General features: G+C 40.8%; 1 pseudogene; it reads right to left on the bottom strand.

Annotated features, from left to right (window-relative positions):
• Window positions 1-42,169: 42,169 nt before the first annotated feature.
• On the bottom strand, window positions 42,170-45,140 carry LOC127677945 (mitochondrial import receptor subunit TOM22 homolog; annotated as a pseudogene).
• Between the last annotated feature and the right edge of the window lie 26,949 nt (window positions 45,141-72,089).

The raw sequence follows: 72,089 nt of genomic DNA, 5'->3' as shown, positions 1-72,089 counted from the left end.
CCCACTATAAAAGGGGATACTTGTCCCTCCTCTCTCTCTTCCATTGCTCTCGCCTCTTGGCACTCTCACCTCTTTGCCCCTCTTGGGTTCTCCCCCTCCTCCACGTGGTCATGACTGGCCTCCACTTCTCTACTCTCTCTCTCTCTCTGCCTCTCTAACTCCTATCCTCTGCCCTGAATAAACTCTATTCTATACCATGTCTATGTGCGTATGGTCCCTCAGGGGACCACACATCCCACAGGCCTGGGAACAAACCCATCAAAGCCAAAGTATGCTCATGTGCTATTTTTAATTTTCTCTGCTTTTGTAGAGGTAGGGGTATCAGAAGGTCAAGGTTATACTGAGCAACATACTGAGTTCAAAGCCTTCCTAAGTCATAGGTATCCAATATAAACACTGTGTATGCATGCATGTATGTATGTATGTATGTATAGATAAACTCAAAATCATTGCCTTGTACTTTACATACTGTTGGTGAAACAGCATTTCAGTGGTCCGCGAGGACATCCAACCTTTCCATTAGGCAGGAGGGTAGATTCTGGAGTAACAAGTAATCTGCTTCCCAAAATAGGGCATAAGGTACAAGAGACCAGATGGAGCAGCTTCTGAACTGAACTTCTGAGGAGGAGGGTGAAGCCGAGCAGAGGGAGGACAGGAAGAACAGAGAGGAGGGAGGCACTGCACAAACCCATATCTGAACTAACCTCCTGTGACTATCAAAACTTTATAATGTATTCCCCGCAGACCACTAGCTTTCATCAGTCTTAGCGCTAAAGATGCCGTCAGCTATATCCCAAACCTATAATGGTATTTCACCTGCTTTGCTGTGACTGGCTTTTCCCTGGCCCTTGCCAATATCCTTGAGAACCACATTCATTTATGACTTTGTTTCCCCTGGTGCAACATTGTATTTGTGTCAAGCTGAATACCTGTTCTCAGGATATGATCACTCATATTTGGCCACAGAATACATTCTTTCACTCTTTGAGGTGAGAAGGTATGCTTTTCTTGTAGGGCAAGCTCTTGACCTCAAAAACAGGATGCAAAGAACAATGGGTGGCAATGGCCTGCTGAATCAGCTTAAGAGGAGCTTAAAGGACTTCCCCACCCAGCAGCAGAATGTTAGGTCCAAAGGAAACTTCAATCCAAAAGGCAGTCCAAATTTCAAAACATGAGCTCAACCTGAACTCTTGGAGGACTCTAAAAACCAGAATTCCTCAAGAACTTGTGAAACTGTTTCTCTTCTACCTTAGGGAGTCATTTTCCTTATCTCTGTCAGGAAGGATACCTGGCTGCCTGGGTGCTGTAGTGCCCCTTAGTCATTCTCCAGGCTGTCCTGGTGTCCTACAGACTCTGGATTTCGCAACTCTATGCTAGAATCTTAGCCCTTCTTTCCTCCTCCCTACCCTAAACACCCTCCAGCGCACAGGTTTCTTTACCCACAGCTATTGATTCTCTTTCCCTCTCCCTCTCCTTACTAAGGTCTTGCTCTCTATTTTCTATCTCCTGGTAGTCTCCCATCTCTGACAGACAGCCCTGGCATGGCCAGTGTGCTGGTCATGTTCACACCTTTCTCTCTCTGCTCTGAACTCTTTCAGATGTCTCTGGCTCTTCTCTCTCTCATATCCGTCATAAAAACCATCCCCTTAACCACACCATGGAGGTTTATGTAGTCCGGTGGAAGGGTTAACTCGGGAACTTTGGAAAGGTCATGGAACACTTGCCCCTCCTAAAAGGGAGGGCCTGGGGAGCATACTCAGGTTTTAGGCTTTGACTTCAGAGTTATGTAAACCCCTGCATGTATTCTTATATCTTGCAAATCTATTCATAACAGACTGAATTATGGCTAAAATGAGTTGCTGACGGGAGCAAGTCGCTTTTGGAAGTACTCACCCTAGGAAGTGCAAGAGGGTAGGGTAGAAAATCAGGAGAAAAATATAATTCCCAGGCCTGCCAGGACGTTGCTCCTGTAGTTTAGGCTTCTTCCTTCTTCATTTGTTCTAATTAACCTTTTGAAAGTTTGAACTAGTTCTTTTTTTTTCTTAAAGATTTATTTATTTATTGTATGTAAGTACACTGTAGCTGTCTTCAGACACACCAGAAGAAGGCATCTGCTCTCATTACAGATGGTTGTGAGCCACCATGTGGTTGCTGGGATTTGAACTCAGGACCTTCAGAAGAACAGTCAGTGCTCTTAACCGCTGAGCCATCTCTCTCCAGCCCAGTTTGAACTACTTCTGTGTGACATCTGAATTTTCTTTCAGGAGAACAAGAATGGAGACTGTTGTGGGTGATCACAGAGGAAAGTGTGAGACCTCTCCATTGTAGGGTTCACATCAGATTCAATAAGACCTCAAAAATACATGAACAATTAATGTGTCTATAGGAAATGCAGTGTTGATTCTACTGTAAATACACATAAACATTTCCCCCCTGAAATTCTTCCTTAAACAGTAGTTTAAGTTGAGAGTAATAGACTGTAGGACACTTCAGATATAATGTGGTTTCTGTTTCAGACCGCTGCAATAAAGGGAACATCATAGTTTAGATGGAATTATATTATTTATTATAAGTAATCTAAAGGTAAAACGTGTATGGGTAAGCTGAGCATTCTGCCACATGCCTGTAGTCCTAGCACTTGGGAGGTGGAGATAGGAGAATTTAAGGACATCCTTATTTACTTAGTGAGTTTGAGGACAGCTTGAGCTACCTGGTTTCAAACAAAATTTAAAAGTTTATGGGAAGCCAGGCAGTGGTGGCACACACCTGTAATCCCAGCACTCTGGGAGGCAGAGGCAGGAGGATTTCTGAGTTAGAGGCCAGCCTGGTCTACAGAGTGAGCTCCAGGACAACCAGGGCTATACAGAGAAATCCTGTCTTGAAAAAAACAAATCCAAAAAACCAAAAAATAAAAAATAAAAAGTTTATAGAAGAACCAGGTCTTTTGGCTCATGCATTCATCAGTACTTGGAGGCAGGAGAATCAGGAGTTCAAGATCAGCCCTGGAGTTCAGAGCCAGCCTAGGCTCTGTAAGACACTGCTTTGAATAAATAGGAACACCATAATAATAAGTGAATATTACATAAACATGATGGAAGGCTAGGTATAGAATTATACATATTTAATACCAGCAATTAGAAAGCAGAGGCAGGGAGATCTCTGTGAGTTCAAGGCCAGTGTGAATTCCAGGACTATGTAACCAACCAGTGCTATGTAAAAAGAGATCCTGCCCAAAACACACACATACACACACACACACACACACACACACACACACACACACACACACACGTTATATGTGTTAGGTTTTGAGGTAGGAAAAGAACAAATTGGAATTTGGAAGAAAAGCACTAAATCAAATTCTCATCTAGGACAGAATTATATTTTTAATATAATTATATATATGTTTTTCAAGACAGGGTTTCTCTGTATAGCCCTGGCTGGCCTGGAACTCACTTTATAGACCAGACTGGCTTTGAACTCAGAAGTCTGCCTGCCTCTGCCTCCCAAGTGCTGGGATTAAAGACGTGTGCCACCACAGTGCCACCACTGTTGGGCTAAATAATAATTTTTAAAAATTTAAAATATGTCTTATTTAGTCTTTGACAATTCCAAACATGGGTACAATGTATCTTGTTTCTAGTAACCTCCTCCCACTAGTCCCACTGGCACTCTTCCATCACATCTCCCTGCTACCTCCCTCCCTCCCTCCCTTCCTTCTTTCTTTCCTATCTTTTTTTTTTTTTTTTTTTTTTTTTTTTGGTTTTTCGAGACAGGGTTTCTCTGTGTAGCCCTGGCTGTCCTGGAACTCACACTGTAGACCAGGCTGGCCATGAATTCAGAAATCCACCTGCCTCTGCCTCCCAAGTGCTGGGATCAAAGGCATGCGCTGCCACCTCCCGGCCTTTCTTTCCTATCTTTCTGCTTCCTCTCCCACAATGTTCCCTACAAGCTGAAGAGGGAAGAGGTGATACAGACTTTCTAGTTAGAAAAGAGCACACGACAGACATTTTTTTTTCTTTAGCACTTTGACCAATTGTAAGCCTTTGTATTCCTTGCCATCTCGATGGGCAGACAAGGCTTCCTTGAGCAAGCCTGGGAGCAGCACAGTTTGACAATGGTAGGTTATCACCTTCCCAGCCACAGACTTCTATCAGATTTTCAGTATCAGGCACGAATTCTATGCTGTGGAGCAGGCCTCAAGTCCAATCAGAAAGCCATTGTTTGTTTCTCCCCTGGTGAAATGAGCCAATTAAAGTCAAATTAAGGTATACAAAGGCAGATTTACTGGGAAGCTGCTCTCTCAGTAGGCAGGTCTCGCTGGTCCCAAGGAACAAACAAGGGAAGTCACCATGGGGAGAGAGACAAAGGGGAAGGGAGAGAGAAAGAGCAAGTACAGAGGAAATGCAGAGAGAGGAAGAGAGAGGGGAGACCAAAATGTCTGGATTATAGAAGAGCTCTGGAGGAGGGGAAGCCCAGCTCCTGGGCTCAAAAGTTCAGCATCGAGGGCAGGGTATGCTAACTGAAAGGGTTAGCTCAGGAACTCTGGAAAGGTCATGGAACACTTGCCCCTCCCAGAAGGGCAAGGCTAAATTACATTCCTCAGACCACAGGGAGGTCCCTGCGCCTAGGTGGCTGCTCTGAGGACTCCCCTGAGGACTAAAAGGCTTGCAAAGCGGGCTGGGCATGGTCGTTCTCTCTGATTGTGCAGGGCAACCCCAAAATGCTGGATTAAATAAAACTCCTCTTGCTTTTTGTGTCGATTCCCATCTCTGCGTGGGTCTCTCTGGTAAGCTAAGGCTCCCAGCGTCTTACGCTAACTATGCTCTGTAACAGGCAGGGACTGAGGAATGCTGGAAGAACTTGGGGACCAGGTCCACTTTGGTATGTAAATATGCACTTCGGCCCCTTGTCCCCATTCTGAAACCCAACACCAAGCGCATATTGTCTGGCAGGTCAGTATTACAGAATTTAGGATTCACCTTTGGGTGAATTAGTGTTCTCCTCCAACACCCTTTTGTTACTGTAAAAGCTAGACAGTAGGAAGAAAGCTTTATTTAGTTTCTAATGTTATTTCTCAATGTCCTACAACCAAAATTCATAATGTCATTAGCAATAAGTTCTTAGCATCCAGTTCCTGTGAACAACCAAAAGCAATGTTGACAATCTGCGGGGTTAGCTTGTTTTCATTTTTATTTTTGATCCTCTGAAGACTCCCAGATTGACAGGGATGCTCACCCCTGGCACTGAAGTTTTCATTGGATAATCCACATTTCCTAGGGGATGCATCGCCTATCCATGCAGGATACCTTGATCAGTACCTTTAATTGTTCTTTGTGTTAGATGCTTTTCTGTTGCTATTATAAAACACTACAACCAAGGCAATTCATAGAAAAAAGAACGTATTTGGCCTTATGGTTCCAGAGGCCTATGAATCCATCATGGTGGTAGGCATGGTAGCAAGTAATGTAATGGGAGGAACAGGAAGTTTAGAGCTCACATCCTAAACCACAACCATGAAGCTGAGAGAATGAACTTGAAGTTGTGCAGAGTATTTAAATTCTCAAAGCCTGCCTCCAGTGGCATATTTTCTTCACCAGGGCCATATGCATCCTATGCTACACCATGTCCATTGTATGCCATGAGGAAATGGACAGAATATGCCAGTGGACTTGCAAAACAGCAAACTCTTTTATTATTCCCACCAAATAAGCAGAGTTGGTGATCGATCAGGACTACAAGAAATGGACTTGGGAGCTTTGTTTCTTCTGGCAGCCTTGAGCAGGGGCTGAGACAGGGTTTATATGTTTAAAACCTGCAAGTGTCTAAGTCAAGTTACAGTTATAATTTACTCGGGGATTATGGACTTGCCCCAGGGTTCCATCATTGCCAATTGACATTGAAAGTAAGTGGTTTTGCCCAACTAATCAAATTAATTTGTTCCTTCTGTTGTTAGGAACAGGCATTCTTGTAAGTCTCAAGAGTGTTGCTCAGGAAGACCCCCTCTCAAGAAAACGTGGAGGCAGCAATTGATGCAAAAGGCAAGAGGTTTATTGAGCCGACACGCCTGGGGTCCTACCAAGACGAGATGACCCTGCAGGAACATTGTAAACAGTTTTTATACTCTTTAGAGGTGTTGGTCACATCAGCAGAAGTTATACTTTAAACCCATTAACATGTGTGCTACCTTTATCTGGGACTTTCCAGAGGGTCAGTACAATTATAAAAATTGTTTACCCAGGCTGGGTCCTCCCAGAGGGTCAGGTTGTTCCTGGAATGGGCCATAGGGGCCACGAGATTATTTTTATCTCTCATTATGTGGTTGCTGGGATTTGAACTCAGGACCTTCTGAAGAGCAGTCAGTGCTCTTAACAGCTGAGCTCATCTCTCCAGCCCCGTTTTTTATCTTTTAGATGTGTTGAGATATCCAAATTCTTGTTATTGCATTTTAGTTAATTGTCTACCCTACAGTATTCTGGAAAATGACATTTCATGGGTGTTGTGGTGGTTTGAATATGCTTGGCTCAGAAAGTGGCACTATTTAGAAGTGTAGCCTTATTTGAGTAGGTGTGGCCTTGCTGGAGGAAGTGTGCCACTGAGTGTGGCCTTTAAGACCCTCATCTTAGCTGTCTGAAAACCAGTCTTCTCATGTTTGCCTTCAGAACTAGATGTTCTCTCAGCTTCTTCTATACCATTCCTGCCTGGATGTTGCCATGCTCCTGCCTTTTGCCATGCTCCTGCCTTGATGATAATGGACTGAACCTCTGAGCCTGTAAGCCAGCCCCAATTAAACGTTGTCCTGGTAAGAGTTGCCACTGTCATAGTGTCTGTTCACATCAGTAAAATCCTAACTAAGACAGGAGTGTAGCTGAGGAATATTAGGGTGCGAACATACTTTGGGAACACTGTGACTTTAGTTCTTTACCACAGAGGCATATGTATATTCTGATTTCCCAATAGAGCTAAGAGTTTTTAAGAGTTTTTGCCAACATTAGTCTATGATTTTTTTTTGTTTTTTTTTTTTTTTGTTTTTTGAGTCAGAGTTTCTCTGCATAGCCCCTGGCTGACCTGGAACTCTGTAAACCAGGCTGGCCTCAAACTCAGAAATCCACCTGCTTCTGCCTTCCAAGTGCTGGGATTAAAGGCATGTGCCACCACTGCCTGGCTATGTATTTTGTAATAGCATTTTGCCTGAGCAATAATATATATATACCTCTATTTAAAAGTATGGCTACAAATGTTTTTGTACAGTTGTTCAATGTCTTAAAAGACAATGAACACTACTGAATTGATCAGGCAAGAATTATTTCCCTGTTGCAAGTAATGATGGTTTGAAAGGATTTTAGCCACAGTTTCAAATTTGGAGTCAAGCCTGTCAAACCCTCAGCGGCTCTTACTGGCAATTTATTCTGCTAGTCACAGTCCCCTGTGGCTGTTCTCACCAAGGTTATAAACCTCGGTGTGTGTGTGTGTGTGTGTGTGTGTGTGTGTGTGTGTGCACCTTCATGGGGAACAGCTTCCATCTCAAGAAATGACTTTGTTTGGTCTTGAGACTATAATATTCAGTCAAGTCCTTAGGCTCTACCTCTACCATACCAGCAGTTTCCTCTAGTGAAACCTTTAAGCTTTCAAAGTTGTTCATAAGGATTAGGTCAACTTCCTAATTACTGTTAATTTTGAATCATGACTGCCTCCCCAACCCTGCTCGTATGAGGCAGAATCTTTCTCATTAGCTCAGACTCTTTTGGAATTCAGTATGAAGTCCAGGGTAGCCTCAAACCCATGACAGTCCACCCTTATGTTTGCTCCAGTCTCTCAACTCGGGAAGTGGATGTATGAAATCAAGAAGTCAAAGTCCTGGGCTGGAGAGATGGTTCAGTGGTTAAGAGCACTGACTGATTTTCCAGAGGATGCAGGTTCAACTCCCAGCAACCACATGGTGGCTCACAACCATCTGTAATGGGATCTGATGCCCTCTTCTGGTGTGTCTGAAGAGAGCAATGGTATATTCATATACATAAAACAGATAAGTAAATCTGTAATAAATGAAGTCAGAGTCCAGATTTTAATAAGGTTTACAAGATTAGGTTTTAGTTGTTGTGCCCAGAGATTGAGTAACCATTGTTTCTGAAGAAAAAAAAGTCAAAGTCATCTTCAACTCCAGAGTAAGCTTGAGATGAACCTGGGCTTCTTGAAACCATATCTCAAAACAAAACAATACTGTGGCAGGCAGGTGGAATGGCTCAGTGGACAAAGTAGACTTGATGTCTAAGCCTCCTGATGACACAGGCCTGATTAGGATCCCTGAGACCCATGGAAAGGTGGAATGGAAAAACTGATACCACAAAGTTTTCATCTGGAAGCCACACATGCACTATGGCACACAATGTACACATACCACAGAAATAATAATAATAATAATAATAATAATACACCTTAATTAATACAACTAGAAATCCTAATACTTGGGAAGCTAAGATGAGAAGATTGGGAATTCAAGTTCACCTTGGGTTACAGAGTCAGTATGAGGCCAGCCTGGGCTACATAATATCATATCTCAACAATAAAGGCAACAACAGAAAGAATAAAGAATTTTTCCCTGGATGTTTAAAAAAACCCATTTCTAAAATAGTAACAATTAAGTATTCCTTGGGCCACAGTGGGGAGAGTAGATATTGTGTTAAAAAATCTGAAAAGAACATCAACCTCACTAGACATCTCTACAGGCTTCTTGCAAAGTAGAACACTGCATTGTTACAGAGTAGTATGCACATTTGGAATGGTATATTGTGGTATGGTATGGTATGGTATGCACTGTTACAGAATGACATGTATATGATATTAGAGGGTAATATGAGATGTTATGGAGTAGTGCTGTACTGTCTAGTTTTATTTCAACTTGACACAATCTAGAGTTATTTTGAAAGAGAGCACCCTAACTAAAAAATTAGTGTGTAGATAATCTGTAGTGCATATCCTTAATTGATGATAGATGTGGGAGGACCCAACACACTGTAGGTGGTACCACTCCTGGACAAGTGGTCTTGAGTTATATAAGTAGGTAGGCTTAGCAAGCCACAGAGAACAAGCCAGTAAGCAGCATTTTTCCATGACTTCTGCCTGAGTTCCTGCCCTTCCTGAGTTCCTGCCTTGACTTCTCTGGATGATGAGCTACTAACTACGAAATGAAATAAACTCTTTCACCCTCAAGATGGTTTTGAGCATGGTATTTTATTGTAGCAATGGAAACCCTTAGTTAGACAGGCACAATTATTATGGAGTGATATGCTGTGTTGTGGAGTGGTATGTGAAGTCATGGAGTGAATACAATGTCATGAAGTGGTCTGTAGTATGGGGTGGGGTGGTTCATGGTGTGCTGGGGGTAATATGAAGTGTTATGAAAATGCCATACAGTGTTGGAGGGTAGTATGCGGTGTTATGAAGAGACATGTGTTATTATGAAGTGGTATACAATGTTGTGGACTGGTATATGCCATTATGGTTTCATGGCAGTACGCAGTTATAGGTTGGTATGAAGTGTTATAGAATGCCGTGGAGTACTATGGGGCGGCATGTGCTGTTATGAAGGCATATGGGGATTTATGGAATGCTATGGGGTGGTATGCTGTGTTATAGAGTATTTTTAAGTAGTCATGAGGTATTACAGAATGTTATAGCACATCATGAAGTTTTATGGGGTAGCATGTGGTTGTATGGAGTGGTATGGAGTGGTATGGAGGCCTATGGGGTATTATGGGTGTTGTGGAATGTTATGGAGGGTTACAGATCTGAACTTGATGTTCCAACCATTTCTGCTTCTTCACCCATCTCCCAGATGTATGTGATCTCAGGAGGTATTAAAGGTTAAGGGGTGCTATGCTTTGGAGCTGGAGAGATAGCTCAGCAGTTAAGAGCACTGACTGCTCTTCCAGAGGTCCTGAGTTCAATTCTCAGCAACCACATGGTGACTCACAACCATCTGTAATGGGCATCTGATACTGTTTTCTGTCTGCAGACAGCAACAGTGAACCCACACATGAAATAAATCAATAAAAAAAGAAGTGCTATGCTTTATTATGGAGTGGTACACTGTATTGTAAGGTGTTATATGCTGTCATGAAGTAGTATGAGGTGTTCAGGGGGAGTATGTAATGTTTTGGAGTGTTATAGAGGTGGCTTCTTTACTTAAATCTCATAAACAAAGTTCTGTGCATTTTAAGTTGTTTTCTCTTTCTTTTTGAGGCAGAACAGTATTTTGTAAACTTAGTCTTAGACCTCATTACCCTTATTCTACTGAGGTGCTGGGATTAGAGGGTGTGAGGTATTAGAAGTGACTCCAAATTTTTCTTCAGTTTTCCTTCCTAGAACTGAAGAGAATTAAGGTTAGTCTTTGGCGGTAAGGAAATACTATAGCTAGTTTGATATATTTAGACCTTTCTCCTTATAAGTAGTAAGGCTGGCCTGACTGCTGGGATTACAGACTCTTTCCTATCTATTGATTTACTATGAATGTTTTTCTTTCATTGCAACACTTGGAAATCATGGTGAGTGCCTAATGTCTTTGTCTTTCCTTCCTTCCTTCCTTCCTTCCTTCCTTCCTTCCTTCCTTCCTTCCTTCCTTCCTCCCTCCCTCCCTCCCTCCTCTCCTTCCTTCCTTCCTTCCTTCCTCCCTTCCTTCCTTCCTTCCTTCCTTCCTTCCTTCCTTCCTTCCTCCCTCCCCTCTCTCCTCTCCTTCCTTCCTTCCTTCCTTCCTTCCTTCCTTCCTTCCTTCCTTCCTCCCTCCCTCCCTCCCTCCCCTCCCTCCCTCCCTCCCTCTCTCTCTCTCTCTCTCTCTCTCCCTTCCTTCCTTCCTTCCTTCCTTCCTTCCTTCCTTCTTTCTTTCTTTCTTTCCTTTCTTTCTTTCTTCTTTCTTTCTTTCTTTCTTTCTTTCTTTTCTTTCTTTCTTTCTTTCTTTCTTTCTTTCTTTCTTTCTTTCTGTTTTATTTTTCAAGACAAGGTTTCACTCTGTAGGCCCCGTTGGTCCTGGAACTTACTCTGTAGACCAGGCTGGCCTCATACTCACAGAGATCCACCTGCCCATGTCTCTCTAGTGATGGGAGATTAAAGTCATGTGCTACCACCATCTGATTTCAACATTGCTGTCTCAGGAAATAGGTAGAACCAAGGAATAGAGTGAAACAGGCATAATTTGCTTTTGCTAAAAGGCCCTGACTGCTTACTTGGGCAGGTGGTGAATCACAGATGAAAGACTGGCACCTTTGTCTTCCTCGTCTCCTTCGTTGTCTGAAGGCAGAGGAACAACTCATTTCTTAAAGCCTGCAGTCCCTTTGGACCCAGGAGGAGTGGACTTGTGTTTCATACTTAAAGGAGGCAGTCATCCTCCCTCATACCCAGAGGTGGACAGCCACCCACAAGGATAACAACTCACCTGAACCAAACTGAACAGTCAGAACTGGGCATTTAGGTTGGGGATGGGCATTTGCTTCTCCGTTCATTCACAAGCAGTATAGAGTTAACACTTTCTAAGAATCAGATCGGTCCTCTTAGAGGATGACAGTGACTAACAGATTGACAGTTGTTGGGACCACTTTGTCCCTTCCACTGTTGAAATCAGAGACAAGGATGGGAGTGACCATAATCACTCTCCCTAAACCTAAGTCTTGGACAGGTGGTGAATCACAGATGAATTCAGTACCCTGAAGATGAGCTAGAGTTAGGGGTGGATGCTGAAACTGGACTGCTAAAAACCTACAAACTCCAGTGAAAGAACACACTGACATCTCTTTTGTCTTAGTCAGGGTTTCTATTCCTGCACAAAAATCATGACCAAAAAGCAAGTTGGGGAGGAAAGGGTTTACTCAGCTTACATTTTCACACTGCTGTTCATCACCAAAGGAAGTCAGGACTGGAACTCAAGCAGGTCAGGAAGCAGGAGCTGATGCAGAGGCCATGGAGGGATGTTCCTTACTGGTTTGCTTCCCCTGGCTTGTTCAGCCTGCTCTCTTATAAAACCCAAGACTACCAGACGAGGGATGGCACCACCCACAATGGGCCCTCCTCCCTTGATCACTAATTGAGAAGATGCTCCACAGCTAGATCTCATGGAGGCATTTCCCCAACTGAAGCTCCTTTCTCTGTGATAACGCCAGCCTGTGTCAAGTTGACACACAAAACCATCCAGTACATCTTTCTTATGTGGTTTTGATCTGTGGCACCTTGAAATTACTGTAACAAGACTGAAGAGAGGGCTCAGTGGTTAAGGGCACTTGCTGCTCTAGATGAGCAGAGTTTGGTTACCAAAACCCATGGTGGGTGGCTCCCAAGAGCCTGTAACATCACCAGGGGATCCAGTACCCTTTTCTGGCATCCTCAGGCACACACACAGCATTCACACACATACACACAAAAGAATAAAACAATAAAACCTTTTATACCAGCAAGATCACTTATCAATGGTCTCCATGAACAACACGTAATAACATGCTTCAGACACATGAAATGAGGTCGTCGGAGATAATGCTGAGAGACTCCCTTGTATGTAGGGTGTCATCAATTTGTAAAGCAAACAAATAGACAAGCATTCCCCCAAACCAACAGCGCCTGCAGATTGCAGTAAAGCTATAGTGAAATAAAACGGAGTATATTGCTGTTACCATCCAGATTGTTCCATTTCTTCTGCCAAAGTGTTTTTGTCAGATCTGCTCTGACAAGAACAAAAACTTCCCTACTCAATTAGCTTATGCTCTAAAACTCCTTCAGCTGCCTTCATCTGAGCCTTCATAGACTCACCCCTCATTCTCACATTAGTAAAGGAATAAGGATATTTTGTATGTTTTCAGACAGGGCTGCAAATAGCCCAGGCTAGCCTAGATCTCACTATATATTGGAGGCTGACTTTGAATCCCTGATTCTCCTGCTTTCATTTCCCAAATGCTGGAATTGCAGCTATGTGCCGCAGTAACGGGCTCCATTTAATCTGATTAAAGCAGCCAAAGCTAGGAGTGGTTGAAGTGAGGTCTGACTGTGTAGCCCGGGCTGGTCTGGGACTCTACCTCCTGTCTCAATTTCTTGAATTCTGGAACCACAGAGGACCTGTATTACCATACTTGTCAATTTTAGCTTTGGCCATGTTGGTCATAGTATCCATTTCTGATTCTGTTTCCTCAGGTCATTAGAACTTTGTCTGTTTATAATACAGGCTCTTTTTGACGTTCTTTGGAGGAGGTGAGCTTTTTATCAGCTTTTGTCATTTTCTTTCTGTTCCTCAGGATCACAGGGTTAGGGGACGGGGGTGTCTGGTTGCCAAGAAACATCTGCTGGCTGATGTTCCACCATCGTGATCCTTAGTTATTTGTACTGTCATATCCCAGTCAGTCACTGACGATGGATGTGACAGCACATCATCCTCACAATCTACCCCCATTAGCAGTGCATCTTGTATGTTTAGGGGCCATAAAGAAAAACTACAACATGAGATTAAATCAAGCGGGAGAAATGATGCAACCAAGAGGCCTTGTGAAAGACAGTATGTCTGAGGTTGTTGGCACGGCACCCTGCGTTGTTTGGCGCTAAATTTCTATGGATTTTTTTTTTTAAAGTAAGATCTCACTTCATAGCCTAGGCTATCTGGACATTCACTGTGTAGCCCAGACCCCCACCTCTCTGTGATCTTGTCTCGGACTCTTAAGTCCTAGCATTTTAGACACGAGCCATGTTGGTAGAGACTTACCACAAGTAAAAGGGGGAACTTTAAAATGATGATGGGCGAACAATAGGAACGAGGTACGTAGCTTCTTAGTGTCATTATCATGTGACCTGTGTGCGACATATGCTTTATTATTATTATTTTTTTAAAGGACCAGCAGTGTAGACAGCTTATTTACCCTAGTATTACTGTGAATACATGTCCTAAAATAGGATGTCCTACAAACAGGAATTTTTAGCTCCTGTATAATTTCATTGGAAGCTGGATTGGTAGCTCATTTTTGTAATCCAGCTACTCAGGAGGCTGAGACAGGAGGATTTCCATGAGTTTGAGGTCATTATAGGTTATAGCGAGACTCTGGCTTAAGAAAAAGCAAATCTAGAAACACAGACAAGTATACGGTCACTTGTTGACTATATTGTTTTATGCATCATTGTTTTATTACTCTGTTCCGTAGACAAGACTCCTGACTAATGCCAATATTATAGGTTTTCACAGAAACCCCATTTCATGATCTAATGTGCATTATCTTCTAGATTAGTGTGTAGACATTTAACTTACATAAAAGATGACTAGAGTTGTTTGATATTTTTTCAATTTTGATTTTATTTATTTGATTTTATTTTTTTTAAAGATTTATTTTATGAATATGCTACACTGTAACTGTCTTCAGACACACCAGAAGAGGGCGTCAGATCTCATTACGGATGGTTGTGAGTCACCAAATGGTTGCTGGGAATTGAACTCAGGACCTCTGGAAGAGCAGTCAGTACTCTTAACCTCTGAGCCATCTCTTCAGCCCCTTTATTTATTTTTTATTTCATATGTATAAGTATTTGGTCTGCATGTATGTATAATATCATGCCTGCTGCAGGCCAAAAGGAGGCTAGATTTCTTGGAACTGGAGTTAAGGGTGGTTGTGAGCTACATGTAGGTACTGAGAACCCACCCAACTTGGGGCCTCTTCCAGATAGGATGGGTTCCTAACCACTGAGCTATCCTCCAGCTCCTCCTCCTCCCCTGTCCTTCCTCCTTTCTCCTCTTCTTTTTTGAAATTACATGTTCCTCCTTCCTCTTCTCCTTCTCTTCCTCCTTTCTCCCCCTCCTCTTCCTCCTCTCTCCTCCTCTTCTTCCTCTTTATTTTTTCTTCTCTTCCTCTCGTCTTCCTCCTCTCCTTCTAGATTACATCCAGGCCAGTCTATCGCTGCCTATGTAGCACAGGTGACCTTGAGTTCACAGCAGGACTTCTGCCTCAGCTTCTTGAGTGAAACTCCTGACTTTGATAACAGAAGTTAGAGGTGGTGAGAGGAAAGCACCAGACTCTGAGGATGCTGCTGCGCACATCCTGCTTGCCCACATGGGTACAGAGAGATGCTTCTAGCCACCAAACATGATCTGTAATGAATGAGAAGCAATCAGAGGGATGCCATGGTTACACCTGCCTGGAGGACAAGGATCCTGTGATTACCTGATGTTCACTAAGGTTTACTGATTTGAAAGCAGCAAATGTTTGGTCCAACAATCCTCATCTACCTCACTACTAAGCAAAATGCTCTTTTTTTTAAAGATATTTTTTAAAAAATATTTACTTATTTATTTATTATATGTAAATGCACTGTAGCTGTCTTCAGACACACCAGAAGAGGGCATCAGATCTCATTACGGATGGTTGTGAGCCACCATGTGGTTGCTGGGACTTGAACTCAGGACCTCTGGAAGAGCAGACAGTGCTCTTAACCACTGAGCCATCTCTCCAGCCCCCTTAAAGACATTTTTAATGACAGCATTTCTTGTACCCTAGGCTAGCCTCAAATTTATATAATTTAGACTGACCTTAAAATGATCCTCTTGCTTTACCTTTTAAATTCAGTGCCAGGTTAGATTTATAGTAGTAAAGTTGTTTTTTTCCCTTTCTTTCTTTTTTTTTTCTATCCCTGCAAATCCAGGCTGGTTCCCTTATTTCTCAGAACTCAGCAGCAGCAGCAGTAGTAAGCCTTGCCTGGAGTAATGCAGGTGGTGCTTTAAGACAGCTTACATCTAAACTAAGACCAGGGGATAGGCAGCTGGGTGCCACACATGAGCATGTGTGTGCCTGTGTCTGTGTGTCGGTGTGTGCATGTGTGTGCCTGTGTGTGTGTATGTGCCTGTGTTTGTGTGTGAGACTGTGTGTGCCTGGGTTTGTGTGTGAGAGTGTGTGTGCACCTGTGTTTGTATGTGAATGTGTGTGTGTACATGTCTGTGGTTCACTGGAAAGACTTCTGCACAAAGCTGTGGAACGTCACACAGGCTATCACATTAGAAATTTGCTCCGTACTGTGAAAAGGACAATTCTTCTTTTGCTCCCTTTTCTGTAAAAATAATTGTGTTTTTCTGATCTATGGCACATTTAGTTGTTAAGGTGGGATCATTAAAGGTGTAGAAACATACGTGAGATAAAATCTTCATGGAATTAGAATTAGTATTGGGGGCCCCTGCCACTTGCAGGTGTTGGCTAGGGTGACTCACGCCTGCTCTGCTGTTCTGACTCTAGGAAGGTGAAGAGAATGTGGTAGAAATTAGAATGAGTGGGCTGCTGATAGGATCTGCTGCTTTTGTTCTATAAAGAAAAACAAATCACTTTCCAAAATTTTCTATGACTAGTAGTAAAGTTGTTGGCAAATTGCACTGTAACTTGAGCAACTTTAAAAACATACTTTGATCTGGAGATATTTAAAAGAAATCGCCTCCTGTAGGCCAGTCAGGGCTACATAGTATCAAAACAACTGCTACTACAACAACAACAACAACAACAAATTTGTTACCACCTGAGCTTTACAGCAGCAACTTTGACCCGGGTGGTGGTGCACATCTTTGATCCACAGGTGACTCTGGAGGCAGAGGCAGGTGGATCTCTGTGAGTTCAAGATCGAAGTGATTTCCAAGCAGTCAGAGCTGCTTAAAAAAAGCCAGTCTCAAAAGAAAATCAAAAGAGAAGTGTGAAGAACCTGGGAAGCAAAATTTAAATACATATTTGGAAAAAGGTCCTAACAGTCCAAGCTGGTGTGAGATTTCATTCCTGATGCTCCGTCTTCTCTGGAGTGCACCTTTCAGGGAAGCCAAGGCCGGAATCTGGAGCCGGGAGTGACGCAGAGACCCGGCAGAAGGATGCTTACTGGTTCTGTCGCTTTGACTCATACTCAGGTTTTTTCCCTTTATGAAGAGACACCAAGACTACTGCAACTCTTATAAAGAAAACCATTTAATTTGGGCTGGCTTACAATTCAGAGGTTTAGCCCCTTATTGTCATGGTGGCAAACGCGGAGACACACAAGCAAGACATGGTGCTGGAGATAAGGCTGAACGTTCTACATCTTAGTCTGCAGGCGGCAGGAAGTGAGAGAGACAGCGGGTTTGGCTCGAGCATTTGCAATCTCAAAGCCCCCGCCCCACCCCTGCGACCCGCTTCCTTCAGCAAGGCCATACCTAATAGCCATTCCCTGGTGACGAAGCCTTTAAATCTATGAGCCTATGGGGGCTATTTCTATTCCGATCACTTCAGTGACTCCAATAAATATCTTGAAATTAGATTTAAATTGATATAACTAATCTATGTTAAATACCACTCAAGAAGGATACATTTGTAAACTCTGAACCTTGTATTTATTTTTTTAATCATTCAGATTTGAGGAACTTTCAAACTTTTACATATGCAAGCCATTTAAAAAGTAGGTAAATCCTCTCTTTAATCCTACTCCTCTGAAAGCCTTGAAGGGTTTTACTGCTTTAAGGCGGAAAAAGAAGGGTTTTTAAGCAGCAAGTAAATGAAGATCTTGGATTAAATACACTATTTTTGTTACAGGTTGATCCAGAGTCTTGGAATTTTCCTTCATTTTAATTCCGAATGACCTGTTGAGCCTGCAGGAAGGCATCTTTTAAGCCTTTTCTTCTCAAACAGAAATGGATTTAAAGCTATCATTTCCTGTGGTGTGTGTGAAGGCTGGTTGCGCTTCTTTATTTTTGTGGTTGTTATGGTTAGATTTGTTGCTTGGTATCGAACACAGAGCCAAGACTGCCTTCAGCTTTATGTCAACACTGTTGTTTGTTAATGGTTTTAAAAGTTTTTGCTTATTACTGCTTTTTATTTGTCTTTTTCAGTTTTTAAGACAGGGTCTCTGTTGTAGCACAAACTGGCTTTGAGCTCACACCCCTCATGCTATAGCTTCCTGGGTGCGAAGACAAAGTTCATGAACACGTTCATATTCACATTCACAGCTCCAGAGTGAGTCAGCTCTTGCAAATGTACTTTTTATGTTATTTTTATAGCCATTAGAATTAAATCTTCCTGATTTTAATAGTCATTTTCTCTTTGCTTGGGATTGAATTTGACAGGCGAGCTCTCTAGACACTGATCTGTATTCTCAGTCTCCTTTGTTGTCTTGAAGTGATTTTCTAAAAAAAATCTTGCTTTATGAAGGAGATCTTTCTAAAACCCCACTATAGCAGCAGTCAAGCATTCTCACCATAAGTTAGGATTTTTGTTTTGTTTTGTTTGATTGTTTGCTTTTTTCTTTTTCAAGACAGGATTTTTCGGTATAGCCTTGGCTGTCCTGGAACTTACTCTGTAGACCAGGCTGGCCTCGAACTCAGAAATCTACCTGCCTCTGTCTTCCAAGTGCTGGGATTAAAGGCATGCACCTCCACTGCCTGGCCATAAATTAGTTTTTAAGATATGGTCTTCTGAGTCCACCTTCTTAGTGCTGGGACCATGCCTGGCACCATGAGATGGTTGTCTCCCTTAAGTGGGCTTTAAAAAGCAGATTGGATATTCAGAAAGTTTGAAACCATCAGAAATCCGTATGTTTGCTTTTTTTTCTTTCAGTTTTGATAAGGAATCATGGGAAAGATTAGCCAAAAATATTTCTGGTGAGATCTGATATAGTTCTAAAAATTTCTAAACTTTATAGTAAATGAAATTCTTATTCATTTACTTTACTTATATCCTTGTGCATAGTAATAAAGTACAAACTATAAATTGTAGATTATGAGTAAATTTTAATGCAGGACATGGTAAAACTTACCTGTAACTTCCTAGCCTTTGGCCAGCCTGGGTTATAAGACCTGTTCTCAAGAAAACAAACAAAAATTGCAACAAAAAACCCAGAATGTTTTATTACACTCATGTATTAAATCAAAAACCCACTAATGGATCAAGAGGGATTGTTCAGCAGGTAAGAAAGGCACTAGTACCAGGACTGACAACCTGTGTTTGATCCCTGGGACTCACAGGATGGAAGGAGAGAACCAAGTAAATAAATGTTAAAAAATATTTTTAAAAGAATAATTAAAAAATCTATTAATTATTTCTGTTCCATTTTCTCATTCTTTTATTTATTTCAGGAAGGTACAGGGGAAAGACAATGCACTAAGGAGTAATGTGACATTGGGTGAGAAAGGTTTTTTTTTCTTTAAGAATTACCCTTGCTGGGCTTGAGAGATGGCTTAGTGGCTAAGAGCACTGACTGCTCTGTCAGAGGTCCTGAGTTCAATTCCCAGCAACCACATGGTGACTCACAAACATTTGTAATGGGATTGATGCCCTCTTCTGGTGTGTCTGAAGACAGTGATAGTGTACTCATATATATAGAACAAATAAATCTTTAAAAAAAAGTTTTATTTATTTTTATTATATATAAGTAAGTACATTGTAGCTGTCTTCAGACACTCCAGAAGAGTGAGTCAGATCTTGTTATGGATAGTTGTAAGTCACCATGTGGTGGCTGAGATTTGAACTCAGGACCTTCAGAAGAGCAATCAGTGCTCTTAACCACTGAGCCATCTTTCCAGCCCCCAAACAAATAAATCTTAAAAGAAACAAAAAAAAGCAAGAAAAAAGAAAAAAAGAAAGAAAAGAAAGAAAAGAAATGCCCTTGCATGTGCTCTAAGCAAGCACCTGCAAAAATCTAAGATTAAGAGCCAGCAAAATGATTTAACCAGTAAAGCATGCCCAAGTCTGACTGGTGAATTTTATTTTAGAAAGCTTTATAAAGGTAGAAGGAGGGAACCGATAGCAGGTAGCTGTCCTCTGATGTCTATATGTGTGCACTGTGGCACATATGCCACCCCCCACATGCATGCCACTCACAAACACTCATTTACACAATCATAATAGATCAATAAAATTTTAAAACATTTAACTAAGGTATCTTTTAGAAAAGAGGTATGTTTAATAATGCTTTATGTTATTAAAGCGTTATTAAATACATATTAAATACATACATAAGGTATGTTTAGAAAACGCTTTATGGAAAGCGTTTATAAATATGTGTAAACAATCTACCTTGAAGTAAATAGGAAACAAGACAGCAGAGCACAGTCTGCAGTGTCCTTGCACAGCATGTATGAAGCCTGGTTCAGCTCCTAAGTAGATGCACATGGGTGGCACATGCCTATCATTTCACACTTCAGAGGTAGATGGAGGAGGATCAGGTCAAGATCATCTTTGAGTATACATTAACTGCGTGGCTAGTCAGCCTGTCTTAAAAAAAAAACAGTGAGGGGGAGAGTAGGAGGGAGAGAGAGACAGACACACAGGGATGAGGGAGAGAGAGACAGAGAGAAATAGAGACAGAGATACAGACACACAGAAGCACACACAGACACACATGCATACACACAGACACAGACACACACACACACACACACACACACACACACACACACAGAGAGAGAGAGAGAGAGAGAGAGAGAGAGAGAGATATTAAGTGAGGTGGGTTTGGGTTCTCACCTACAATTCCTATCCCTTTATGTTGGAGACATAAAGTAAGTTCAGGGTCATCCTCTGGAACATTGCAAGTCTGAGAGTGACCTGGGTGACCATGTTTCAGATAAAAACCAAACCAAAACAGAAAGTTTCCAGATAATTTCCTATTTTGTATATTTTCTAACCAATGGAACATTGACTTTGGATTATGCAATTTTATGTATTTAGTGATAATTATTTTACCCACATTTTAAATAGCAAATACTGAGTTAAGTCTGAATCTGAGATTAACACATGCCTTAGGACCCAGCTTTACACTGAGTTCTGCTTTGGCTGACCACCAGATTTTTGGATAAGAGTTTTAGCTTACAGTGTTACTTGATGTCCACTAGAGGGACCAGACCACAAAGAGTACAGATTTCTGTCACTCTACACATGGTATAATGCCCTTTCAGACAACAGGCCAAAGTTTACAGAGTATTCTCTAGTTTCCTAGTTCCAAAAGGCCTACTTTATCAACACATATGAATACATTGAATGAATACATATGAAAACATTGAATACACGGTATCACATGGACAGTGTTCAGAGAAGAGCAAAAGCTGGTCTATGATCCAGCGACTTGAGAACATCTCGGTGCATAGAATTGAGTACACTTCAGTACAAGCTAAGTCACATTCTTATAAGTTTGCCGAAACACTCATTAATCAAGAAGGCAAAGGTGACTTTTGAAATCTGACCTCGTGTGGCAAGAGAATGTACGATGGATTATGGAGAATATGAATATTCGTGACTAGCTTAAGTTCAATAAAGCCTCAAATTTACTTGCAGCATTTAAAATTATACAGTTTGAAAATGTCTTTCAAACTAGAGTCAATGTATGCATTAGGAGTCTGAGTCACAAGTTTTCAGTATTTCTGTTTTTACTTGAAACCTGTTTTTCAAAAGAACTTTATGATGTGAAGCAAGACATTTTATGTACTTGTTTTTTTCTAACTTAAAAGATTTTTCACATTTTATGAAACAACAGATGAAGCAAAACGGTTTTATTTCACGTGAATACAGTTTTATGAATCTCACGCTGCACAATTTCTCTCAAAAAGTATCCTCCATCAGATAAAGATAACTTCATAGATGTAGAGATTCTATTTTTTTCCCACAAAAGATAGTTTTATTTCAGTGCCAACTTGTTTTTAAAAATCCAGCTTAACATAGTGATGGTACATGCTTTGTTTAAAATAAATGGAAGGATACATTTGCTGTCACATTGCCTTTCTCAGACCGAGGAAGACAGTGCAGCAACCGACTGTCCACTAGATGCCACACTTCCTTTGCTGTGTGCAGTGGCGGGGCCAGCTTGCAGCCAGAGGGAGGGAGGGACTGCATGTGGTAACAGGATCCCACAGCTACCCTTTGCCAGTATTGTCCTGCCCCATTCTGCAATGGTAGGCCTAATCACCACACGATTTGCAGAGTCCGGGCTTGTGAAGTTGCTGAGATCCATAGGTGTAAGCTAGGAAACTGATGTTTGCTGCCTTTGTATGTCAGGTCTAGGTTAATGGAACTTATGTTCTTTAAAAAGCTAATAATGCCCGGCTTGGAAGGCCTTTCCTTTCATGGCAAAAACTAAAAAGGATTTTGTTTTATTTCTTCATTTAAGTTTTTAAAATTCGGTGTTCTTTACTTAAACTTTTCTTGTTCCCTCACTTGAGAAGCAGAAAAGAAAACTGAGTTTAAAAAAAAAATCCTAAGGAGATGTAATTTAAATTTTTACAGAACTACACTGAGCAAAACTGACTCTCTAGATACACTGACAGTTTTTGAAGAGAGGACGGTTGTTCTCCCTTTCTGAGAATCTTTTATAGTCAGACCTTAGCCTTGCTAGGCGGCTGAGGATGATCTTGAACTCCAGATCTTCCTGTTTCTATCTCCTAAGTTGCAGCTATATACCATCATGGCTGGATTTATGTGGTGTTCCGGACAGAACCAAGGTATGCATGCTACATAAACAGTCAACCAACCTAGCTACTTCCTAGTCCTGGCCCTGCATTTTCAGAAGTCGCTAAAACTGAAAACCAGCCTTTCAGGCTTCCTTCCTTCCTTCCTTCCTTCCTTCCTTTTTTGCATGTGTGTGTGTTTGGTATGTGTATACATTTATGTATGCATGTTCTCCTATGTGTGGCTGTCTATGCTGCATGCATGGACAGGCCAGAAGTTGATGTGGGGGCATATTCTTGGTTCCACTCCACCTTCTATATAAAGCAAGGTCGCTCAATCAACTAGTCTAGCTAGCCAGGGCAGATCAGGGCATTTCCCTGCTGAGCCTCCCCAATAGCCTCCAGTATGCTAGGATTACAAGCAGACCACCATATCCAACAAGCATCCATGGGAGAGTTGGAGATCCAAATCCTGATCCTCAAGCTTCCGTGGCAAGTATTTGTCCAACAAGCCATCCCAGCCCATTGCTTTTCTTTCTTTGAGGGATGCAGCCCACAGTGGGATTTAAACTTACTACAGTTTGGCCGGGGTGATCTTGAACTTCTGACCGTCCTACTTTCTGGGTGCTGAGATACAGTAATGCCCTGCTGTGACTAGCTTTCTTTGACCATTTTTTCAGTAGGCCAAATTCAATGATGAGATTAGAATTCAGTAAGTGAAGAAAAAGGCATTGTCTAATGCCTTCCCATTCTATGTTATCAGACAAGTCCAATAGGACTTAACTTACAAGTTGTTTGTTGTACCTGAGAATTGTTAATTGTATCTTAAAGGGGATGCAAGTCATGGTTAGCATTTGGTGGTGTAGGCTCAAAAGCCTGATTAGTTATGTGATTGTGTGGCATTTGTCATCTGTTTCCTCTGCATTACCAGTTACCCAGACATGTTTTTTCTTAGGACAATGACAACACTCTTTTTTCCTATTTATGAAACATTTTAAGGACCTAATGTATTATCTACCTACACTATCTGTCTCTGTCTGTCTGTCTGTCTGTCTGTGTTATTTAGGGTTTTACTTCTGTGAACAGACACCATGATCAAGGCAACTCTTACAAAGGACATTATTTAGTTGGATCTGTCTTACAGGTTCAGAGGTTTAGTCCATTATCATCAAGGTGAGAACATGGTGGCATCAAGGCAGGCATGGTACAGGCAGAGCTGAGAGTTCTATGTCTTTATCTGAAGGCTGCTAGCAGAATACTCACTCCCAGGCAGCTAGGACAAGGGTATTAATGCCCACAGTGACACACCTACAACAACAAGGCCACACCTCCTAACATCGCCACTCCCTGGTCCAAGCATATACAAACCATTAGACTATCTATCTACATATCCATCCATCCATCCATCCATCCATCCATCCATCCATCCATCCATCCATCCATGTGTGTATGTGTGTGCAGGTGCACATACATGTGTATAGGTAAGCATGTATATATATGTTACAATATCAGAACACAATTTTGTATACCACTTTTGTTGTTGTTCCTGAGACAAGATATCTTACTGGGTTGTAACTCACCAAGTAAGCTAAGTTGGCTGGCCAGAGAGCCTCGGGCGTCTGCCTGTCTTTTCCCACTCAAGAGCATGTCATCACGGCTGGATTTGAAAAATGTAGGTTTTGGGAATCAAACCGAGGACATCATGCTTGCAAGGTAAGTACTTTACCAACTGAGTCATAACCTGTTCATACCTTTATTTCTAAAATATGTTTTGTTTTACTTATTTATTTTTGATTTTTTTCAAGACAGGATTTCTTTGTGTAGCTCTGCTTGTCCTAGAATTCACTCTGCAGATAAGGCTGTCCTTGAACTCTCAGAGGTCTGCTTGCCTCTGCCTCCTGAGTGCTGGGACTAAAGGACTAAAGGTGTGCACCACTGCCACCATCATAATCCTGGCTAAAGATTTATTTGTTTTACACACACACACACACACACACACACACACACACACACACACACGTACACATATGAGTGATCTATCTGCATGTACTCCTGCATGGCAGAAGAGAGAATCAGATCACATTATAGGTGGTTGTGAGCCACCATGTGGTGGCTTTGGATTTAACTCAGGACCTCTGGAAGAGCAGCCAGTACTCTTAAACACTGAGCCCCTCATTCTTTTTTTTCCCCCCGAGACAGGGTTTCTCTGTGCAGCTCTGGCTATCCTGGAACTCACTCTGTAGACCAGACTGGCCTCGAACTCAGAAATCTGCCTTCCTCTGCCTCTCAAGTGCTGGGATTAAAGGTGTGTGCCACCACTGGCCTCCCCCCCCCATAATTCTTTTATTTTTATTTAAAAAAACTTTTCTTGAGACAGGGTCTGACAATGTAGTCCTGACTAGTCTGTAACTCACCATATAGATCAAGCTAGCTTGGAACATCTTTTGTGTCTTCCTGAGTGCTTCAATTAAAGGCAAGCCACACTATATCCAACCCAAGGCCCAAGATTTACTTTATAATTTTATTTATTTATTTATTTGTGTGTGTGTGTGTGTGTGTGTGTGTGTAGGTGCCTGTGGAGTCCAGAAGAATGCATCTGATCACCTGATGCTGAATTTACTGGTGGCTATTATACAGCCAAGTTGGTGCTGGAGTTGAATTTAGGTTTTCTTCAAGAGCAGCATGTGTTTGTAACTGCCAAGTCATTTTTCTACTCTTTCTCTGTCTTTAAAGATGAGACCTGTCCTTAAAGAGGAGATCTCACTTGAAAGTTCAAACTAATCTAGAAGTCACTACATAGCACAAGCTAGAATTGAATGCATGTAAATCCTCTTGGTTCAGCTCCCTGAGTGGTGGAATCACAACTGTGGGGACGATGTACAGTTCACATGCTCTGAGGAACAACTCTCAGGTATGTTTCTTACTGTAATGAAATGAAAAATTCCTTCTCAAGCCTTGTTTTCTGTCTTCCTGTCTCCTCGGTCTCTAAGTCTCTCTCTGCCACTGACAAAATAGATTAAATTTGTTAATTCCTTTTGAATAAAATATTTCTATATGGGAGGAAAATATTTAAAACATCTAAATTGTCATGACTGATCAGTCTAGATAACTTATATATCTGCAGCAGGAAGTGTCAAAATCTGTTATTAAAGCTCTCCTAATATGAAATTTTGTTAAGAACTCTTGTCTGAGAAACATAATCAGTTTCTGATAACTTTCTGAAGAAAACTCAAAGACACAGCTCAACTAACGTGTGGTTGGTGAGATGTTCTAAGGCCAACAAAGCAAGATTGTGGCCTCTTGTACACTGGCCAGAGGACAGACTACATTGGTGTGTGTTTAAGAGTCAATACCAAAAGCCTAAATACAAAAGTGTGTATTTATAGGTAAAAGATAGCCATAGACTTGATCTCAAACACAAAACAGGACAAAAAGGTTTTTTCTTTATCTAAACTTTGTTCTTAAGAAAAGGCAATAGAATTTACTTATTTCCATTAGAGTTGAAAAATATACTGACTGATTTTAAAGACTGTAAAGAGTTATTTTCAAGAAAAAGTTATCAGGAAAACCACCTAGAAATTAGCTAGATAAAAACTAATAGTCAACAGAGTTGACTATCCAGAATGTGAACTGATCATCAGGAATGCAGTCTGCATTCTCTCTGCACTGTGGAGAATGATGAGCTAATGTGTGACGTTCAAGTTAGGAAAGGTTTGCATCTGGATTCTGTTGAGAGTGAAATAGGTGTTGGGAGGAATGTTTTATGTCTTGGTGTGTACTGTTATTATTAAGTTGTCAAAAATCATAAAAAATACATTCAATCATCCTAGAATTTAGAAGCAACAATAGAACGTTGTTTGTTTATTTGTGTGTCTTGGTATGTATGTGTGTACATAAGTGTGCATGCACTAGTGGGCACATGAGTTCACACATGTCCAAGGAGGCCAGAAGAGGGCATCAGACACCTGGAGATAGAGTTATAGAAAGTAATGAGTTGCCTCACATGGACCCTGAGAACTGAACTTGGGCTCTCTGAGAGAATAGTATAAACTCTTAGCTGGTGATCCATCTCTCCAATGCCATCAGGAGGATATTTAAATAAATAATAGACTCAGGTTGGATGTCAATAGTGTTATTTCTTTTTCTATAGCTTTGAATAAATTGTAGAAGATTTGAAAAAAATATAATTATCACATTTATTGCCATTGTACTAGACTTATCTCCTCGTGCACATTTCTTTGCTCAGGACTTTGATAACAAATAAAGAACTTAAGCATTCCTGAAGGTCTTTCTGCCTTCCTTGGTGATGAAAAAGGGCTTGGCTCTTGGTTGCTCAGATGGCGTTCTGCTTTGCCTGGATTAGGGAATTGCTTTGTCTGTCTTTTGTCTTCCCTGTTTACCCCGTCCTTGTGTCCCACCAGGCAATAAAATCAGCAAAATACTACATAGAGACTAATACTCAAAGAGAAACTAGGTGTCAAGCAGTTCACACTTTGGTTTGACTCAAATTTACTTTTACTTTTTAACATCACCACTGGTCATCAGCTGAGAGCAAGAAGACAATTTATCTCTTTTGCTCCCTAGGACAGTGATAAATTTACTTCAAGCAGTGCCTTGTTATGGAGAGTGATTTCCTTAGTTCTTTAAGAAATGTGTAGATGAATGTGGATGCCATGTGACACACTCATATTCCTTCTGTGGTCACCTCATGTTTTGTTCTGTTTGTGGTTGTTTTTCTCCTGAGATGAGGTCTTGCTGTGTAGTCTGGGCTGCCATGGAACTCAGGTTGGCTTTGAACTCTTGATGATCTTCCTGACTTAGCCTCCTGAGTGCTGCAGTCACATACATGAGTTATCTTACCTGGTTAGAGAAAAACATTAATAATGTTTCTCAGTGAACAGAATTCAAGTATTGAATGCCTTTAAAATATTTTTATAGATTTATTTATTATATGTAAGTATACTGTAACTGTCTTCAGACACCCCAGAAGAGGACGTCAGATCTTATTACAGATGGTTGTGAGTCACCATTAGTTGCTGGGATTTGAACTCAGGACCTTAACTGATGAGCCATCTCTCCAGCCCAAAATATTTTATTTATCACTATGCATGTATGCAGATAATATTGGGGAGTACATAGATAAAGCATGCAATGGAGAACATGTCAAAGCACACCTATGGAGGTCAGAGGTTAGTTTTGAGGAGTGTATTTTCTCTCTTCCACTTCAAGATGATTCTGGAGATCAGACATAGGTGACCATATTTATATCATTGGATGGCATGAGCCTTTATCCACTGGCTAAGCAATATGGATGACCTTTGAATGTATTTCTATGTGTCATTTCACCAAAAACTAAGTGAATAAAGCAATACAAAGACCGTCATGTTAAATACAATCCTTGTCCATTTCTCCATTAGGTCTAAGCAAATACTAAGTGGAATAATCACATCTGGCACAGGATAACCAGCCATATCCTTTACTTAGGAGCACTGCAGTCATATAAGGACTGGGTCTTAGGCTGAAAGTGGTTCTTTCCTCTCCCTAACAGATTTGAATTTTGAACTTCTGACCCTCCAGTGTAGTGGTATCATGGACAAGACTTTGGAAGGTGAATATGTCACGATGTTGAAGCCCTTATGAACTGATTGGAAGTTTCATAAGAAGAGAAACAACACTGGTCTCTGCATCCTCTATCATGTGAGGCTCAAATGAAAATGTGATTTTCAAACCAGAAAACTGGAGCGAAGGTCTTCACCAGAGCCCAGCTGTACACTGGTACCACAATCCATGAGTTTTCAGCTCACAGACATTTCTGTGGTTTGAACTATACAATTATGACATTTCATTATAGCAGCCAGAACTAAGACCTTACTGACATCACTCCCAAGGATGTCTTTTGGGTAGGATGTTAGTTAATTTTATTGCTGTGATAAAACACTAAGACCAAGGCAACTTATAGAAGGTTGGGTTTATGATTTCCAGAGGGATAAGAGTTCATCAGGGAGTGGAGACAATGTGACAAGTGGCAGCCATAGTGACAGGAGCAGGAAGCTGAGAGTTCACACATTTAATTGCAATCACAAAGCAAAGAGAACAATTTGGAAATGGCAAGAGGCATTTGCCCACCCTCAAAGCTCTCCACTAGTGATGTACAAACCTCCTCACACAGCAGCATCAACCAGGGACCAAGCATTCAAATGTTCATGACTATGGGGGACATTTTTCTTTCAAACCACTGTAGATGGAGTGGGTAGATAAACAGAAGAACATTGCTTTTCAGACAGCTAATGTCCTTGAAGTAGATTGCAAAGTAGTTACAAATCTTTTTTTTTTTTTAATCAGTGACAAATGTTTCTTATGCCCTTCTGTTAGAGAGAGGGGATCTACTACATCACTGAAGCTGGTCCACATAACTCACTTTGAACCAAGAGTATATATGACTGGAAATAGACAATTGCTCTTTGGGAGTTGTTTCTCTCATTATTCCTCAAAACCATACATTTACCATCACTTGAATTAAGCTGGGCAAGCCTAGTGGGGTGATCAGATTTGTGGTCCAGTTGCTTTCTTGCTTAGCAGAAGTCCATCTGACCTTAGAAACATGTGGGCTCCACTGCTTTTCAGTACTCTCACTGAAGTTTCTATGTTCCAAGAACTTCCTAACTCCATGGAAAACTGAGATGGCTGGTTATGTTAGACACCTGGTTGAGTTCAATGTAACACGTAGAGGAATCATCACGTGAACTCTGCCAAGATTTCTCATATGCAAAATCATGGTTATCTTGTTTGTAAGTAACAGAGTTTTGACATAGGTGTTTATACAAAAGAGACCATGTGATACAGACATTAGGGGACTTAGTTCATTTATCTCATTTTGGAGATGAGAGTTGAAAATTTGAGAGGTTAAACGATTTACTCAACATTAACTGTCCAGTAAGTATTGTTTGATGACAAAAATAAAAGTTAATATGAAGAAATGTCAGGAGATATTGTCTGAAGGACAATGTTTGAATTGTAGTATATAAAGACACCTACAACTCATGGATGTTCTGCCATGCTTATAAGCATGGGAAGGCTGTACAACACAGCACATAACAGCAAGGTGGTTACATCCAGAGGATGTAAGTTCAAATCCTCCTTGACTGCCATCTCCTCTATGTAGCCAACTAATCACTAGTTGCTTTATCTGTATAGTGTGCATGTTTGCACATGCCTCATTGGTATAATAAAAAAGAATCAATAGATGAGTGAAGTATTATGTATGGGGCCCAGCCTTTAGGAAAGTTTTCATGAATGGTTGCCATTGATATTAAAACATATACGTTATAGATTTAGTTAGAATGCTCAATCTAATGACGTTTTTAGTATCTATGGTTATTCACAAAAACGAGTTTAGAGAAATCAGAGATGCCTCTTCTCCAACTTCTAGTACTGACCTTGAATTGGAGAACCCAAGTCTATTTTGCCAAATCTTTTCTAATTTTTAAAAAATGTAATGAACATTTGTAGCTACAATATCTAGAAACTATTGTTAGCTACTAATTTCATTTTTTAAAATGATTTATTTATTTATTATATGTGAACACACCTTAGATGTCTTCAGACACTCCAGGAGAGGGCACCAGATCTCATTATGGATGGTTGTGAGCCACCATGTGGTTACTGGGATTTGAACTCAGGACCTTCAGAAGAGCAGTCAGTGCTCTTAACCACTGAGCCATCTTTCCAGCCCAACTAATTTCATTTTTAACAACTCTTATGTCTCCTGTAGCCAGGGCTGGCCTTGAAATCTTGATCCTTCACCTGCCAAGTCCTGGAGTTACAGGTGTTGGTAGACAAATGAGAAATCTTAAACATAGACTTCAGTTAAAAACTTTCATTTTTGTTTATAACTATTTTACTTATCACTCTACATATCATATGGGTCTCAGCTCACTGTCAAGGGCTTCAACAAGAAAATAACAAAAACAGCTTTCAAACTGTTTCAAAGAAGAAAGGTGGCATAGAAGTCCAAAGACACTAAAATATTCTGACTGCTCCTTTGGCCACAATAGAAAGCTAGCTGGTACAGTTAAGAAGCGGAAAGCTATTCAGGTAACTGAGAAAAGAAAAAGCCAGCAGCTGTAACCCCCCAGCTGCAGATGGAAGAAAGAAACATTGCAGAAGAGGCATCTCCAACTTCTCCGTACTGTAGTTTTTGTGAATGACCATTGTCATGTCTCTGGTATGGGACCACATCAAGAAGAAAGGGAGAGATCATCACCGTGACCACACCGCAAGCCTCAGGAAAGCCATTGTCTGTTTCTCGTTGGAGGCACATTGTTCAATGTTTCACCGAGGAAAATATCCCTTGGCATTTCAGGGGCCGAGCTGCATCTCTGAAGCTGACTGTGCTTACAGTTGTCTGAGTATGAATCACATGGTTATCAGCTTAACTCTCAAAAGATAGCACCTCCCTGGACATCTGCTTTAAGTGATTAGCATGTAGAATCTGTGCATAGAATTCTTAAAGTGAAAACTTATGTGTGCATTTAATATTAGCAAATTTCAGATAGTGGAAAAAGACACTGTTTAGAAAATGTAGACAGGATTTCATTTCAGATCTTTCAATAACCTCCTCCAACTCCCAAGACAAATATCCTTGTGATGCCCTGGATAACCTCAGATATCCTATATAGCCAAGGGTGACCATGAACTTCTGACTCTTCCTCCAATACCTCTGGACTGCTAGGTTTACAGACATGTACCACTATGCTTGGTCTCTGCAGAGCTGGGGAGAGAAGCCAGAGTTTTGTGCATACTAGGCAAACACTCCACAAACTGACTTGTATCTTCAGCCTACGAGTCAAATTAAATTTTATTAGAAGATCATGTAAAACTTTGAATGAAAATTAACTCTTTCAAATCTAGTTAATATATTTATATTTAACTAAAATATTTTATTTCTTGGTATATAAGTGTTTTGACTGTATGTCTGTGTACCATTTATTTGCCTGGTGCTCACAGAGACCAGGAGAGGGCATCAAATTGCCTGAAACTGGAGTTACAAAAGGTTGTGAAATGTCAAGGAACACTGGGGAAAGGAACCCGGCTTCTCTGCGGGTGTAGCAGTCCTATTCACTGCTGAGCCTTCTCTTGAGCCCCTTATATATATTGGATAGGGTTTGCACCTCTGGCTGACTTGCATCTTGCTACAATTCCTAGACAAGCCTTAAACTCACTTTAATCGTTCTGATTTATCCTCCCAAGAGCTAGATGTGCAGGCATGAGCCACTGTGACAAACTCCTGCTCTCTCTTCCTTTTTCTTTTCCTCTTTCTCTTTCTGTCTTTGTCTGTCTCTGTCTGTCTGTCTGTCTTCTTGTGTGTAATCACTACCAAAATGATAAAACTAAACAAAGACATTCATGTACACTTCCCTCGCCCCCAAGGTGACCATAAAGGAGAATTGCTTTACCATGATACTTGTGATACAAATGACTTACTTGGTGTATTCAAGCTGCCCAAGTGTTCAGTGTAGAGTGTAAATCTGTAGATCTATAAGGCAGATGTAAGAAACTCATAAGAGCTCTTTCAGAGAGGGGTCATCTACCCTGGATGAGAGAGTCCAGAATGGGTTGGCAATTCAAATTCAGTTGCCCAGTGAGTCTCCTGAGACTTCAGATGGGCAGCCATTTCTGACAGTGGGTGCTGAGTACAGACTTATGCCTACAATTAACAGAGCTGGATTTGAGTCCCTTTCATATTCCGTACTCCAGCAAGGGACATTCAAGTCACAAGGCTTTCAGTGGCTAACAGAACTTCTACCAGTTCTCTGGGTCGTTCCAAAGCCACAAATTACTTCCTTGGTGGAGAAGATGTAGCAGCAGCCTTACCTTCAATTCTTAGGTTTTTTCTTTTTTTAAGAGGAACTAATTTTTGTAAAAACCAAACAACAACAACCAAACAAAACCCCAAAATACACACACAAAAAACTAAACAGTCTGATGATCTCTAAGAACTTCAGCCCATGTGACTAAAGAACAGCATGTTTTCTGTATGAGATAATGAACAAGTGGAAACTTTTTGAAGTTTTAAGCTTTTATAGTCTTGTTTAACACACACACACACACACTCACATTATATTTAACTAGATTAAAAATAGTTATGAGTTTAGACACATAAGAGAGTTGGTTTCAGTAAAGCCCAGCAGAGAGTGAATATCATTTAGTTACCACAAACTTGGTTGTTACTGAAAACCTTTATTAATTAGAAAGTATCACCAGAGACGCTATGCACCATGGAGAGGCAGAATTCAACATTCAGCTACAGTCTCTTTTTAAAGAGAATAGGATAATATTTTGTCTTTAAGTTTCTCCAGTAGTTTATGCTAAACTCTTTTAACATCAAATTGATTTTTTAATATTGATTTTTTTAAAACAACCAAGAAAGAAATCTGGTTCACAGTCTGAATTATGCTAAAATAAAGAAGTAATTTAAGCACATTGTTTTTTGTTTGTTTGTTTGTTTTTAACAAAGCCTGATCAGTGTCTGGTTTAACTTTTGCTCCTGAAGTGCATGTGTGCATTTTATGTATTGATGACTCTTTTAATCTTGTAAGGACTACATCCAGCAATGAATCACATTCTTCGAGTGAATAATTCAGTCCTGACGCCAACCTCAGAGGGGGAATATTATGGTCATGCTGTCTGAACAGTGTGGTAGCTATGGCTACCTATATAATTCTTCCCAATGGAAAAAAAAAGTGACAATGACATTAAATTTAATCAGGTTTCCCTTTTCTGTGGTTCCCACTGGGATGAGCCACTAGTGTCCTGCCTTAAATATTCAAAGGCCTTCCTGAGCAGTTTGCATGTGTTCATGTACTGGGACAATGTCCTGCTACTGCAGAACAATAGATCTGTCACATACTGCCCTTGCAACTGGGTGCAAGGCTAGCTAGCACTGCTGAACACAAGGTTTAAGGGCTGGGCTTTAATCCAGGGAGCATCTTAACTCCCAACAAACATCAGTAAAGAAATGTACACAGGCACCCAGTGTCCTGGGGTAAAGAGCTCTGGTGGCTAAATGAGCTGCCCAGATTTGCAGCCTCACTTCACAGAGGGCCTGTTACTGACGCTCTCATGACTGAAAAAAATCATTGAAAAACAAACTAAGCAAATATTTAGGAACGTAACTCACATCTATGATACTGCACTTCTGCAGAACACTACAGAAAGTAGAGATCACTCTCCTTGAAATTATAAACAGAATTATAGATTTTGTATAAAATATAAAAATATTTTATAGCCATTGTCTGAGTGTAAGAGGATTATAAGCTGAATGCTAATTTTTTAAAGGATGAAAACCACCAAGACATCCTTACTGCAGTCTGATGTGAATGTCCACATCGAGTATGTGACATTCATCTAAAAGATCCCTGATGCTCATAACTTTGGTACCTGAAAAACAAAAGAAAGGGAAATGCAAATTAAGTTCTATCACTTCTTTCTTTTTCCCCCCAGAAGCATAAAATCAATCAACCATTAGAAACAAAAACCAGTAAACACAATTTTATATTTTTAGGAAAGAATTAAGAATTGTGCATGATACTTTCTGCTATGCAGATAGAGTAAGCCCATCTTGGGCTATGTTTAATACTAAAACCTGGCCAGGAAAGTTTTGAAAAGTGTTAATGTATTTGGACATCATATAATTAAATTGTATAATTAAATGCAATGTTTAAATGTTGTACAATTATAATGTAATAAGATCACTACATATTACTTTCTTTAAATATGTATATAACAAAATATGTAATGGAGGTAGAAATGGAATGTGTGGTAAACCAAATGTTTCTTTGTTTCTCTCTTATCTTTTTTGTTGTCTTACTTGTATCGAAATCCAGCTCTATGTCTCAATAGACAGGCTTAATTTCTACTAATATCAGTTTGAAGACACGAGAGGTATTAGTTCATTGCAGATTCTCTTATTGAGCTTTGTTTTAATTCACAAGATAGGTGCTTGAATATGGACAACTTCAAATTGTTTTTAACGTCAAGATCATAATCAAAGAAAAGTGTCCCATGGACAGATCAGAAAATCTTTTGCTAGTGACATCTCGGTGACCCCAGAGTCATGGAGGAGTTCAAGGTCCACCAGAGACTTGCTCACAGTGGTCAACTGTTTTTGACTGACTGACACTTGTTTTTTAACCTTTGAAAATGTGATTTCATGTTTATCAAACTTTGACATACGGCATTGTTTATAATATAGAAATGAGGACCCTGTGCTATGGCTTTCCAACATAAACTTGACACACAATATATTGGCATCCTCTTTAGGACAGATCAGTGTCAAAGGTCAGAAGGTCAGAAACAAACAGTCTTACTGAATAGGTTTCAGTCAGAGAAGGAAGGTTCCCCAGGAGAAATGCCCTTCCAGAGAGCCTCATGTGTGGACTCGGGGCAGAGCCTGCTAGCTCTTTCCATATTTTCTATTGTTTGCTGGCAGGATGTTGGTGTGAACCAGTAACTCATGCAACTACACAGGGTGACATAAAGTCATTATTTAGGGGAGAATGGAAGGAGCCCAGGGAGTTTCAGCAAACCTATAAAAAATGTTAGTATGAAAAGTTTGTTCTTTTTTGTGTTTCTTTCTTTTTTTTTTTATGATTTGAGACCAAATCTCATTATGTAGCTCTGGCTAGCCTGTAACTTTCTACACAGATCAGGCTGGCCTCATATTCATAGAGATCTTCCTTGTACCACCACACCTAATTGTGTTTTAATTTTTGTTCAATTGTTTGATTTATTTTGGACATTTTCTCAAGCAGCCCGGCTGGCCTTGAACTCCTGATCACCCTGTCTCCATTTCCACTGCTGGCATGTGCCACCTGCACTGCATGGAAAAGTCTGTCTTTATGTAACTTTGTGCCTCTTTCTGATTATTCTTGAGTCTTTGGTGCATTTTGGACATAGGAGAAAGCTGATTAACATTAGTGTAACATTAGTGTATAATTAGTGTATAAACCCACAATGTCTGCAACTGTCTTGAAATTTCTTATTTTAGTCTTAAGGTGCACTGGCTGCTGACCGTCTAGATTTTGTTTTTCCTACTCAGTCCTTGCTCAGATAATAGAAACCACAGTCCTACTTCACTTGTCTGGTTCATTGCTGAATTTAATCGCATAGAATCTTTGACTATCAAGGAAGTTATTAGAAAGAAATTGGAATGTGGGGCTGGAGAGATGACTCAGCAGTTAGGAGCACTGACTTCTCGTCTGAAGGTCCTGAGTTCAAATCCCAGCAACCACATGGTGGCTCACAACCATCCGTAATGAAATCTGACTCCCTCTTCTGGAGTCAGTTACAGTGTACTTACATATTTGTTTACATATTTAATGTATGTGAGTACACTCTGTCTTCAGACACACCAGAAGAGGGCATCACATCCCATTACAGATGTTTGTGAGCCACCACGTGGTTGCTGGGAATCGAACTCGGGACCTCTGCAAGAGCAGTCAGTGCTTTTAACTGCTGAGCCATCTCTCCAGCCCCTCAGTACTGCTTTTTCCAGCATTTAGCATTTATATAACAATGGTTCCCTGGTGCACCTTCTCCCTCTGTCCCTCTCTCATATCCTGTCCCTTCCTTTCCTCACTTCCTTGGTGTGTTTATTTTGTCTGTGGGTGCACCTGTACCCACACACCAAGGTTTCTGTGTGGAGGCAGAGGACAGCTTGCAGGAACTGGTTCTTCCCTCCAGTCACGTGGGTCCTCGATGAGGCTCTGATTGTCAGGCTCAGTGGCGTCTTCATCCTTGTAGTCATCTTCCTAGTGCTCATCACATTAAAAAAGGAATATTTAATTTTCTTTAATCGAAAACAGTTCAGTCTTCAGTGTTCTCTTTTATTAAAATATTTTTTTTGGTTGATAGATCTTTCTTGCTCAGGGATAATATTTTGTTTTTTGTAGCCTTACCCTGATATCCCTGTTCATTTATTTTTCCTTTTTAGAAACTTGAAACAAAATTTTGTTACAGAGGGGTTGGCACACAATTGGACACTTCTCTATTTTGTACACAGTTGTTCTTCTCTCCATGGCAAGGTGCTTCTGAGGTACTCATCTGGTGACAGCAGGCACCACAATCCTGATTATGACAGAATAGAAGTAGAAGTGCCTTAGTAATTTGCGTTGGACGTAGGACATTGGGGTATGGGTATTGTCCCTAGAATCAGGAATGTACAGGTGTACTTATTCAAAAACACAAACTAAAACTTCTATAGGCATGGGTGGTGGCAGCATTAAGCCATTAGATATTGTCAACTGAAACCAGCAAATGATGGATGAACCACGCTTTCCTTCAGGGATTTTTCCAACTGAATTCTTTGAAGTTATTGATGAGGAACCTGCTTTGAGCTTCCTACCAGTTACTGGGAGTGAAAGAGCACTGTTCTGAGAATTCCCACACCCACCTCCCATTGTACCCACCCTAGGTTCCCTCTCTTTAGACATTTCTGTCACTGCTAGTCCTGTTATAGTTACCAAAGAGGGCACCCTGTAGCACCCAGTGAAGCAGCTCCGACAGCTTGTTGACTCAATGATTCCCTTTCCTACCATACTTACAAAATTTCCAAGCATAACATCATAACCAACTCTGAGATACTCTACAGAGTTTTCTCAGCTATCAAAGAGCTGACAATCCCTGGGTTCTTCACCACAAGCACTGCAACACTTGCCCACCGACTTTCTTGTCTTCATTAGCAGGATGCCAAAGCAGAGTGCAGCCCCGTTCTCGGGCTGCTAGTGTAGTGTTGAGTGCATCTGGAACTCTGTCTTTCTCCTCATTCAGGTCACTATCACCTGTCCCTTCAGCCTTCAGCATGGCTATTCCAGTTGTTCACACGACTTTCATATGTCACTGCTCAGAGATTTGTTTAAGAAGCTTATTTCAATTTGAGCATTGCCACCTTTTCCTTTCAGAAGCATCGTTGTGTTTTTGTTTTTTGTTTTTGTTTTGTTTTTTCAAGACAGGGTTTCTCTGTGTAGCCCTGGCTGTCCTGGAACTCACTCTGGGATTAAAGTCATGCGCCACCACTGCCTGGATTTATGGCAATGATCACGCTAGCTTTCTTGAAGTCATGAGCTTCAAAATCTCCAAGATTTAGATTCAACTCTTCTTCAAATACTGAGCCACCAGTGGCAATAGCCCTATCTTTAAGCTGGTTCCATTGTCTCCAAACCCAGGGGCACTGACTGCTGCAGCCTGAAGACCAACTTTTATCCTGGTCAAAACCAATGTACTTACCCCTTCATAAACATTCTCAGTCATTAAGACTAAGGGTCTTCCAGTGAACACTGGCAATTTCTACAGTAGGTAGAATGAAAGAACACTCAAAAATTTCTTTACATTCGACTGAAGATAGGCATGTTAGGACTCGTATTTTTGACATTAGCAAAGTATGGGGAAATATGTTCTCTGTGGTGGTTTAGATCGGAATGACCCCAGAGGTTTATATGTTTGAATGCTTGCTTAGTTACCAGCTGTTGGCTCTCCTTGAGAAGGATTAGAAGGTGTGGCCTTGGTAGAAGTGTGTCACTGGGAGTGGGCTTTGATGTGCCAAATGCTGAAGACAGCCTCAGTGTCTTTTCTTTCTGCTGTGTGTCAACTAGGATGTAGAATTCTTATATACTTCTCTAGCACCAGGTATGCCTGCACGCACCAGGCTCCCTTAGTCCATTGTTGTCATGGACTGGTAAGCACACCTCCATTAAATGCTTGCTTTTATAAGAATTTCTGTGGTCATAGTGTTTCTTCACAGCCATAAAACAGTGACCAAGACATCCTCTGGAAAACGTCACGTCTTCAACTTATAATTTATCACTCAGTGTTTTTCCATTATTTATTACAACCCTTTTCACTGCATCAGAGATTAGTTTCTGTTTCTTGATCTCCTTTTGCAGAGCCACATGTGATTGCTGGGAATTGAACATAAAGGTGGATGACAGAATTCCTGATCCTTCTTCCATATCCTTGGTGCTGAAGTGACAGGGGTATGCAGTAACCTCTAGTTTCCTTGCTCCTTATTTTAAAAAAACCTGACTGTCTAGACTTTCTCTCAGGATTATCATTTTTCTGGTGAGCTTCTACTAAGGTTAATCAGACTCATGTCCTGTCTTGAAGCCAGGTATACTGGAAAACTCTATAAAATAATAACTTTTTTTTTCAAAAGAGAGTTTCTGTGTATAGTCCTTGCTGCACTGGAACTCGCTTTGTAGACCAGGCTGTCCTCAAACTCAGAGATCTACTTGTTTTCTGCTTTTCAAGCACTGGGACTAAGGATTCATTGCACCACATCCAACTCTACAACAATAACCTCTTTGTGTTCTAAAAAGTGAGTGCTAGTCCCTGAATACATTTCTATTGATGAAAGTAGACAAATATTAAAGTTTATATAAGTTGGAGTTACATGAGCTAAAGGATACATTGAAGAAGCTAATCTTCTTCTTCTTCTTCTTCTTCTTCTTCTTCTTCTTCTTCTTCTTCTTCTTCTTCTTCTTCTTCTTCTTCTTCTTCTTCTTCTTCTTCTTCTTCTTCTTTTTGACAGGGTTTCTCTATGTAGCCCTGGCTGTCCTGGAACTCACTCTGTAGACTAGGCTGGCCTTGAACTCAGAAATCTGCCTGCCTCTGCCTCACTGAGTGCTGGGATTACAGGCATGCGCCGCCACCACCACCTGGCTAAGAAGCTAATGCTTTAATGATTATAAACAGGTGCAGTTTAAAGAGAAAATAGATATTAAATTTTAGCAACTGAAGCTGAAGAGATGGCTTGGTATGTAAAAGTACTTGCTGCCAAGCCTTATGAACTGACTTGAGTTCCTGGGACCCATACAGTGGAGAGAGGTGACTTCCACACGTAGTTCTTTGACCTCCAAATACACCCTGTGCTACATGCCTTCCCACCCCCTTTCTCCTTCAGTAAATAATAAATAAATTAATCTAATTAATAAAAATAAAAATAAATCAACTCAAGGATGAGGATAAAACTCCTTCCTAAGGAGAGAAGAATGATGTCCCATGAAAATAGCAGGCTTCATAAAAGGAGATTGGGTAATTCCTTCTGTTCTTCTGTTTCGATTTTTTAAAAATAGTTTAAAGATTTTTTTAATAGTTTAAAAAGTTTAAGGATTGGTTATAAATTTTCTCTGAAAGTCTGGTCAAATTTTACTGTGAATCCATCTGGCCCTGGACTGTTTATATTTAGTTTTTTATTACTATTTCAATATAATTTGTTTTGGTTCTGTTTAACTTTTAGTTAAACTTTCTTAAAAAAGATTTGTTTATTTGTTACATGTAAGTACACTGTAGCTGTCTTCAGAAACTCCAGAAGAGGAAGTCCAGATCTTGTTACGGATGGTTGTGACACACCATGTGATTGCTAGGATTTGAACTCAGGACCTTCGGAAGAGCAGTCAGTACTCCTAACCGCTGAGCCATCTCTCCAGCCCTTAGTCAAACTTTTAAGTTTAATTTTAATCGTTTGGCAGAATGGAAATTCATCTATTTCTTTTAGGCTTTCCAGCTTAATGGAATACAGATTTTAAAAAAGTATTCCCTTATACTATTCTGAATTTCTTCGGTGTGTGTTGTAGTGTTTCCCTGCTCATTTCTTATTCTGTTAACTTGGGTCCTCCCTTTCTGACTTTTGGTTGGAACAAGGGTCTGTCAGTCTTATTTACCTTCTCATAGAAGCAGCTCTTAGATTCATTGATCCTTTGTGTTGTTTCCATTTTATTGATTTCTGCTCTAATTATTATTATTTATGGACTTTGACTAGGTTTGGATTTGGTTTGTTGTTTTCCAAATTGTTGAATTGTATTGTTAGGCCATTTATTTGATTTCTGAGTGGTTGTTTCATGTAAGCAGTTAGCGTTATAGCGCTTCCTCAAAGCCTGCTTCCCGTGGGATCCATGTGTTTCTGAGGCTTTAGTTTTTTTGTGTTTTCATTTTCACTTAAGTTCTAGAAAATTTTTATTTCTTCTTTGACTTCGGCAACCCATTCGTCCTTCTGTTATCAGTTGTTTAGTCTCTGTGACTTTGTGCTTTTACTGGACATTTATTTTCTGTCAATTTTAAGTTTTATTGCAGTATGATAGATAGGATACAAGAATTTTTATTTTTGAATCTGTAAAAATTTGTTTGCTGCCCCTGGAAGATTGCGCTCTCTCTCTCTCTCTCTCTCTCTCTCTCTCTCTCTCTGTATGTGTTTGGGTAGAATATTCTGTAGATATGTTAAGTTCATTTGCTGTATGATGCCAATTAATTCTGATGTTTCTCTGTTTTTTGTCCGGATGGACTAGGTAATAGAGAAAGTGGGGTACTGAAGTCACTTAATATTGATTTTTAATTTGTATATTCAAATCCAGGAGTATATTTTAAAAATGAATCTGGCCCCAAAGTTCAGTGCATGTTTGTTTAGGATAGTAATGACTTCTTTGGAGTCCTTTTGTCCGGTTTTTAACTCTAAAGTGGTGTCCATCTTTAAAGCTAAGATGAGTTTCTTATAGACAGCAAAGAGATGGATTTTGGTTCTTGATCCATTCATTTAGCCTGTCTTCTTTGAATGGAGAATTGAGGCAATTGATAGTTAAAGTTATTATTGAAATATGTGGTGATTTTTTTATTTATTTATTTTTTTAGTTTTTAGAGACAGGGTTTCTCTGTGTAGCCCTGGCTGTCCTGGAACTCACTCTGTAGACCAGGCTGGCCTTAAACTCAGAAATCCACCTGCCTCTGCCTCCCAAGTGCTGGGATTAAAGGCATGTGCCACTACTGCCTGGCAAAATATGTGTGTTAATTGTAGTCATCACGTTGTTGATTTTTCTTGTTGTTACTCATGCTTTCCGTGGTACTTTGTGTTTTAATAATGATGGGTTTGTGTTTCCAGTCTCTCTGTTATGCCTGTTCCCCTCTTCAGCTGGAAATAATGCTTCCTGTGTTTTCTAAAGTTTGGTTTAGACACCCATTTCTTAGGCAGAATGCCCTGCTACACCCTTTTCTTTCTTCTCCAATTGTGGCAGACAGTTTAGGTGTCTATATTAGTCTAGGCTGGTCTTTATGCTCTTTTAGGATTTGAAATGCATGTCTCCAGGTTCTTCTGACTTTCAAAGTTTCCATGAGAGGTCAGTTGCTACTCTCATGTATTTTCTTTTTTTTTTCAGTTCGAATTCTTTTAATATTTAAATACAAAAAGTGAGCGCTGACATTTCTTTTTATACATAAGCAGGTCTAAGAGCCAAACTGTGCAGTGGAAATGAATGGCGGCTCTGCCCAGACCCCCTCTGGATAAAGTCACAGCCAACCTCCCTTCTCTCCCGCGCACGCACAGGGATTCCTCTGATTGTTCTGTACTGCAGGTGTAATGGATTTTGTCAGTCCCACACTGTTTACGCGTCCTAGACATTTCCATTTTAAAAAGTTTTTCTGGTCAGGGGTACTTACTTCTTTCCCACAATGGGCACACACGTAAGAACTTCCTTAGGAACAATTTATTAAAGGAGAGTGGGATAACTTTCCACATGGCTGTGCTCCAGCATCGGAGTGAGAACAGGAAGTGAGGGCATTCATTATGAGGGGGTACAGGTGTACCTGAGGTCTCTCCATGAGAAATGGGAGAAAGTTCCCACTATGTTCAAATAGTTTGATGTGCCAAGGTTAAAAAAAAAAAGGATGAAAAGTTCAAACAATCAGGAGTTAAAACACAAATGAGTTTCAAAGTTCTCCCACAAGGACAAATAAGGAAGTAAGAATCTACATCTTTCCGGGGGAAGAGGGAGGGGCTAAAGCCCCTGGCCTTCCTCCTGACAGCCCTGTGTGAGGCTCAAAAGGGCTGCAGTTGCTCCATTTGCAACTTTTCTGTCTCAAAGACAACAGGAAGGCCCAGGATCGTGAAGGAAGTGGTTCCAATCCTCAATGCTGCCTTGGAAAATCTGTACATCTTCTGAGAGATCAGAGGTGGCTCCAGCGGCTGACCAGGCGCTCAGGAAACATCTCTGTCAGACCCCAGAGGCTCTCCGATAACGTCTCGTGTAGCTTCTTTGTCGATGTAAAGTCTCATCGTCTCATCGCAGTCTTCTTCCAGCTCCTCCTTGCTTTCTCTGCCTCAGCTTCTGGGAGCAATTCTTCGGGGGAACAGAGGCTCCCAGCGCCGGCCACAGCATGCCTGCAGGACACAGGAAACAGAAGGATGCATTTTCTTTTGTATTTGACTTTATATGCTTTTTTTCTCTTCCACATTTCAGTACACTTTTTTTTTCTGTATTGTTACTGTTTTAACTATAGCATGCTGTGGAGATGTTCTGGTCTTGCCTAGTTGCTGTTCTTGTATGTGCATGGGTGTGCTTTCCTGTTTAGGAAGTTTTCCTATGATCTTGTTGAAGATCTGCTCTATGGCAGTGAATTGCGATTCTTTCTCTCCCCATCTGTGCCTATAATTTGAAGTTTCTTTTTCTCTTTTAAATGGCGTTCCACATTTTTTTCTTCCATATTCTTGGCTTATTTGGTCTAGATCCTCTACCATCGCTTCTTGTCCTGATATTCTATTTTCTGCTTGACTGTTTCTGCTTGTAAAGCTTTCTTTTGGATTTTATCGGGTTTCCTCCATCCCGTATTCGTTTCAGCTTGAGTCCTCTTCAGTGTTACTCTCGCCTTACTCAATTCCCCCCTGAAGGTCTGGGCTGTCTTTGTCGCGTCCTCAGCTTGATGTGAGCATTCTCTCGGACACCATTCAGCCGTTCGTTCTCCTTCATTTCATTGAGTTGTTTTTTTGACTCTTCTTTAAACTCCTTGAATTAGTTGATGAGGTTTATGATTGTACTTTTAATTTCTGTGTCTTGGGATTCATCTAGGTAATTTTCATTGGTAAATATTTTTATGGATTGGTAGGTTTTGGAGATAAAATACTGACTTGATCCTTCATATTGTTGGTATTATTTTTTTTTGTGAAAAGGTGTGTAGACTTACCATGTTAGTTCTGAGTCTAATATTGACTGATCAGGTTGGAGAAGAAGAGAGGATGTAAAGGCTTGTTGGGCCTAGAGGTAGGACACGGCTTGGATGGGATAAAGTCAGGTGGACGGACATCGGGACTTCGCTGGTGTACAGGTTCAAGTCTGAAGTGCAGAGGTAGATCTGGCTGAGTGGCAAGTTTTGATGTGCATGGGTGTGTCTTGTAGGCTAGGGGATAAGCAGGGGGGTTCCTGGAAGAAGCTTAGACACTCCTAGTTGGGGTGCAGGCTGGGGAGGCCACACTAAGCTGAATGTGGGACCTGGGCTGGATCTAGCAGGCTGGAGAACAGGCATGGATTGGGAGGTTATGGAGACTAACTGGACTGGACCACTGTGGAGGAGGAGGAGGAGGTCCATTGCCAGGAGCATGGATGGTGGTTGTGGGTAGCGCCAGTCTGGGCTACACCCTGGGAAGGAAGTTTATTCACTTTTTGAGTGTAAGTGTGTGTGTGAGTGAGTAAATTTGGATGACAGCCAGCTTTGAAAACTCAGCTCTCTTCCTGTCATGGTCATGTGGGCTCTGGGGATTGAGCTGAGGTCATCTGGCCTGGTGACAAATGCGCTTACACACTGAGCCCTCTCATCAGCCCTGAAAGACCTCAAGTTTTTGTAGATGAAAACTAAAAAAATTGGAATCAAATGTGCATTGCTGGAGATAACAGTAGACTAAACTCTGACATTTTATGAAAACCTTTTGACAGCTCTAAGAAGCTCGACAATCCATAGTCACAAGAAACAGGAAGAAAAGGAGACTTATGCACAGCATGCTCACGTCACTCAAACCCATGATGAGAGGAAAGCTTGGAGACCAGTCACAACAACAACAAAACAATGACACATTCTTTTGTTTTTGTTTTTGAAGATTTATTTATTGTTATATCTAAATACACTGTAGCTATCTTCAGACACTCTAGAAGAGGGCACCATATCTCATTATGGATGGTTGTGTGCCACCATGTGGTTGCTGGGATTTGAACTCAGGACCTTCAGAAGAGCAGTCAGTGCTCTAAACCATCTCTGCAACCCAGCACCTTCTTATCAAAACCCAATGCAGGCAAGACTGCAACAAGGTGATATCATGAAGCTACCTCCATGATGGTAAAGAAAGAATAAAATTAGGATTCTTTTTTTTTGTTTGTTTTGTTTTTGTTTTTTGGTTTTTTGAAACACGGTTTCTCTGTGTAGCCCTGGATGTCCCTGTAGACCAGGCTGGCCTTGAACTCAAAAATCTGCCTGCCTCTGCCTCCCAAGTGCTGGGATTAAAGGCATGGGCCACCACCGCCCGGCTAAAATTAGGATTCTATACTTAGTAGAAATGTATTTCCCAACTTGAAGAGAGGAGGTTGGAGAGCTGGTTAGAGAGAGGAAATAAGAGTATTTGCTGCTCAATGTGGTGGTACGTGCCTTTAATACTAATACTAATGCTTTGTGATCTTGAGGCCAGCTTAATGAGTTCATCAAGAGCTACATAGTGAGACTTGGTCTTAAAAAATAAAAATAAGCCTCTTCCTCCTCATCATTATCATCATCAATCACAGCAGTAGTAGCAGTGGCAGCAACAACAAAAACAATAGCGAAAGAACACTTGATGTTCATGCAGAGGACCTGGGTTCTGAACTCAGTGTTCACCGGGGTGGTTCACAAGCACCTGAAACTCCAGTTTTGGAGGATCTGCTGCCCCCTTCTGGCCTCTCTGGGAACCAGGCGTGTTCATTGTTTATATGAAAGTCTTCCTAGTTATTTTATTTTGGTTTGTGTGTGTGTGTGTGTGTGTGTGTGTGTGTGTGTGAGAGAGAGAGAGAGAGAGAGAGAGAGAGAGAGAGGGAGGGAGGGAGGGGAGGAAGATGGAGAGAGAGGGAGAGGGGAAGTGAACGTGAGATAGAGAGGATGTTGGGAGGATCTGGGAGACACTGGGGGAAGGGAAAACATGACCAAAATATATAGTATGAAAATATTTAAATAAAATAATACACATTAGAAATGACCTCCACAAACAAAATACATTTTAAAAAATGCAAAATATATAAATTTTTATTCCAGTGATGTACCAGTTAGAAGAATTACTCACAGATCTTCAGGACAGGAAATGCTATGGGGAGTACCCCCTGATGTGTGAAAATGATACCACATAAGTAGATCCTGGGAGGAAAAGTATCAGCTCAGGATCCTCAAGACCAAGTTATCAGCACAAAAGAGATTTATTAGCACTAGGAGAACAGAGGGTGGGAATGAGGGACAAAGACAGGAAGAAGGAGAAGGGACCAAAGGAGAGGGAAGAAAGAAGGCAAGGGACAGGGATAAGAGGTATTTGTCGCAGAGGGACATGGGACACAGGACTGTCTCTGGATAGAGAGGAGTCAGACATGGCATTCAGACAAATGGCAGTTTATAAAGGGTCAAGGGACACTCTCGTATTAGGGTAAGGTGTTTAATTTAATTGGGAATGTTAATTAGGTGTGCCGAGGGGGCTTTTGATTGCTGGACTTCAATACTTTGATAGCTGGACCTCTGTAGCTTCAGGAGGAGAGACTGGCCAGATTGGGGCTAGCTTCAGGGATGTAATCTAAAGGTCCTTAGCAAGGCAGCGGGAATGGGGAGAAGGAGTAAGGCCTGCCAGAGCCATGCTCGCCATGCTCGCCATGCTCGCCATGCTCGCCATGCTCGCCATGCTCGCCATGCTCGCCATGCTCGCCATGCTCGCCATGCTCGCCATGCTCGCCATGCTCGCCATGCTCGCCATGCTCGCCATGCTCGCCATGCTCGCCATGCTCGCCATGCTCGCCATGCTCGCCATGCTCGCCATGCTCGCCATGCTCGGGCTGGCCAGAGTCCCTTCAGGTCCTAGAAATGAAGTGCCCAGCACACGGATAATGCATGATCTACTGTCATTATGTAAAACTTTGAAAAAGTAATCGGCTAATCGGGAAATAACAATGTATGTGGGAGTTCACTTACATGGAGAAGGACAGCAAAAAACCGTCAGAGGAGAAGACGTGAGCCCTGGATCTGTGAGAAGGCAATCGCTCTAAGCCCTTCAGTCACTGCACCACACCAAAACAAGTTCCCACCACCAAGAGAGGTAAGAGGGCAAAATAACCTGAAAACAGTCAGAGGCGAAGGAGAAGAGTACTGAGAGTAGACGGACAAACAGAAAAGCCAGGATGGAACTGATGGCTTCATCCAGCCCTACCAATAGCCGTCATAGCTTCAATAAAGTCCCAAGCGGTTGGCAGGGATGCTAAGATATGTGACAGTTGACTTTCTTATTATTGGATGAGTTTTCTTCTTTCCCTCCCTCTTCTCCCCATCTCCCTCTTTTTTAGCATTGAAGATCTAACCCAGGGCCCCGTTGCAGGCAAGTACTCTATGCTTTGAGTTTCATTTTCAAGGCCCCTCCTCTTTTGTATTTATTTTATTTTGAGACAGTGTCTTCCTAAGCTTTTCAACCTAGCCTTGAATTCACAGTTATCTCAGGTAGGCTTCGAACTTACGATATCTTGTTTCGATTTTTCTGGTAGCTTGGAAAATATTGTAGGGCTTGTTGTTCCATGCCTTAATGTTCTGGAAGTTCTTGATCATTGCATGTTGGTTATATATGTAAAGCATTCTGGAATGTAGCATGGAAGCCATGAAGTCTTTGTGATACACTACTACTATCTTTTATGTGTATTTGTTTGACATGTGTGTGTTCTGTGAGTGTAGGCCACGCGTGTGGACCCAGGGAAGCCAGAAGAGGGCTTCAGATCTCCTCGAGCTGTAATTGCTGGTGGTGCTGCAAACTGAAATCCAGTCCTCTGCAAGAGCAGTGCATGCTTTTAACCACCGAGGCACTAATATTATTCTAACAAGCATATTTTTTTTTCAAGCAAAAGCCACCCAATTACTAATAAAGAAGTTGTCACTCTTTGCTGTTTTGATACTGACAAATAGAGTTCTTTTCCATAAAACACCAACAGCATCAAAAAACTGCTTCATGGAAAGGATGATTTATTATCATTTAGTATTTTTTAGCCTTAAAGTCTTATTTATTGATGACAACCGTACTTTAAAATTTTGGTGTGGAAGCATTTAACTTGTGGGAATTATAGCTTTGGTAGTTCACAGCTATTCTGTTGTTTGTTGAGCCACCATTTTCGAGGTCTGGGGACCAGTTCACTATCGAACCTTCTGGCCTCATATGTCAGCTAAGCAACCATACTATGAAAAAGATTCTCTGGCTTTCATTTGTTGTGTCGCAAATCCTCAGGCACCAGGCTTTAAATTTTTTGGCCAACAAGTGCGAGATCCAGTTCAGGTTACAGTGGAAGTTATGTGCCCAGTCCTCGGCCTTTGACTTCTAATTTAGTGGCACAGTAGGTGTAAATTAATATATCACAGCAGAGCTTTGCCACGGGTATAACTGCACTGTGCCTGTAGCTGCTTTGCAGAGGAGAAAAAATCTCTCTCAAAGAGCCACCACTTTGTGCTTGTGTCTAAAGTATAAAGATTCCTTCTCGGCTGCAGCGTGTGCTCCACTTCTAGCTTCTTTGTAGAGCTTTAAGAGCGGTCTGACATTCAGTTTCAGGTAAGAAATCATTGATTGATTGCTTTTTACATTGCTAATGATTAGTTAACTTTCATTCTTGTGGTTTGAAGATTTTGTAATTTGGGGGAGATGCTGGCCAAAGCTCTGATAAATATCTTGAAGTTAATTTGAGGGTTATGAGGAGGTGCTAAAATATTCTTCATTCTGTATTCAGAAGAAAAAAGAATACAAATGGAAATCAATGACTATCATTAAAACCAATAGCAGCCGATTTTCTAAAATATGTCTTTAATGACTGCATCTATGTGTGTGTCACCCAAGCTATTCTAACACATCACCCTAAAGTCTGAAAATTAGAGGTTACAGCCATATTGTCTACTCTATCAGGGTGAGAAAAGTCCAGCTGTTCTAGATTCCATAATTAATGCCCAAGGTGTACATTATAGTCCAGGGTTGATACCTCAAATACTTAGTACTTAAATATCAACTAATCAGCAAAGGAAACATTTCTGGTAGAGGATAGCAGGAGCAGGCTCACGGTTAAGCTGTGTGACAGAAGAACGGAAGGAGAAAGGACACTTGCATTTGTTTGTATGTCCTTTATGGCAAGGTAGTGCTAGAAGAATTATTGCTGCACACTCTTCACGGACATACCAGTTGGTGCAAGCTTACATATGGAGTGACATGGCGATATCTTTCAAAAATTAATTTTCACATGCCTTTGGCTCAGCTATGGCAGTGTTGCAATTTTTTTTTTCTGACATGAGCTACTGGTCTAGAAAGTATATGCATAGATGTTGATTTCAGCAAGCCACACTGCGAAAGCTGGAAGCAACTTATTCATGTGTCCATAGAAAACTGCTAAAAAAAAAAAAGCACGGTACAGTCATGCCATGTGTAATAACTGCGCTGTTTCAAAGATTGAAATTCAGCTTTCTGTGGCAACTGAAGTTTTCCACCTTGTATATTTTTAGGGTGGAGCGATGACTCAGTGGTAAGCTCAGTATGTTTTCATATGGCAAAATACATTTCCACATGTGTGTCTGTATGTCTGTGTATTGGTATTTTTGTAAATCTTTCCCAAATTTTTGTGACAAGATTCAATTCAGGGTGTGAGGTTGGAAGTTGAAGTGGGTAGAAATATCTATTTTCTTCTATTTTATTACCTTCATTTTATCTGAGTTTATTTTGAAAATTATATCTCGTTGGGCATGATGACACTTTTTTTTTTATTGAATATCGTCTTCATTTACATTGCCAATGGTAAAACCTTTCCTGATGTCCTCCCTCCCCTAAGACCCCCCAACCCCTCCCCCTCCTCCTTCCTCCTGCCTCCACGCATATGCCTCTCCACCCAACACACTGTCACCTCCCCCCTCCGTTTCCCTTTGTTTAGGCCTCTGTTGAACCTTTACCTGACCAAGGACCATTCCTCCCAGTGATGCCCAACAAAGCCTGACACCTTTTTTTAAATTAGATATATTCTTTATTTACATTTCAAAATATTTCCCCTTTCCTGGTTCTCCCCTCCTGGAAAGTCCCATAAGCCCTCTTCCTTCCCCCTGTTCACCAATCAATCCCCCCTTCCCTGTCCTGGTAGGTATTCCTCTACACTGCTGCACTGAGCCTTTGCAGGACCAGGGGCTGATAACACACTTTTATCTTAGCACTCTGATGGCAGAGGCCAGATTGATTTACACAGCCAATCCAGGAGAGCCAGCACCAGAGTGAGACTCTTGTCTCAAAAAAAAAAAAAAAAAAACCAAAATAAATAAATAAGTAAATGTAAAAAATAATAAAATAAAAGATACTTGTTACTTATTTAATTAAACAAATATAAAATTGAGCTATCTTATCTTCCACAATGATAAAAGGATTGAGGAGAAACATAGACACACACATTTATTAATAAATTATTTGAACATGTGACCTTAGGGAGGAGGCAGGGAAACTGAGACCTGACAACTTTCTTTCCTAATCTGGGATCCTTTAACTCAGCTTGATCTTATTATTTACCTTTGCTTTCTGAAGAAAGTAATCATTTATTTTGATTTGTTTAAAATAAGTGCTCTACTAAGAAAGGCTTACATATTTCAATCAAATATAAAATAATTGATTTCGTGCTATTTCATTATTTTAAGTTGTTGAAACATAGTAAGTGACAAAAAAACTAACTGTCAAATTTAACCTTGGATTGGTCTCCATTGTCCATGCAGGGAGATGGAGAATGGACAATCAGCTTTCTGCAGGATGCTGGAGAGTGGGTGCATTTATTGCAGGATGCTGGAGAGTGGGTGCATTTACTGCAGGATTCTGGAGAGTGGGTGCATTTACTGCAGGATGCGGGAGAGTAGATGGGTTTACTGCAGGATTCTTGAGAGTGGGTGGGTTTACTGCAGGATGCTTGAGAGTGGGTGGGTTTACTTCAGGATGCTGGAGAGTGGGTAGGTTTACTGCAGGATGCTGGAGAGTGGGTGGGTTTACTGCAGGATGCTGGAGAGTGGGTGGGTTTACTGTAGGATGGTGCAGAGTGGGTGGGTTTACTGTAGGATGGTGGAGAGTGGGTGGGTTTACTGTAGGATGGTGCAGAGTGGGTGGGTTTACTGTAGGATGGTGGAGAGTGGGTGGGTTTACTGTAGGATGGTGGAGAGTGGGTGAGTTTGCTGCAAGATAGTGGAAAGTGGGTTTACTGCAGGATGGTAGCTACTGTCTTATGGGTGGTGAGGGTGGGAGAATAGGTTCTCCCAAGCATGATATAGTTTCTATAGCTATTATTTACATTTGGGTATTTGAGTCAATTCTGTTCAAAATGGGCTAATCTGTTTATATCTATTATAATGAATGCCACAATAACCCTTGTCTTATTAGTTTTGAATTATTTATTATTATTATTATTATTACTATTATTATTTTGGTTTTTTTTGAGACAGGGTTTCTCTGTGCAGCCATGGCTGTTCTGGATCTCACTCTGTGACCAGGCTGGTCTTGAACTCAGAAATCCTGCCTCTGCCTCCCAAATGCTGGGATTAAAGGTGTGCACCACCACTGCCCAGCATTGATTATTATTTTATTCAACTTCTTTTTGTTATTTTCTTATCATATTTCTCATTGTAATTTTTCATATGTTTTATCTTTTAAACTTTGGAATTGTATTTGGTCATTGTAAAAAGGCTGGGGTTATAGTGCAAGGCTGTAATAATCTATGTATTCAGAGGTAGGGTGTCTACCAGTTGTTCTTAACTAGGAGCCTTTTTTTCAATTTTTTAAAATTTATTTTCTATATTCTTTGTTTACATTCTAAAAGCCTTCCCCTTTCCCAGTCCCCTCCATATGCTCCATAAGTCCTCTTCTCTCCATCCATTCTCCTGTCTTTCCCCCTCCCTTTTCTCTGTCCTGGTACTCCCCTACAATGCTGGATCAAGCCTTTCCAGGATTAGGGCCCTCTTCTTCCTTCTTCATGGGAATCATTTGATATGCTAATTGTACCTTCAGTATTCAGAGCTTCAGGGCTAATTAATTTCCACTTATCAATGATTGCATTCCATGTGTATTCTTTTGTGATTGCGTTACCTCACTTAGGATGATATTTTCCAGTTCCATCCATCTGCCTAAAAATTCATGAATTCATTGTTTTTAATTGCTGAATATACTCCATTGTGTATATATACCACATTTTCCATATCCATTCCTCCACTGAGGGATATCTGGGTTCTTTCCAGCTTCTGGCTATTATAAATAAGGCTGCTATGAACATAATGGAGCATGTGTCCTTATTGCATGCTGGGGAATCCTCTGGGTATATGCCCAGGAGAGGTATAGCAGGGTCCTCCGGAAGTGTCATGTCCAGTTTTCTTAGGAACCGCCAGACTGATTTCCAGAGTGGTTGTACCATCTTGCAATTCCACCAGCAGTGAAGGAGTGTTCCTCTTTCTCCACATCCTTGCCAACACCTGCTGTCTCCCGAGTTTTTAACCTTAGCCATTCTGACTGGTGTGAGGTGAAATCTCGGGGTTGTTTTGATTTGCATTTCCCTAATGGCTAATGATGTTGAGCATTTCTTAAGGTGCTTCTTGGCCATCCGAATTTCTTCAGGCAAAAATTCTTTGTTTAGGTTTGTACCCCATTTTTTAATAGGGTTATTTGGTTCCCTGGGGTCTAACTTCTTGAGTTCTTTGTTTATATTGGATATTAGCCCTCTATCGGATGTAGGGTTGGTGAAGATCTTTTCCCAATTTGTTGGTTGCCGTTGTGTCCTTTTGACGGTGTCCTTTGCCTTACAGAAACTTTGTAATTTTATGAGATCCCATTTGTCAATTCTTGATCTTAGAGCAAAAGCTATTGGTGTTCTTTTCAGAAACTTTTCCTCTGTGCCTATGTCCTCAAGGGTTTTCCCCAGTTTCTTTTCTATTAGTTTCAGTGTGTCTGGTTTTACGTGGAGGTCCTTGATCCATTTGGAGTTGAGCTTAGTACAAGGAGATAATAATGGATCAATTCGCATTCTCCTGCATGCTGACCTCCAGTTGAGCCAGCACCATTTGTTGAAAAGGCTATCTTTTTTCCACTGGATGTTTTCAGCTCCTTTGTCGAAGATCAAGTGACCATAGGTGTGTGGATTCATTTCTGGATCTTCAATTCTATTCCATTGGTCCACTTGCCTGTCCCTGGTGCCAATACCATGCAGTTTTTAACACTATTGCTCTGTAGTATTGCTTGAGGTCTGGGATACTAATACCCCCAGAAGTTCTTTTACTGTTGAGAATAGTTTTAGCTATCCTGGGTTTTTTGTTATTCCAGATAAATTTGAGAATTGCTTTTTCCAACTCTGTGAAGAACTGAGTTGGGATTTTGATGGGGATTGCATTGAATCTGTATATTGCTTTTGGCAAGATGGCCATTTTAACTATATTAATCCTGCCAATCAACGAGCATGGCAGATTTTTCCATGTTCTGAGGTCTTTCTTCTTCGATTTCCTTCTGCGGAGACCTGAAGTTCTTGTCGTAAAGATCTTTCACTTGTTTGGTTAGAGTCACACCAAGATATTTTATATTGTTTGTGGCTATTGTGAAGGGTGTCATTTCCCTAACTTCTTTCTCAACCTGCTTATCCTTTGAGTATAGGAAGGCTACTGATTGGTTTGAGTTGATTTTATAACCAGCCACTTTGCTGAAGTTGTTTATCAGCTGTAGGAGTTCTCTGGTGGAGTTTTTTGGGTCACTTAAGTATACTATCATGTCATCTGCAAATAGTGATAATTTGACTTCTTCCTTTCCAATTTGTATACCTTTGACCTCCTTATGTTGTCTAATTGCTCTAGCTAGGAGTTCAAGTACTATATTGAAAAGATATGGAGAGAGAGGGCAGCCTTGTCTAGTCCCCGATTTTAGTGGGATTGCTTCAAGTTTCTCTCCATTTAGTTTGATGTTGGCTACCGGTTTGCTGTATATTGCTTTAACTATGTTTAGGTATAGGCTTTGAATTCCTGTTCTTTCCAAGACTTTTAGCATGAAAGGATGCTGAATTTTGTCAAATGCCTTTTCAGCATCTAATGAAATGTTCATATGGTTTTTTTCTTTGAGTTTTTTTTTTATGTAGTGGATTGCATTGATGGATTTCCGTATATTGAACCATCCCTGCATCCCTGGGATGAAGCCCACTTGATTGTGGTGGATGATCGTTTTGATGTGTTCTAGGATTCGGTTGGCAAGAATTTTATTGAGTATTTTTGCATCGATATTCATAAGGGAAATTGGCCTGAAATTCTCTTTCTTTGTTGGATCTTTGTGTGGTTTTGGTATCAGTGTAACTGTGGCTTCGTAGAACGAGTTGTCTATTTTGTGGAACAGTTTGAACAGTATTGGTGTTAGGTCTTCTTTGAAGGTCTGATAGAATTCTGCACTGAAGCCATCCTTTCCCATGCTTTTTTTGGGTGGGAGACTTTCTATTACCACTTTTATTTCTTTAGGGGTTATGGGACTGTTTAGATGATCCATTTGATCCTGATTTAATTTTGGTATTTGGTATCTGTCTAGGAAATTGTCCATTTCCTCCAGATTCCTAGGAGCCTTTTCTATTTTCTTTCCTTCCTACCCACCAAAATGTAAGAATCCCTCCCTCCATTTCCCTTCCCTCCTCCCTTCATCTCTCATTTCTTCCTTCCTTCCTTCCTTCCTTCCTTCCTTCCTTCCTTCCTTCCTTCCTTCCTTCCTTCCTTCCTTCTTTTCTTGCTTGCTTGCTTCCTTCCTTCCATAGCTGGTATCAAATCTAGGACCTGACATGAATTATGCTGTCTTTCTCTTCTGAACCCCATACCTATTTCCTTAGATCATTCTTTGTTATAATGACTTTGGAGCAGTACCTGCTGCTCTCACCCAGTGGATGGAGCCAGTACATTGCTGACCACCTTCCAGTGCACAAGAACAAGTTTCTTAACAAAGCGTTAACTAGTCCTGAATGACCTAGTCCTGACACTTAGCATTAGTACTGAGTTTGGGGCCCAATTACTTGTATGTGCACCTGTGTGAGTGAGAGAGAGAGAGAGAGGGGCTAAACTTTCCAGGTGAGACCTAAAAATTCTTACTTTGAAGGTCATCATATGAGTACACAACCAGGCTGACCAACATCTCAGTTGAATTGAGAGTGTTTCAGGAATTCCCAGGATCATTTCAACTGACAGCTTTTGTGGTGATTTTTTCTGCATTTCTCTGAGTGATGACTGTAAGACAGAAGATGACCTAGACACTGAAGGTATAGACATCATATTCTCATGAACAGGCACAAAGTCTTAAATTTCTCATCAGTCAGACTTATAAGCAAAGGAACTTTAAGTATAATTCTCATTGAATGTTATACGTTGTTGTCCTTCAGGTTTCATTAATGTAAAGTTCTGACTGTTTAAAGCTTTGTGAAGGACCATTAAAATGAAATCCAACTGTGAAATAACATCATTTAGGGGTTTCAAGAGAAATAATCAAGTCTGACTTGTTATTTGTGTTATTTATCTAACAAGTCACAAAGAAAAACATTTTTAAGGGGAATCTGGGCATGGTAGTATATACATATGATCTAACATTCAGGAGACTGTTAGGGTCGTGAGTTCAAGGTCAACCTGGGCTACCTAGGTAGATTCCATGTCAAAATAAACCAGTGAAATTAAATAAAGAAGGGAAGTGAGTACTTAACTCAGTTTCCATACAACTTGGTTAAAATTAAAATCTTTGAAATTTTAATTTAACTTAACTTCATGTGTATGACTTTGTATCTGCATGTATGTCTGTGCACCGTGTGCATGCCTGTGCCCTTGGAAGTTGGAAGAGGGCATCAGATTCCCTCAAACTGAATTTATAAGAGGTTGTGAGCAGCAGTGTGGGTGCTGGGAACTGAATCTAGAAGAGCAGCCAGAGCTCTTGATCCCTGAGCCATGTCCCAGTCTCCGGATATCTCGTTTGTATAAGGCATGTCTGGCATTCTATTATAGTGAGATAAATGTGCAAAGTGATCATAAAGCTCAGTAACAGTGACTGTGCTGAGATCTACTGGCGTTTTATCTAGTCTTCAATGACTGGCTAACTATTGGTACGTGTTTTACACATATGTTAAGGTGCCAGGCTGCACATATAAATGGATATGCACAGAAACATGCAAAAAAGTAAGATTAAATGTTAGCACACTAGCTTCATACATTGGAAATATTCAGAACAGAAAATTCCCAAGTGTTGGTGGCTGAGTGTAGGGAATGGCTCAGTAAGTAAGGGTCCTTACCATCTAAGCATGAGGACTGGTGTTCAAATCCTCAATATCCATCTAAAAGCTGAACATAGCCACACATGCCTGTAACCCCAGCACTGCGGGAGGCAGAGGCAGGAGGATCACTGGGGTTTGCTGGACACTAACCTAGCTTCATGTTCAATGAAAGATCCTGTCTTAGGGGAATGAGGCAGAGAATGATAGATCAGGCTACCCAGCATTCTACATTGTTCTCTCTGTGTGCGCAGACATATATACCTCCACTCTGTGTGCACAGACATACATACCTCCACTCTGTGTGCACAGACATACATACCTCCACTCTGTGTGCACAGACATACATACCTCCACTCTGTGTGCACAGACATACATACCTCCACTCTGTGTGCACAGACATACATACCTCCACTCTGTGTGCACAGACATACATACCTCCACTCTGTGTGCACAGACATACATACCTCCACTCTGTGTGCACAGACATACATACCTCCACTCTGTGTGCACAGACATACATACCTCCACTCTGTGTGCACAGACATACATACCTCCACTCTGTGTGCACAGACATATATACCTCCACTCTGTGTGCACAGACATATATACCTCCACTCTGTGTGCACAGACATACATACCTCCACTCTGTGTGCACAGACATACATACCTCCACTCTGTGTGCACAGACATATATACCTCCACTCTGTGTGCACAGACATATATACCTCCACTCTGTGTGCACAGACATATATACCTCCACTCTGTGTGCACAGACATACATACCTCCACTCTGTGTGCACAGACATATATACCTCCACTCTGTGTGCACAGACATATATACCTCCACTCTGTGTGCACAGACATACATACCTCCACTCTGTGTGCACAGACATATATACCTCCATTCTGTGTGCACAGACATATATACTTCCACTCTGTGTGCACAGACATATATACCTCCACTCTGTGTGCACAGACATATATACCTCCACTCTGTGTGCACAGACATATATACCTCCACTCTACCTCCACACACATCACTTCCATGACCACCCCCCCATTTCAACCCCAGACTTACCAAGTGAAGCTTATACTATGCTTGTATTCCTAGGAATCTTTTTGCCTCTGACTCTGTGATATAATTCCTGGCATAAAGCACTATTTTCAGCTTTTTCTGATGTGACATCAGGGTCAAATGTTTTGGCTTGTGTGCTATTTACTGTTCATATGGTTCACTGCTATCATAGTTCTATGAATATTAAGTATCAAACAGATAACATTGGGAAATATTCAAATAAACTAAAAGATCCTATGATTTCCTTTTAAAATATTTTATTTTTATTTTTTACTATGTGAATGAATATAGTTGAGTACATGTACACTGTGAGTACAGTGCCCATGGAGGCAAGATGATGTACCAGTTCCTGTGTCTCTGTAGTTACAGGCAGTTGCTAGTGCTAGGAACTGAACTTCGGTCCTCTGGAATAGTAGATAGTGCTCTTAAGTACTGAGATCTTTTTTTCCAGCCCTACCTTTTTTTTTTCTATTGATAGGGAGAACATATTTTTTTATACACTCCATATTTTAGTCCCCACCCCTTGAACCCCTGTCCATCCTCTGACTCTTTCATATTTCATACCTCCTTCCCTCCCCCTGTCTCCACATGGATGTCCCTACCCCCCACCTTACTCCCCACCCCACCTGACCTCTAAACTCCCTGGGGCCTCCAGTCTCTTGAGGGTTAGGTGTATCATCTCTGAATGAACACAGACCCAGAAGTCCTCTATTGTATGTGTGCTAGGGGCCTCATATCAGCTGGTGTATGCTGCCTGTTTGGTGGACCAGTGTTTGAGAGATCCCGGTGGTTCAGATTAATTGAGACTGCTGGTCTTCCTACAGGGTCTCCCTCAGCTTCATTCAGCCGTCGCTAATTCAACAGCAGGGGTCAGCTGCTTCTGTCCATTGGTTGGGTGCAAATATCTGCATTTGATTCTTTCAGCTGCTTGATGGGTCATCTGGATTGCTGTCATGTTAGGTCCCTTTTTGTGAGTGCTCCATAGCCTCAGTAATAGTGTCAGTCCTAACTTTTCTACTTATATCTTTAGCTAAACCAAAACTAGCATTAAAAAATTGAAACTTTTTGTTTTGAGATAATTATAGACTGACAGTGTGTAGGAAGTTATGCCTTTCCATGCTTTCTTCTCAGTATTTACTGCCTGGGTAACAAGTATGGTAGCGAAACTAAGAACGAGTGTTGCTACCATGTGCACATGTAGTTCAGTCACAAACATTCCATGTTACACTCACTCAGTTAAAGGTTTGTGTGTATGCACACCCTGGTGCATGTGTGTAGCTCAGAGGAGGACTTGCAGGAGTGCTAGGGAAAAGCTCAGGTCTCCAGCCTTGCTGGGAGGCAGCAGCACGCAACAAGAGATCTCCTTGGCCATGCCGGGTCATTTCAACATGTGGAGACTGATGAGACACACTGCTGAGATCAAGGCACAGTACCAGGTCTTCACCCTGCAGCTCCTCCTCTTGCTTTTTCTCTCTAGTCTCACCCAGTACCCCTCCACCCTGTACCCCTGGCAACTAGTGATCGGGCTTTGTCTTTTCAAAAAATGATTAGAAACTGCTTCTTCCTTTGCTGATGGTATTCTGTGTTCAGGGTTAGTTTGCCTGTGTACTAAAAGTTTAGGTAAACTATATCATGCTATTTTTATCACTTTGTAGCTCTTAGGAAGTTCAGGGCGCGCGCGCGCACACACACACACACACACACACACACACACACACGCACATACACACTCACGAGTTTTGAGAGACGGCTTGCCTGTGTAGCCATGTTTAGACTAGAACATACAGAGATCAGCCTGTCTCTGACTCTGAACTCTGGGATCAAAAGGGAAGCTATAGAGGTAGAATTTGTTGCAGGGATGATGGGACCACAGGCTCTTGTCCTTTAGACATGTGAGTTTTAGCCTTCAATGGCTGAGCTCCAGCCCTCAGTATATTTTTGAGATTTTTTTCATATACATAGATGTTACCTACTTCATAAGTAGCATCTAAAGTCAGTGTTTACCCCTCCCTCTTTCTCTACTCCTCCCTCCCTCCCTTCCTTCCTCCCTGCCTCCCTCTTTCCTTTTCTGAGCAGGTCTTGCTATATAATCTAAACTAGCCTTGTAATCCATTTGCCTCAGATTCCCAAGTGATACAATTACAGATATGTGTCACACACATGGCTTGACAAGGGTGACACAGACTTTTGTTTCACAAATACTGAAACACGAGAAACCTTTCCATATGAAATGAACACTGAAAACCACGACTGTGTCTTTTGGAGCTAGGGAAGTGTAGGTGGCCCCTTTCCATGTTTTCAGATGGGGATTTACTCTGCAGCTCAGAGGTCCAGCACTCACCGTGGAGGCTACCTGGCCCCAAACTCATGGTAATTTTCTGTTTCTACCTCTCAAGTGCTGGGATATAGATGTGAGCCATCATGTGGGGCTAGAAGTGTGGTTCTTTATACTTTAATTCTAGTAAATGGGAAAGCAGCTCAATGACCCCCTGTCGCCATCTCTGTCTTCCCAATGCTGACCTGCGGTAGGCCTCGCAGTCATAAGAAAGCTGGTGGTAGCTGATGCACCTGCGGAGTTTGTTACTTCTATTCCTTTGACAGCTATGACAGCTATCACAGTACTGAATGTTCAGTCTTGGAGACGCATGCATGTCCCCTGGGAAGAAAATGTTTCAATTCCCCTCTGGGAGGAACAGGTAAGCGAGGTGTACAGTAAATGACACTGGCTTCATTTCTATGAAAAAGAAAACCAGATAAAAAGATTGCTCTATCAAACTTGACATTTTGTCTAATTCACCTATGTATTAACATGTTATAGAAAAACGAAATGAGTAACCACATGGAAGAAATTAGATTACTTAAAAATACAGCATAAAAATTCTAGTAAGAGAAAATCTTCAAGCTTTTGATTTTAAAAGAGCAGCCATGTAGATACAAACAATTCAGCATGGGTTTTCACGTTATAGTCACTGAAACAGAACAACCAATGTATAGAATAACATTACAGATATTCAGGTAGAACAACAAGAGTTCACTTTCCGGTGCTGGAGGGATGGTTCAGTGGTTAAGGGCACACTGCTCTTCCTGAGTCCAACTCCCAGAGCCAGGATCAGCCAGCTTACCACTGCTCCTGCTCATAACCCCAGCTCCAGGGGATCCTGACACCTCTGACCTCTGCGGGCACTTGCATTCATGTGCATATATCCCATCCCACATACATAATTAAAATAAGAAAATAAGAAAGGAAAGATTGCACTTTCACATAATAGTCGTTCAGATTGAACAATAATTCGGCTGCCTAGTTAGCTCTGCCGTATTTGAGCAGATCATGTTGTGTCTAACCCTCAGCTTGTTTGTAAAATCACAAGAGTGAGCTGCCGGAGCTGACACAGGGTAGCAACAATCATAAAGCTAATATAGAAACCTCCGGCATCTGCAAAGTGGAAAGGATCCAGAAGATGGGGAACTAACTAGCTGAGGGGAGCTAAGAGGCAAAGAATGAAGCGATCCTTAGAGCTTACAGCATATGGGGACCTCTCACGCGCCACGGTTCTGAGCTTACAGCATGATAGCACCGCTGAAATGTGCCTTCCTTAGTGAATCAGCCTCTCTCTGCTGTGTGTTAATGTGCTGGCTGTAATAAACGTATTTACTGGCAGAAATAGTTTTACTTCAAAAAGAAAAGAATATATTAGAAAAAAATCTTTTTATATTGCCATAAGTTTTCTTTCTTTCCCTTCATCAGAATTTTCAGAGTGAGTATAGCATACTCCCAATGGGGGAAAAACGACAGTTTTTCAATTTTCCAACCCTTTTTTTTTTCTAGGAAAATTTGCATCATCTCTGTGAGGCTTGGCAAAAACATAATTATCCTATTCTTTTAAATAAGCAGTGATAATTGCACTGGTTACCTGAATCCCTGCCCTGAGTAACAGTGACAAATGGTCGCTCACAGTACAAAGATCAAGTGCTTGGGAGCATAGGGTCAGTTTTTTTACACAACACCTAATGGAACTGTCATTTTTCAGGGTCCCCAGTCAAAGTCAGGGTGGCGACAGGGTGGGCTCATCGCTAAGGTGCCATGTCTGGCATCTAAATAGAACCCAGTAGTTCCAGAGGAGCCACGTTATTAGAGTCTGATTGCCACTGTCTCGTAAATTCTTTTGAGGTCTTTGTGTATTGGCTCACTTAAATATTCAATGTATCTAGCTAGAAGCAGTTATTAAAATGTAATCATCTTGTAAATTTTTATTTTCAATTCCAAAACACTCTCATGCATTAATAAACAGCATTGAGACAGGATATGAATATACATGAATAATGCAAGATTTTTCTGTGCTCTTGGGGGTGTAAATCCGACACTGTTGACCAGGAGCTCTAGGGAAATAAGGAATCTCCCCTCTTTATACTGTAGCTCCAGTTCAGCTGGAGATTTTGTACTCTGAGCAACAATGTTTTTATTAATGTGTCCTTTGCAATAGAGTTATTTGAACTCATCATCATCCTAAGTTTGTTTCACATTATTACTTTCTGGCTGGGCTTCCCAAAGCTAGCTATGAATACACAATGGACTCCCAATGAGCAAGGCTGTTCTTGCAGGAAGGCAGAAAATGATGCTCTCGTCCCCAGCTCAGGAGCGCAGCACAGCCCTTCTAAGACATTTAGACACTTTTCCAAAAAAATGGACACAGAGTCAACAACCAGAGAAATCCAAAACCACCACTTAAGGGGTTAGTGCTTCCTTAAGTTCCCTGATTGACAGGTCTGGACTTGCCTAGTGACATTGTCATCTGAGGAGTCCTGCACTTTCTTTCCCAGGTTTTCTGAAGCCTCTTTGGTGTCAGAAGGGGACAAACCCCTGTGGTACTGCCAGGCCCCTCTCTGTCAGAAGGCGAAGACCTGGACTAATTCATTGCAGTGCGGTTTAATTAAACTGCACCGGAGTTGTTTCCCTGGTAAAATAAGTGTGGGAAGAGAATGTGTGTCAAAAGGGACATGCCCCTCACTGGGCATGCTTTATTGTCACACCGAAGCTAATATATTGTGGGAATTCCATGGAGTCGATGATAAACTGTATTATCGAGCTCCATAAAATAGCATTCTACTAGTGCAGGTTACTGTAGCTTGCAATTCTATTAATCCTTCTAATTTATTATATTTGAGCTGTATGTAAGGTCTCATAAATTTATTATACTCCTTTCATCTAAAAAAAGCTGTATGATCGTTTCTCCTCTCAAATAAAACCCTTATTACTTGTTGTGTCTGTCTCTAAAAATGTAATAGCCACTTGTAAGAAATACAGTTACTGGCTGGGAAATGTAACTGCATTTGACATGCCGTCTACTCGAAAATTTAAAAATTCGATTAAGCCTTGTATGAGTGAAAAATCCAGGAGCATGATGAGCCAATGAATTTTCATCTCTGGGCTTCTGGAGCTACCAATTTCACGTCAGCAATACCACTATACTTTCACTTTGTATTTCTTGTGTACGACAAAAGAATTTAATTAACACTCTTTTCCATTTATGTAGGAGGCCAGTAGGAAGGCACAGATAACCCTGCGTTGACATCTGTGTCTATAAAGCCAAATGCACTTGACTCGCAGTGAAAGTATATAAGTATGTGTTAAGTGGTAAGGGGACAGCAATAAGAAGTTATTTTCTTGCTGTATATCCTTCATAATCTCCACATATATATTCACAAACACACTGATGCGTAGCAGCTTTGAATAACTAGTTACGGTAGCACAGAGGATTATGGTTTTATTTAAAAGGGTAGCAAATACATAAATAGCTTTATCCCATTATGATGTTTTATTTATTGACTGTTTTTGCAACAGAAAGGGTTGAACCTGGGTCTTTGCACAGACTAAGCAAGTACCTGTGAACTGCACTTCAGCTCTCATTAGAATATTTTAGCTACCAACAGGTTGCAGTTCTACCCAGGTTCAGAAACCAGAGTCCCTTGAGAAGTAAATCTGGGAGGTTAATACTCTATCATTTCTGTGAGCTGACACTTCCATGAAAAGGGTTCCTGTAGACTGACCTGAGACCACTTGTAATGGTGGGCAGGGTAGTGCCTGAGCATGCGTCAGTGGACTGAGACAGGGGTTCTTTGAGAGAACTGAGCATCAGGCACTTAGTTCCTTTAACCTGACTTTTAAAGAACAGTGCTAAGCGGAACAGGGGAGCAGAATGAACATAGAATAGAAAACCCTCTGCTTGACATTTCTTCCCCAATATGTATGAGTCACCAGAAGAGCCCTTCTTCAGAGTCTTCAGGAGAAAGAGCTGCTTTATAAATTAGCTGCTTCCACATGGAGTGCCAGAATTAAAAATTAAAGAAAGGGGTGGAGAGAACAGGCTGGGCTCCTAAATGGCACTGCTGATTTCTCTCATCACAGCTCAGGTAACAACAAAGAAAGATGCTAATTTTCTGGTAGTAACTAAAATCCAATGTTTTTTGATGGAAATGAAGATGAATCTTTGCTTCCTTATTGCTCTGGTTTTTGATGTTAAAAGTCAGTAAATGCTTTAAGACAGCGTCTGTGAATTGGCTACAGCTGACAGCATGGGTGGCCCTATGCCCTGCTGTGTTATCTTGATTCCCAGCACCAGGACAGTGTTTGTCCTGTAGAAAATTAAAGCTGTTCCATTTCCACTTGGGAGTTATATGGCATGGTGGGAAGAACACAACTTTGGAACTTATTGTACCTGTATCTGGATTTCCGTATTGCTTTTTAATAACTGCAAATGCAAAAACAGGCTTAGTTTTTTTCTGATTTTCTACCATAGGATTTTAGTAACAGTTTTGCTGCATAACATATGTTGGGTGCCTAGTATAGGTCCCTCTGCACAGCACCACTCAGCAAGCCTTTGTAATTATTTGCCATTATTATCTTTGCTCATGTGTTATGAACACTGAAGGTCCTGCTACTGAGGTCCTATGAAGATAACACAACTTTCTCATCATTAGAATCTTAGTTCATTTTTCTTAGTTCTGTTTTTAACTAGCACACTGCATTTTTGGAGAAGGGAGTGGTAAATTGATGGTAGATGCAGTGACCCTCCCTGCCAACAATGTGTTTCTAGACAATGGTGAAGTAAATAGATTCTAGGCTGAGTAATCCTGTCTCCTGACCTGCTCTGGGATTAGATTAACTTCTTCCTCTCCTCCCTTGGTCCAGAAAGCACAACCAGAACATGTTTCTATCCCTACTGACTACAGATGCAGCAGTACAGAGAGCAAATGCTACTCACTTTCTGCTGATGGAATTGTTTCTAGAGAGATAAAAAGGAGCAATTTCTAGAACTTCAGAGATAGAAAGAACCTTAGACCCTTCCTTCTGAGCTCTCACTTGGGTAGCATATCTCCTACTTGTTATCATAACTTGTGATGAGCACTACATAATGTATATGGTGCCAGGACTAACTCACTGAATCTCCATCATAAGCTCAAGGAATACAAGATTATCCCTTCTAACCAATGGATGTGGGTGCTGATGCTTAGAGATGGTAGGTGGCCTGCTCTAAACTAGATCATACACATAGCAGGTGCTCAACCAGGCAACAATTGGGTGGTAATGACTTCATGTCAGGCTTCTAACTGCAATATCTACATCACTCAGTGCACACAAACTCAACTCTATTTTTCTATATACTTCTAGATAGTACATGGTTTTGGCCAATTCAATGTACATATAAGGTTCAATGAGGTTGATTTTATTCTTAGAGTTGTTTTTCTAAAGGTTCCTTAAAAATGAAAGTGCACACACTCGATAAACAGATAAACACTTTCAACTTTTTATTGAAATATAATGTAGTAAATCTAACATACAAGGGATTTCTTTTACATTTTGAAGTGCCATTGTTAAGTCTATAAAATGCATCTATTATTATTGGTGTGTGTATGCATGTGTGTGTGTGTGTGTGATACATGCACACATGTATGTTGGGCATGTGGATGCCATGATATGCATGCGGATGTCAAAAGATAATGTTTGGGAATTGGTTCTTTCCTTCCACTGTGTATTCTGGGGTTTGAATTCAGTTTATTCTGAGTTATATCACCAGCCCTATAAGATTTTTTAAAGTATAAAGCAGAGTGTGTCAATGTATAAAAATAAAAACAAACAACTAAGTGTCTTTATATGCTTAAGTCATTAAAATTATAGGTGATATTTCATATGTTTATAATACAGAAATACAGAGAACATTTCAGTATCAGAAAAGTCTTTGTAAAAATATAGTGTTTTGGGGCTGGAGAGATAGCTTAGCAGCTAAAAGCACTGACTGCTCTTCCAGAAGTCCTGAGTTCAATTCCCAGCAACCACATGGTGGCTCACAACCATCTGCAATGTGATCTGATGCTCTCTTCTGGTGTGTCTGAAGACAACTACAGTGTACTCATATAAATAAAATAAGTAAATCTTTTAAAAAGTCCTAAAAAAATTATAAAAATAGTATTTTAGTTTTTGTATAAATATGAGGTAAGATTAAATAATTTTTAGAATGCTGTGTTTCATTTAGATGGTAAAAGCCAGAATATCTGGAGGGATACCAATACAGAAGGGGCTTCAGGACACTCTTATTAGTACTTTAGTTAAATTCTTTAGAAGTGTATATGAGAAAGGCTTCTACCTCCGAGGAAGAAAGCAATTTGCTCTCTAGATATGGATGCCACTGGAGAAGTGGACTAAGTCCTTTCCATATTCAGGAAGTGCTGTGAGACATTCAGTAGACGTGTTAAAACTTCAAGGGACTTTTTCTGAGTAATGAGGACAAGAGTCACTATTATTTGGAAATATACTGAAAGTGGTTTGCCAAAATACTTTCAAATCAATATATTTTCAACCTGTGGAGTAGAATGATATTAACAAATGCCAAATTCTTTAGTAGCAATACTTATTGTTAAATATTATCAAAGCTTGTGATTTTTGGTCTAATTCTTGTAAGATTGTTCAAGGAGCAACAGCAAGGCTTCAAAAAATAAAGAAACTAACTTGTTGTTAGTATTGCCTCCTTAGTTGGCTAATGATTGCATTGCTTTCTACTGATAATGGATAAACTATATGGAAATCAGATTATTACCTAGTTAAGGAGACTGACTTATTCTACTTACTGTCCTACTTACACCTTTCTGCTATTTATGTCTTGGTTGTCTTTTACTTGCTATATGATATTATGTACTTAGACAACATTACAATGCAACTTAGAACTTTATTTTCACGTACCAGACTTATATTAAAGCTCTAGTACTCTTTTGACTTCTGGTCCACAGCTCAGACTGGGAATGAGCATCTTTGGAACAAGAGGTTAGCAGAAGAGTAACATGATCTTTGACCTGTTGCTGACATACTGTATAAAGATTTGGGGGAAATGCTGTCTAGGATAATCCATCATCTGGTAATTTAGTATAACCTTGATGACTTTGCTTTCCCAACACACGGCAAACTCAGAACTGTGAGTGTAAAAAAATAATTGTATCTACTGTATAAAGAAAGACGCATTCCCTAAAGAGTAGCAAAACATATAATGAGAGTTTGTTGATCCAATTAAAGAGTGTAGAGTGTACATGAAAAGACGCTTCATATGAAAGTTGCTTGGTAGCTGTTGAAGTCTGCAGACACTGGGGACAGCATTTCCAAGCGTATCAACCATATCTGTAAGTGAGGGCTCACATCAGTTTTCTCTAGGCTGTCAGTGCTTTCATACACAGCTTGAATATACTAGCAGCTTAACGATATGTATAAAATCATTTTCCACTTTGATAGGCAAGGTGCTCAGAGCCCAATAAACATGAGTCTAGGGAAAATTAAGTAAGAATGAGAAATAAGACATAGACAACATTACAATGTACTTAGACAACATTACAATGCAACTCAGAACTTTATTCTGAGATTACTTCTGTCAGATGTAACAACCTGGTGTAGAAGCATGCAACAGGTGAGCAATGAGAAGGCAGAAAGACAAAGAGAAAGCAGGGGGGAGGAGGGAGAACAGGGGAGGAGGGAGAGCAGGGGAGGAGGGAGAGAAGAGGAGGAGGGAGAGCAGGGGAGGAGGGAGAGCAGGGGAGAAGGGAGAGAAGGGGAGGAGGGAGAGAAGGGGAGGAGGGAGAGAAGGGGAGGAGGGAGAGCAGGGGAGGAGGGAGAGAAGGGGAGGAGGGAGAGGTATAGAAGGAGCCTCATCTGTAGTTTCAATCTTAGGGGAAACTCTATGTCCTACTTATCACTTGCTTATCACTACTTATCACTGGAGAATCAGTGGCTTAAGATGCTTTAGTGCTTTCTTTCTGTTTGGAAATCATCTGCTGTGAGCAGAAAGGGTGCCACAGGGCACAGAAGAAACAATAGGAAAAAGTTCCCACCTTTGTTTTGCTCAATTCTTGTCGAAAAGACAAGGATGTGGCAGTAAAGGAATTTAAGAATAAAATCTATAGTGCTACAAAGAAGAGCACATGGAATGTAGTAGCAAATCCCTCGCTCATCTGATGGTTTGCACACTGTGCCTGAAACACATTGCTAGAAAGTAATGCTCTCCGCAGTTTCCTCATTTTAAGGTCAGTATGAGCTGCAGTAGGGACATCAGTATAGATTGATTGTTAGGAAGGTTTATGATACCATTATGTTATTGAGGGAGTCTTATAGACGCCTGGGAAATCAGTTTCAAGCAGATGACACTGGGGCCCAATGAACAAAAACGTCGTGGCAAGTGCAGACACTACCAGTGAACCAGGATCTTGGTGAGATTTGGGTCTAAAAGCAAAATGACTCTCTACAGTGCTTAAAACCTCACTAATCTTTGTCACAATACTAGTAATAAATCACTCAACATAAACCTATTTAGTTCTCATGCGTGTTCAGGTTGTGGGCGACAGAGCAGAAACACACAGTTGAACACATGGTAGTGCACAGTGTGCTGAGAGACAGGAACAGAGCACAGGGTGTAGGGAGTAGACGAAACGCCATGCTTGAGACCAAGGCACATGCACTGCCCTGTTCTTTCGGTTATTAAAAAAATCAAATCCGTAAATCTTTAAAATGTATTTATGTGTGTCTGTGTGAGTGCATGCACCACACTTGCGCACATAGAGGTCAAAAGAGTGGCCAGAGGCCAGAATCTGCTCTACATGCCTCTACCTATTCTTTTGAACCAAAATCTTTCCCTGAACCTGGAGCTAATCCTTTCTTAGCTAGGCTGTAGGGCATCAAGAGAGACAATCCTCCTGCATCAGCCCTGTGTGGAGCTGGGGTTACAGGACACCTATTTTCTTTTTATTTTATCATGGATATTTTCAAATTCTGTGAACCTTTTTGAGACAAGATATTAATAGAAGATGCTGCTAAATTCCCTTCTTTATTTTAAATATTTTTATTTTCTATATTCTTTGTTTACATTCCAAATGATTTCCCCTTTCCCGGATCCCCCCTCCCCATATGTACCATAAACCTTCTTTTCTCCATCCATTCTCCAATCACCTCCCTCCTTTTTCTCTGTCCTTATATTCCCCTCCAATGCTAGATCAACCCTTTCCAGGGTCAGTACACTCTCCATACTTCTTCATGGGAGTCATTTGTTATGCGATTTGTGCCTTGGGTATTCAGGGCTTCTGGGCTAATTAATATCCACTTATCAGAGATTGCATTCCATGTGTATTCTTTTGTGATTGGGTTACCTCACTTAGGATGATATTTTCCAGATCAAACCATTTGCCTAAAAATTTTGTGAATTCATTGTTTCTAATTGCTGAGTAGTATTCCATTGTGTAAATATACCACATTTTCTGTATCCATTCCTCCTTTGAGGGAGATCTGGGTTCTTTCCAGCTTCTGGCTATTATAAATAAGGCTGCTATGAACATAATGGAGCATGTGTCTTTATTGCATGTTGGGAAATCCCTTGGGTATATGCCCAGGAGATGTATAGCAGGGTCCTCCGGAAGTGTCATGTCCAGTTTTCTGAGGAATCGCCAGACTGATTTCCAAAGTGGTTGTACCATCTTACAGTTCCACCAGCAGTGGAGGAATGTTCCTCTTTCTCTACATCCTCGCCAACACCTGCTGTCTCCTGAGTTTTTGACCTTAGCCATTCTGACTGGTGTAAGGTGAAATCTCAGGGTTGTTTTGATTTGCATTTCCCTAATGACTAATGATGTTGAGCACTTCTTAAGGTGCCTCTCGGTCATCCGAATCTCTTCAGGTGAAAATTCTTTGTTTAGATCTGTACCCCATTTTTTAATAGGGTTGTTTGGTTCCCTGGGGTCTAACTTCTTGAGTTCTTTGTATATATTGGATATTAGCCCTCTATCAGATGTAGGGTTGGTGAATATCCTTTCCCAATTTGATGGTTGCCGTTTTGTCCTTTTAACAGTGTTCTTTGCCTTACAGAAACTTTGTAATTTTATGAGATACCATTTGTCAATTCTTGATCTTAGAGCATTCTTGATCTTAGAGATAAGCTATGATCTTAGAGCATATGATCATCTCATTAGATGCAGAAAAAGCATTTGACAAAATTCAGCATCCTTTCATGGTAAAAGTCTTGGAAAGAACAGGAATTCAAGGCCCATATCTAAACATTGTTAAAGCAATATACAGCAAACTGGTAGCCAACATCAAACTAAATGGAGAGAAACTTGAAGCAATCCCACTAAAATCAGGGACTAGACAAGGCTGTCCTCTCTCTCCATATCTTACTTGAAATTCTAGCTAGAGCAATTAGACAACATAAGGAGGTCAAGGGGATACAAATTGGAAAGGAAGAAGTCAAATTATCACTATTTGCAGATGACATCATAGTCTACTTAAGTGACCCGAAAACCTCCACCAGAGAACTCCTACAGCTGATAAACAACTTCAGTAAAGTGGCTGGTTATAAAATCAACTCAAGCAAATCAGTTGTCTTCCTATACTCAAAGGATAAGCAGGCTGAGAAAGAAGTTAGGGAAATGACACCCTTCACAATAGCCACAAACAATATAAAGTATCTTGGTGTGACTCTAACCAAACAAGTGAAAGATCTGTATGACAACTTCAGGTCTCTGAAGAAGGAAATCGAAGAAGACCTAAGAAAATGGAAAAATCTGCCATGCTCGTGGATTGGCAGCATTAATATAGTTAAAATGGCCATCTTGCCAAAAGTGATCTACAGATTCAATGCAATCCCCATCAAAATCCCAACTCAGTTCTTCATAGAGTTAGAAAGAGCAATCCTTAAATTCATCTGGAATAACAAAAAACCCAGGATAGCTAAAACTATTCTCAACTGTAAAAGAACTTCTGGGGGAATCAGTATCCCTGACTTCAAGCAATACTACAGAGTTATAGTGTTAAAAATTGCATGGTATTAGTACAGTGACAGACAAGTGGACCAATGGAATAGAATTGAAGATCCAGAAATGAATCCACACACCTATGGTCACTTGATCTTCGACAAAGGAGCTGAAAACATGCAGTGGAAAAAAGATAGCCTTTTCAACAAATGGTGCTGGTTCAATTGGAGGTCAGCATGCAGAAGAATGCGAATTGATCCATTCTTATCTCCATGTACTAAACTTTACTCCAAGTGGATCAAGGACCTCCATGGAAAACCAGACACACTGAAACTAATAGAAAAGAAACTGGGGAAGACCCTTGAGGACATGGGCACAGGGGAAAAGTTCCTAAAATCCCTTCCTTAAAAGACATAAACACCCCTCCACTAAGGTCCCACAGACAAACTGAGGTATCATAATTCCACCAAAGTTTACCTAGGACACCAATTGGTTTATTAGACTTTTTTTCTGCACATAGTAGGAGGGGTTATGGGCAAAAACATAGGTGTAAGCACATGAGCCATACTGAAAGGTCAACACCGTGTGTGTGTGTGTGTGTGTGTGTGTGTGTGTGTGTATGTGTGTGTATGTGTGTGTATGTGTGTGTATGTATGTGTATGTGTGTGTATGTATGTGTATGTGTGTGTATGTGTGTATGTGTATGTGTGTGTATATGTGTGTGTATATGTGGGTATATGTGTGTATGTGTGTGTGGTGTGTGTGTATGTGTGTGTATGTGTGTATGTGTATGTGTGTGTGTATGTGTGTGTATGTGTGGGTATATGTGTGTATGTGTATGTGTGTGTGGTGTGTGTGTGTATGTGTATGTGTGTGTGCATGTGTGTGTGTATGTGTGTATGTGTGTGTGTATGTGTGTATGGGTATGTGTGTGGTGTGTGTGTGTATGTGTGTGTATGTGTATGTGTGTGTATGTGTGTATGTGTATGTGTGGGTATATGTATGTATGTGTATGTGTGTGTGGTGTGTGTGTATGTGTGTATGTGTGTGTGTGTGTGTGGTGTGTGTGTATGTGTGTGTGTGTGGTGTGTGGTGTGTGTGTGTGTATGCGTATGCGTGTGTGTATGTGTATATGGGTATGTGTGTGGTGTGTGTGCGTATGTGTATGTGTGTGTATGTGTGTATGTGTATGTGTGGGTATATGTGTGTATGTGTGTGTGGTGTGTGTGTATGTGTGTATGTGTGTATGTGTGTGTGTATGTGTATGTGTGTGTGTGTGTGGTGTGTGTGTATGTGTGTGTGTGTGGTGTGTTTGTATGTGTGTGTATGTATATGTGTGTATATGTGTATATGTGTGTGTGTATGTGTGTGTGGTGTGTGTATATGTGTGTATGTATGTGTGTGTATGTGTGTGTATGTGTGTGTATGTGTGTGTATGTGTGTATGTATGTGTGTGTATTTGTGTATGGTATGTGTGTATGTGTGTATGTATGTGTGTGTATGTATGTGTGTGTGTGGTGTGTATGTGTGTGTATGTGTGTGTATGTGTGTGTATATGAGTGTGTGTGTGTGGTGTGTGTGTATGTGCGTATGTATGTGTGTGTATGTATGTGTGTGTGTGTAGTGTGTATGTGTGTATATGTGTGTGTATGTGTGTGTATGTGTGTATATATGAGTGTGTGTGTGTGTGGTGTGTGTGTATGTGTGTATGTATGTGTGTGTATGTATGTGTGTGTGTGTAGTGTGTATGTGTGTGTATGTGTGTGTATATGAGTGTGTGTGCGCACACACACGCATGTGTGTGTGTGGTTTTCCCATGGTTATATAGATGGAATCCCCTCCCCTCATGCTTCCCCACGTACATCCTATAGGCCCTCTCAATAACTATGTGTAATTACAGCAGAATTGCATGCAACTGGTTAGAAGGGCAGCTGGATACTCAAGTGAGGGTCCAATGACCATCCCTCTTAGAAGAAGGTGTCAGGGTTCTATCTGTGAGGTATAGTAAATAGTCAATAGGCCTTGCTATGAGAAGGTTTGATGAGCTAGTCCA

Source organism: Apodemus sylvaticus, chromosome 2 (genome assembly GCF_947179515.1).
Source record: "Apodemus sylvaticus chromosome 2, mApoSyl1.1, whole genome shotgun sequence".
Classification (NCBI taxonomy): Eukaryota; Metazoa; Chordata; class Mammalia; order Rodentia; family Muridae; genus Apodemus; species Apodemus sylvaticus.
This window is presented reverse-complemented; position numbering and strand designations above follow the sequence as displayed.